The 72,089-nt window shown below is 37.9% G+C and overlaps 2 protein-coding genes and 1 non-coding gene across 4 annotated transcripts in view; 2 read left to right on the top strand and 1 right to left on the bottom strand.

Annotated features, from left to right (window-relative positions):
- LOC139950192 (ATP-dependent 6-phosphofructokinase, platelet type-like) overlaps positions 1-25,538 on the top strand; it is a 36,856-nt gene extending 11,318 nt beyond the window's left edge. Inside the window, exons 7-22 of one of the 2 annotated variants that reach the window (XM_071948835.1) lie at positions 301-454; positions 1,737-1,832; positions 2,264-2,356; positions 3,225-3,350; positions 3,990-4,054; positions 4,694-4,784; positions 6,043-6,189; positions 7,699-7,769; positions 10,044-10,082; positions 16,926-17,013; positions 18,442-18,594; positions 19,885-20,111; positions 20,497-20,608; positions 21,535-21,634; positions 22,434-22,539; positions 23,152-25,538. In XM_071948835.1, the coding sequence (XP_071804936.1) occupies positions 301-454; positions 1,737-1,832; positions 2,264-2,356; positions 3,225-3,350; positions 3,990-4,054; positions 4,694-4,784; positions 6,043-6,189; positions 7,699-7,769; positions 10,044-10,082; positions 16,926-17,013; positions 18,442-18,594; positions 19,885-20,111; positions 20,497-20,608; positions 21,535-21,634; positions 22,434-22,539; positions 23,152-23,269 (1,786 nt within the window). In that variant the 3' untranslated portion in view covers positions 23,270-25,538. The remainder of the gene's footprint in view (positions 1-300; positions 455-1,736; positions 1,833-2,263; positions 2,357-3,224; positions 3,351-3,989; positions 4,055-4,693; positions 4,785-6,042; positions 6,190-7,698; positions 7,770-10,043; positions 10,083-16,925; positions 17,014-18,441; positions 18,595-19,884; positions 20,112-20,496; positions 20,609-21,534; positions 21,635-22,433; positions 22,540-23,151) is intronic. The other variant, XM_071948836.1, reaches the window with a different exon arrangement.
- A 6,636-nt stretch (positions 25,539-32,174) lies between these two features.
- On the bottom strand, positions 32,175-71,726 carry LOC139949905 (adenylyl cyclase-associated protein 1-like). The gene is made up of 19 exons (XM_071948476.1): positions 71,640-71,726; positions 67,199-67,376; positions 66,536-66,636; positions 65,476-65,553; positions 64,567-64,713; positions 64,294-64,379; positions 62,945-63,050; positions 62,614-62,653; positions 59,737-59,840; positions 58,758-58,835; positions 58,110-58,253; positions 57,561-57,646; positions 56,378-56,483; positions 39,458-39,644; positions 38,324-38,505; positions 36,929-37,049; positions 35,928-36,010; positions 35,118-35,261; positions 32,175-33,573 (listed from the first exon to the last, which is right to left on the bottom strand). Exons 2-19 carry the CDS (start codon positions 67,356-67,358, stop codon positions 33,490-33,492), a joined length of 2,037 nt encoding a protein of 678 aa, XP_071804577.1. The 5' UTR covers positions 67,359-67,376; positions 71,640-71,726; the 3' UTR covers positions 32,175-33,489.
- Positions 46,059-46,131, top strand: Trnan-guu (transfer RNA asparagine (anticodon GUU)). Its single transcript has one exon. It is a non-coding gene; the product is annotated as a tRNA-Asn (tRNA).
- Positions 71,727-72,089: the final 363 nt, after the last annotated feature.

The raw sequence follows: 72,089 nt of genomic DNA, 5'->3' as shown, positions 1-72,089 counted from the left end.
CTGTTGTTTTTTTAAGAAAAACATTTATTTGTGCATTTAGATTTATTTTGTTTCTCAAATTTATACACATTTTTTCGTACACCCTGTTGACCATACAGATATAGAGTTACCCCCCAAATAGCCATGTAAGTCTGATAGATAAAACAAGAAAGGTAATGATAGCACTTAAAGACTAACTACAAATTACATAAAATACTGCATGAGCTTTCTTAGCAACAACTCTCTCATATTGGCTCAATTTACAGACAACTCTATTCAAAGTGACTGAAAACATATTTTGTTTGTTGTTTCCACCCTCAGTCACCAGAGGACATTTGTCTTGGAGGTGATGGGTCGTCACTGTGGTTACCTGGCCCTGGTGGCAGGGTTAGCCAGCGGTGCCGACTGGGTCTTCCTACCGGAGTGGCCACCAGAGACTGGCTGGGAAGAGAAACTCTGCAAGAAGTTGGCCCAGGTTAATTAAGATGATTTTCTTATACATAGATATTAAATAAAAAAAGTACCAAAGTTAAACCACAAATTGCATTTGTTTTTATTTCATAGTGCAGTGGATGTCTAAATTGGTCAATATGACTTGTTTTGCTCGAGCTTAAAGAAAATGGACACTATTGGTAATTGTCAAAGACCAGTCTTCTCACTTGGTGATTCTCAACATATGCATAAAACAACAAACCTGTGAAAACTTGAGCTCAATCAGTCATCGAAGTTGCGAGATAATAATGAAAGAAAAATCACCCTTCACATTTAGTTGTGTGCTTTCAGATGCTTGATTTTGAGACCTCAAGTTCTAAATCTGAGGTCTCGAAATCAAATTTGTGGAAAATTACTTTTTTCTCGAAAACTACGTCACTTCAGAGGGAGCCGTTTCTCACAGTGTATTATACTATCAACAGCTCCCCATTATACTCGTTACCAAGTAAGGTTTTATGCTAATAATAGTTTTGAGTATTTACCAATAGTGTCCACTACCTTTAATGCTCACGTGTTTCAAATGCACAGTGTATTGAGAAAGGAAGGTCTCTCTACATGACCTGTAAGCAAATTTGAAAAATCATCACAGTTATATGAAGTTTGGCAATTTGAAACAAAGACAACAATCTACAGTTGCTCAGTTTAATAAAGATTACCCTTAAAAGCACTGGGGAGGATTTCACAAAGGTAGTCCCAACTTAGGACTAGTCCTAGGCAATGCTAAGAGATAGGACCAGTCCTATGTTAGGACCAGTAACTCATCCTTACTTAGGACCAGTCATATCTCTTGGCATTGCCTAGGACTAGTCCTAAGTTAGGACTACCTTTGTGAAATCCACCCCTGGACATGTTTGGTAATTGTCAAAGACAAGTATTCTCACTTGGTGTATCCCAACATATGCATAGAATAACAAACCTCTGAAAGTTTAATCTCAATTGGTCTTCAAAGAGAATGATGAAAGAAAAATCACCCTTGTAGCACAAATTTGTGTTCTTTTAGATGCATACAATAAAGGAAGGCTTTTATTTGAGTGAGAAATTATCTATTTCTCAAATACTACTCCAATTTAGAGGGAGCCATTTCTCACAATGTTTTATACTATCAACAGCTCTCCATTGCTTGTTCCCAAGTAAATGTTATGCTAACAAGTATGCCTAATGAGCAGAAATGATTTGTAACACTACCTTGATCGAGCTAATGTTTGTAAATGCAAATCTGTTGTTAAAATAATTACTTGTTCCTTAATTTTTTTACCTGGCTACAGACGAGGGAGTTTGGGAAGCGTCTTCATATTATTATCGTTGCTGAGGGGGCAAAGGATCGCCAGGGCAACCCAATCACAACTCAGATAGTCAAAGATGTAAGTTAAAAATAAGTTTCTTCAAACAATGTTGCTCAATCAAAGTTACCCATTTCGTAGGCTCGGGACTAAAATGTCGTTAGTGGAGTGTGTTTGGATTTCATAAAATTGCTGTTGCATATTTTAGAGCTCCTTGAGTTTATTCTTAAAAGAGTTGTCTCCAAAGTAATTTCTTGTCAAACAGAAACACTAATTTGTTTAAGAAAGACATTTATTTGTGAATTTTTGTAAATTTTTTCAAATTCATCCAAACTTGTTTTCAATTGTTTTGATATAATACATATAGAACCTGCACTGACCCAACGGTTTTTATGTTCTACCAATCCTACTTATAATTATTCACGAACTAAACTTCCATTCCAACTTTGTTGTCACCCCTGCATGTTTATTTTAATATGGATTTATTTCACTGTGATATTTTTTCTTTGCAGTTGATTGTAAAACGTCTGGGGTATGACACGCGAGTCACCGTACTTGGCCATGTACAGCGCGGGGGGAACCCGTCTGCGTTTGACAGAGTCCTGGTGAGATTTTCTTTTGCAGTAAACCCACAGTAAACTGGTAAACCCTAAGTATCTAAACCCCTGGAAAAAATCTTGCCCCCATTGCAGTGTATGCAGTGTGGTTCTGGGCCTAATTTTATTATGTCTGTAAGCACCCAAACTGACTAAGCACAAAAACCTTTGCTTAGCAAAAATAGGGAGACAGCAAGTACATTTAGCGCAGCAATTGAATTACACCTTTATTTGCAGTGTCTTAGGGGCCATTCATAATAGTCAATGTTGCAAAAAATTATGTTTCTTTAAAATTTAATTCCCCACCCACTTCTCTGAATTTTGAATATTGTATTTGTTCATAATTAATCAATACACTGAATAACAAAGTTATGCCTCAAATAAACCAGATGTTTAGGATCAAAGGTCTCTAACGTATAGTTTTTGTTATTTCAATAAACCGCTTTTCTTGGCTTAAACAAACAGTTTTTACTTTGTAATCAGGAATGCAACGACCTTTGCCAGCTTGGTATTTTGTCTGTTTTTTTTTACAAGTTTTTATCCTTGCCAAATGGTGCTGATATCCCCCAGTTGGAGTTTTTCTCCACATCTGAAATCTGAATTTCGATTTTCAGTTGTTTCTTTTGACCTGCACACCCACAATTTCTAGGAAGAATTAAAATCTTGTTTTGACAATGCTTCGTTTTTGAAAGGGCAAGGGCACCAAGGCATTTTCTCTTTGGTAAGGGGGCACCCTATGAGGAAATTGTAAATTTCTTCTGATAAGGGCACCAAGGCAATGACCAAGGGGCTTTGAGGCAATTGCCTCTGTTGCCTCCGTGAAGTATCAGGCCCGGCCCCTTATGATTCAATTATTTTTTGATTGTCATGTTTTTAGGCTTGTCGTATGGGAGCAGAGGCAGTCCTGTCATTGGTAGATGCTACAGATGCAACTCCAGCCTATGTGGTCACCTTGGATGGTAACAAGGCTATTAGGATGCCCCTTATGGAGTGTGTAGAAAGGGTAAGTGTGCTTACAAAAACGTGAGAAAAGACTACCAAAATTTGGGGGATTTTAAGCTACCCAGAATCAAGTATATGTAAGAGCGGCAGAATATTTTAGCACAATTGCTTTAGAGTTTTTGTTTGTTTGCAGATGTGTAGTCATATATTTTACTATTGCATTTTGCTTATTAGTACAATAGTTTCTATACAATATTTTAAAGGAAGTGGACACTGTTGGTAATTATTCAAAATAATAATTAGCATAAAACCTCACTTGATAAGGAGTAATGGGGAGAGGTTAATAGTACATGTATAAAACATTGTGAGAAACAGCTCCCTCTGTAGTGACAAAGTTTTCAAGAAAGAAGTAATTTGCCATGAATTTGATTTCGAGACCTCAGATTTAGAATTTGAGGTCTCGAAATCAAGCATCTGAAAGCACACAACATTGTGTGACAAGGGTGTTTTTTTTATTTCATTATTATCTCGCAACTTCGATGACTGATTGAGCTCAAATTTTCACAGGTTTAATATTTTATGCGTTAGTTGAGATACACCAAGTGAGAAGACTGGTCATTGAACATTCACAAATAGTGTCCAATGTCTTTAAACCCACTGAAGTTACACTTGACCTTGTTATTTTATTATTTTTTATTAGACTCAAGCGGTGGCCAAGGCCTTACATGAAGGGCGGTTTGAAGAGGCGGCAGAGCTCAGAGGAAGGTAAAAACCAAAAGACCGATCCATTAGGCTCCGCCCACGGCGCACGTGTGAGCAAGGCCATGTGAACGTCTTCAATGCCTTTCTGCACAATCTGCCGGGCGCACCAAGCATCTGGTACGCATGTCAGACCTTATTTGTCGGACCTTCATTGCGTTGTGATTGGTCAATACGCAATGGGGCAGAGCTTAATGGATCTTTCTATTATGCCTTGGTTCTTTATTTTTTCTATATTTTGGTGATGTTGCCCTGGTTTACTATAGTCTTCACCAGGATACCAGCGCCATGCGCTTAGAATTGAGTAGTAAGCGCGGTATAAATTTGTATTATTATTATTATAATTAATGTATTTATAGAAACGAGATGAAGTGAGTCTAGGACTGTAAGGCAGTTTACACTTCAACTCATTCGCAAGTTTTTTGGGGGAGCAATTTGAAGCAATTGTTCGTTATGAATCAGAAAGATCTGACCCTAAATCCCTTTACCGTTTGTAATTGCCAAAACTAGCACAAAAGTAAACAGCATGCAGGTATAAAATAAAAAGGCTGGTTTTAAACCTCTTCACCGCAATTTGACTTTTTTTAGTACTGTATCGATCTTATGTTAAATTTTCAATGAATTGATGGTAGTTTTCGTCTATAGGAGTTTTGTGAATAATCTGAGGACGTACCTGACCCTGACGAGATTGAAGCCACCAGATAAAGTCTGCAGTCTCGATGGCAAGACATGCTCAGTGAGTTACCTTCCAGTCCTATCTTTACAATGTATAGACGATGTGACCTCTGATGTCACACGAAAACCATAACACGATTCGCGCGCATACCGCCAGGCAAAACCTTTGTGTTTTGGCAGCCAGCTGGAAAGTGTCTGCAATCTTACTATGACTACGCAACTCGGTGCCCGGCGAGACATGACGTATATAGTGTTTTGTCAACAGAGGGCGGTTTGAATGTAAACATAGGTCACATCGTCTATACAGTACAGTGTTGAGGCTGAGCGAGCAGGCCTTCTAGGTTCAAGCGCTAGTGTTTCTGATGTGCAGAGTCCTTGGGCAAATTTCATAAAGCTTTCAAGCAGAAAATATTGCTCAGCATTTTTCATTGCTGAGCAAAATTTGTTTGGGAAACCAGTTGATGTAATTTTTGCTGGTAAACTTTTATGTTAAGCAACACTTTTCTGTGCTTATGAAATTGAGTCCTTGTTCTGACACTTGTGTTCTTAAGCAAGACGCTTAAAGGCAGTGGACACTATTAGTAATTACTCAAAGTAATTATTAGCATAAAACCTTTCTTGGTGACGAGTAATGGGGAGAGGTTGCTGGTATAAAACATTGTGAGAAACGGCTCCCTCTGAAGTGACATAGTTTTCGAGAAAGAATTAATTGTCCACGAATTTGATTGCGAGACCTCAGATTTAGAACTTGAGGTCTTGAAATCAACCATCTAAACGCACACAACTTTGTGTGACAAGGGTGTTTTTTTCTTTCATTATTATCTCGCAAGTTCGGTGACGGATTGAGCTCAAATTTTCACAGAATAGCTATTTTATGCATATTGTAGAGATACACCAACTGTGAAGGCTAGTCTTTGACAATTACCAATAGTGTCCACTGCCTTTAACTAGTATTGCTCCATCCTTCAAATCATAGGATTGGAATCCGTTGGTCCAGTGTGTTGTGTAACACACATACATCAAAACCAGTTACACTTATGACTTAGAGATGGGGCTTGCCCCTGTGTTTCTGGCACTGGCTGCTGAATGACTTAATACCTTAACATTTATACCCCTGGGTGAAGAGAAACAATCATAGAAAAGTATGTTGCTCAAGGACATAATTAAGTGTCAGGACAGCATATTTCGCTCAGAGTGCTGGGCGAAATTGGTTAGTTCTGGGCAGGTCCCCCCACCATGGCTACGTCATTGCCTTCAATCATATCATAAGGCTCTAAACCTGATGATATATTTTTGTAAGCTGTTATTCTTTATTTCAGACTGACTTCAACCTAGCTGTTATTAACGTTGGTGCTCCAGCAGCAGGGATGAACGCAGCGGTGCGGGCATTTGTGAGATCCTCCCTCTTCAACGGCTACCGTGTGCTGGGAATTTATGATGGTTTTGAGGGTCTGCTGGAAGACAATGTAAGTTACCCTTCAGCTACATGTACCTGTACTTAAATTGATCAAATAGACCTTTTCACAGGTATATTCACTCTGTTGATTACTACCCTGCGTGCTTTAAAACAAATTTTGGTTAAATGTAAGTTGCCAGACATACAAGGCCTGAAGGCCACTTCAAGGTGTGGGCTACAAATCAACTGTTTTTCCAGGGGCCGATGCCACCTACTCCTAATAATACACAGTGCTTGTATAGCGCTATTCCAAAGAACATGATCATAGCGCTTTACAATGAACCATTACAAAATATATTATACACAAAAGCTGAGAAAAATATGTACAGCAGAACTATAATAATTTATTAGCAAAGCAACAAAGATTAACACAATTTATGAACAGGGCTGAAACAGGATTTAACCCTTAACAGTCATGAGATACAGATGTACATGTAGGCTTGGGTATCATCCATCAAAAGCCTGGCTGGTAGAGCAGAAAGAACTAGCTCCCCAACTTTATGAAGCAGTTATGGTTAAAGGAACACGTTGCCTTGGATCGGTCGAGTTGGTCTTTGAAAAGCCTTTGTAACCGTTTTTTATAAAATGCATATGGGTAGAAAAAGTAGAATACAATGATCCACACAAACATGCCTCAAAATTGCAGAGGTTTTCTTTTACTTCGTCGACGAACAGGGTCAGCCATTTATGGGATTCAAATTTTTGACTCCCATAAATGGCAGCCCGTGTTAGTTCGCAGAGTAAAAGGAAACCACGCAATTTAAAGGCAAATTTGTGTGGATCATTGTATGATCATCACAAGAATTAGAAGACAACATTATTAGCACTCTCAACATTTGCATTTTTATTTGTGTTGATATTTTTTAAGATAGAACAAAGAGTACTTTCAAAGACTGTTCTAACATTCCTCTAACTTCCAGCTACATGTATTTGACATTTTGTTGCTTGATATGTAGCGTGGTGTATCGCCTGTCGTCATGTATTAATTGTGTGTGTGTGTTTGTTTGTTTGAATGACCCATATAACAATGACCAAGGAGTACAGCCTGAGGCGGTGTCCTATTGGTGGCTACAGCTAGATTTCCGCGTCCTCATGCGTTGAGCCTGAATACATATGGACCGAAAGAGGGTAACCCTGTTTCAGCCCCAGGAGTAGGTGGCAATGCCCCCTGGAAAAAAACACTTGTAGACCACACCTTGAAGAAGCTTTCTGGTCTTGTGTGTCTGGAGACTTGCGTAACAAAATTAAACAAAATTAGGAACAGCTGTGTAGCTGTAGATGCCAATTCAGATATGGCCTTAGATCAAATTTTGTGTACTTTTCTGGAGGAGGTAAAAATTAAGAGGGCCTAGAGAAAAAACCTTGTGCCACGGGAGAGAACCAACACACAGCTGTACTTTCATGTGGCCCTTACTAGGAGTCCAAACAGGGCCACAGTGGTGAGAAGAGAGCACTTTAAACACAAGCCAACCATGCCACCCAATGTTAAACTTTTAACCTTTGCTCTTTGCCCTCTCAGGTCAAGCACATGGGCTGGATGGACGTTGGTACGTGGGTCAGTGAAGGGGGCTCATTACTGGGAACCAATAGGTAAGTGTCGAGTCAATAGCTCTTTGCTTGTCCTTGTATCTGTACACCCGTTTGGCATATCACTTTACATAGTCATGTTTAGATACAACACGAGTGGTGAATGCGTAGTCAATTGTGTGGTGTGTGATTGTCATCTACATGTAGGTTGGGGAGATCAAGAGGGAGGGGGGCTTGGGAGTTATGCCCATTTGCAGAATAAACCAAATCAGGAATCTTTGTCAATCAAGATGCAATGAATGTCTCGCAGCATTTCCTGAAGACATGAGGTTGAAACTTTTTTTTCTGTCTAACATGTCTAAAAGCAAAGGACAGGATCAACAAATGTTTGTTTCAATCTGAAAGTTTATTGAGTATATTAACCATACCAGTCATGCCAGTACGAATCCTCTAGAGAAAAACTCCCATCTGCAATACAGTTGATCAAATCAGTCCTTCAACTGTTCAAAGGAATAATTTCTGTCAGAAGCACATTTGGGTCCAATGGTTAGACTGCCGGACTTGTAATCATAAGGTTGTGGGTTCGAATCAAATTAAGCTACATGTATTGCTGATTTGACAATGACTTGAAAATGCAATTATACACTGACTAGAATAAGTATTGTCTTTAAGTTACTGAATCACGATGTCTTAATTTGCACCACTCATAATCATAGACAGTAAACCAATGTTTGTATGAGAGAGATTGGCTGTTGTCAGCTTTGCGTTTATATTCCCCTTGTTTGAGTTTGCCGAGTTTCCTTGATTGGAATATTATCGAAACAAAAAAACAAACAAACAAACACCCCAACACCCCAACACTCCAACAAACAAACAAGAAAATTGGTTGTAGAGACACACAGAATCACAGTTGCTTATTTTGAAATAAGCTTGACCTGACATCACACAGAACCACTCACAGAACACTAGGCCTGTACACTGATAGTGTTATTTTTACTAAAACGGGACCGAATTTCATAAAATTTTCACAATTTGGTGTGTTTATTGAAAACTTGTGGATGGATATGAGTTTTCTCTGATGTATTTTCCATTTAAGCCTGACTTTTCCTGATTTCATGATTAAAAAAAATAATCTCCACAAGCCTTTCAATTTTCTTTGAACAAGTAATTAAAAGCAGTCACCAAAGGGAGTTTTAAAGATTAAAGAAATGGTCCACAAAATGTCCGAACTTGAAGTTTTGGTTTTCTGGTGGTTCATGTACACAGCGTGTGCATTGTACGTCCTACTGAATTCTAACATACATACATGTAGGAGGTCATGGGTCTAGAATAAGGGGAGCACCAGGACCCAATTTCATGGCTCTGTCTACCCTAAGCAAATAATCAAATCTTAAAGACAGTGGACACTATTGGTAATAGACCGATCCATTACGCCCCGCCTCCTCACCAGTTGACCAATCACAGCTGCGAAACCCGATCACCATTAGTGCAAAGATCACCAAACAATTCAAATGGTGATCAGATTTCGCGGTTGTGATTGGTCAATGATAATTGGGCGTGGCTTAATGGATCGGTGTATTGTCAAAGACCAGTCATCTCACTTGCTGTATCTCAACATATGCATAAAATAACAAACCTGTGAAAATTTGAGCTCAATCGGTCATCGAAGTTGCGAGATAATAATGAAAGAAGAAAACACCCTTTTCACACGAAGTTGTTTGCTTTCTAATGCTTGATTTCGAGACCTCAAATTCTAAGGTTGAGGTCTCGAATCAAATTCGTGGAAAAGTACTTCATTCTCGAAAACTACTCCACTTCAGAGGGAGCCGCTTCTCATAGTGTTTTTTACTGTCAACCTCTCCCCATTACTTGTTATCAAGTAAGGTTTCATGCTAGTAATTATTTTGAGTAATTACCAATAGTGTCCACTGCCTTTAAAGGAAGCAGGAAATTCTGCACTTTTGTCCAGTGTAATTCAAAGGTTAGCAGGGAATTTTTAATGTATGTGTGCGTACTAATTCACATTACATGTACTAGGCATTCTTCGCTTATGGTTACAGCTAGCGCAGAAATATGGCGCTTGCATTGCACAGTTAGCGGAGAATGGTAAGTGCAGAATTCGGCAATAAGCAGAGCCTTGAAATTGGGCCCAGGCCAGCAAGCCATTCTCAGGAATGTTCACTCTCATCAACTCCCTCCCTGGGACCTCAACAATTCAAACATAACTGCAGAGATTATTTTGCCCCTAATTGGTGTTTATACTTTTTTTTAATTCGCACCTGTGTTTTCTTTGCCGTGGTTTTTGTTGTTGTTGTTGTCATCTTGTTTGTTTTACAGTGAGGTGTACCCATCGTCAGGAAGTGATAAACTTGATCGGTATTTTTGTAAAAATATAAAACAAGGGGGGAATGTGTGAGCTGCTTACTCAAAATGAAAGTGAAGTTTACTGTAAGTAAGCGATGTGCAGTATGTTTTTGAGGAAAACTTTCCCCTCAGTGTTTTGTTTTACGACAGCGGAGAGCGAATTCTTGAGACTGCGTACCTGGGCCCAATTTCACATAGCTGCAGGACATTTCTTTTCATCAGAACTAAATAGACTCCAGATTTCAAAATTTTACTCTGCGGCAGTGGAATACATGTAATACGTGAAGCAAGACAAGTTCTCAAGAACAACAGCAAAGTAGATACACAATCGTCACATCGTGTTACCACAAACTGAAATACAATAGTTAACACAAAAACGACTTGTCAATTTTTAATTTTTTTTTAACCCATATAATAATAAAAATAAAAATAATAGTAATTATGACTAGGTTTTATATGGCGCTTTAGACACCCAAATGGGCATCTCAAAGCGCGTCAAACATCTTGTACATGTAATTACCCCTGGTCACTGGGCCATTTAATTCATTCCTAAACCATCTCAGCTCCCTGGGGACTTGGGGAGTATACAGCCTGTGCAACAATATGTGCTACTAAGCTAAACGTAAAGTTGGTGTAACTGGCAAATAATATAGAAATACCTAATAAGTTTGCGGTAACATCATACAGTTCTTTTTGAATGGGAGACTTTCAGGACGCTTGGTGGCAGCAGACTTACCAGGTAAAATCCATTGTTCTCGGTAATGTGCGCAAGCTCAGAACTACGTAAACAATGGAAATTTACCCGGTAAGTCTGCTGCCACCTAGCGCCTCAAAGTCTCCCATTGTGTTGGTTCTGAAATGAACGGTTGGTTAACAACTCTGAGTCTCAGTCTGGTTTCAGAACCAACACTTAAAACATAAACAAAATCAATTGTTTTGTTGGTAAGGTACGGTTCATCTTATTTGCAACTACATGTATACGGTTGGATTCATTATAAAAAAATACTAAAACTTACAAAATACATTCACAAAAACTTTAAAATCATTAAACTATGTATTTACAAGATAAAGGTACAAACAAAGGTTATGCAAGTCGCCAGACATACAAGGCCTGAATGCCACTTCAAGGTGTGGGCTTCAATCAACTATTTTTCCAGAGGCCGTTGCCACCTACTTTTGGGGCTGAAACAGGGTTAATCCTTTACAGTCCATACGGATGTAGGCTTGGGTATCATCCATCAGAAGCCTGGCTGGTATTGAGCAACTATTCCAAAAGAGATATTCACAAGGTGTTACCGTAAACCTCTCTTAGTTATTCCTCCACCATGCAAGATTTAAAATCTTACTTAGTATAGAAATAGCAAGTTTTTATACGACATACAGACAAGGCAGTGTGGTACTCTCTCGCTCGTCTGAGTTTTGATAATCCATAACCTCAACTCTGAAAAAACTTATAACTTGACTGTTGTTTTGTTGAAGCAGCTCACATTATTTTTGCTTTCAGTTGTCTATTGTTCTGATTGTTGGCAAGGTTTAATTCTTACAGATGCACAGGATCTGAATGGGGTGTGTGTACAACAGTGGGTTTCTGTGAAGAGTACAAGCAATTCAACCCTTTTAGTTTCAAACTAGTTGAAAAAAAACAATAAAAAATGACCTGTGAAACGTTTATTGAAAAAGAGAGACTTCTGTCCTCCAGTCACTAGATGTTTAGGAATGGATTAATGCATTTTGTTTTTTATGTATGTGCTCCGCCGTCCAAACTATAGCATCATCCAAACTATATTTGGGACCAGTCTCAAGCGTCCAAACTATAGCATCATCCAAACTATATTTGGGACCAGTCTCAAGCGTCCAAACTATAGCATCATCCAAACTATATTTGGGACCAGTCTCAAGCGTCCAAACTATAGCATCATCCAAACTATATTTGGGACCAGTCTCAAAAATTGTCCCTTAGGATGGCACTTGATTACAGTTTTGCGGCCCAACTATAGCTGGGATCAAGTGATAGTGATAGTGATCAGTGGGCCACTAAAGTGTTTTTTGAACCACTAAACTTTCTATCGGATAACAACGGTGGCTCGTACATGATACACAATAGTTATCGCAACAACATTTTAGAAAAACCTTGAGAAGAATCAGTTACATGTAAGTACACCGGACACAAGCTCTTGTGCTTCTGATCAGCACACTGTGGGTTCGAGTCCTGGTCGTGGTAAATGTGTTCTTAAGCAAGATGCTTTAAACCATAATTGCATTGTCCACCGAATGGGACATTAATCCGTAGGTCCATCTGGATCCATGGTACGGGCCATCCTAACTTTAACATTCAAGTTGGCACCAGTCCAAACTATAGTTGGGAAGTTTCTAAAGTTTGGCTGGAACACATGCATACAAGATAGCATGGCAATGGATAGCACATTGAATGCAAACCACATGCTTCTTAAAGCTGTCACTTTCTTTTGTCGGATTTAGTTGGCTGGATTGGAATGATTGCATTCTTCGAGAAACCGGGCTGTTTGTGCCTCTCGTTTGTTAAATTTCAGTGCACATGTATGACGTTTTATTTGCCATCCATGCAATCATAAACCATTTGCTATTAACAACTCTACTTAATTTCATATCACATCAGGGGTCGATTTCACAAAGAGTTAGGACTAGTTCTAACTTAGGACTAGTCCTAAGAGACATCAAAAACCTACAGCTATATTTCCAAAGTTAGGACGAGTAACTCGTCCTAACTCGAGATAAGACTAGTCCTAACTCCTTGTGAAATCCACCCCAGGTCTCTCCCAGTTGGGCTTACCTTATTTTGGAAAAAATTGAAAAAACACAATGTTTTGATCAGTTATGAAATTAATAAATGAAGTTTCAATTTGAAAGTTCAATGATTATGAAGTGTACACTTGTTCAAATCTTCCAGAAAAACAGTTTCCTTTTAAAAAAAACTGTTAAAGACAAGGAAAATGGCATTTAGAAACCCACCAATTCACTGTTGCTTATTTCGGTCGCCACAATTGAAATAAGCCTGATATGAAAGTTAAATAAAAAAAAATCAGATATTTGTTTTATTATTTCCAATTGTTTTCTCTAAAACATGATCACCAAATTTGATCAAAATTTCACAGGTTCGTTAAAGTGTGTTTATTGAATTCCAACAGATTGGAATCAATTTACACTTTTAAAAACTACATGTAATGATTTAATTTCCTTAAAATACATGTACAACAAGCCAAAAGTGAGTTAGATTTCAATAATGTCTGGTAAAATTTCTTGCTTAGTCACACATGTCACAATTAAGTTACTGCTTTTAAGAATATTTAAAACTATGAATTCTGGGCGTGAAAACAAGTCAAATTGACTGAGCAGGATAAAGTTTTCCTATGTTTTACCAAGGGCCAAGTTTCATGCGGGATGACAAGTGTTTTTTCTTTTTTTCTTGTTTTCTTTTCTCCTGATTGGTTAAATGAGGAACTAATGCATTGTTTACCTGGACTACATGTAGCGCAAGTGTTTGTTGCATATAACTATTTGGCTGTAAAACACGCAGTGTTTAACTGATAGGTGCATACGCTATTTTCCCAACAGTGCAATTGCAATCTTATAAGGTCAAAGGTTAGAATGTGATGCTCTATAATGAATGTTCAGTGAAAGCGGAACATTGTATTTGTAGTACCTTTAAGTTTGTATACATGTACATGTAGTTCACTGACTGTCCATTATTAGTTTTTTGTTCATTTGTTTGTTTTTAGGAATGTAGAAAGATTGTTTACATGTGAAATATTATGAGAATGTCAACTTAGGACACAAATGAATTTTGTCCTAGATGCAAATTTTACATCTACTAAAATTGTTGTGACCCAGTGCAAAAATATAGGGTTTCGAACTGCCGCTACCTACCGGGGCAAGATCGGTGGTCTAATTGGTGAGACATCTGGGCCCAATTTTATGGCTCTGCTTACTGTGAAATTCTGCGCTTACAGCCAGCCCAAGAGTTATGTGCTTTACCAGGGGTCGTAAGCGCAGCCATACTGCGGTAAGCAAAACCACAACATTGGACACTGCTCTAGAATTGCAAAGGATGCTGGTTCAAATTTGTTTTTCCAGGACTTGAGAAAGTATTTAGTACAGTGCTTTCTATAAGTATACGGTGCATTATACACATCAGTCACATCAGTCACATCAGTCACATCAGTATATAGATGTACAACATTGCATTTATCAGTAAAGTCCCGGTCACACAGGCCCCGATAACGATAACGATAACGATAACGATAACGATAAAAATGCACGCCCTCGATTGGTTGAATGAGCGTGGGCGTATTCTGTGTGGAGCAATTCAACCAATCGCGAGCGTGCATTTTTTCATTTTCGTTTTCGTTCTCGTTATCGGAGCCTGTGTGACCGGGCCTTTAGTTTAATCTCAAAAGTACAGATTTCAAATTGGGTGGAGGTGGCGGTCATTAATGGGGAAGGGGCACAGACATAAAATTGTTATTTAGTTATTTATGGGTTTTTTTTTTTGGGGGGGAGGAGCCTCTGGCTTTTTTGCCCACCTTAATTTCGCCACTGCCTGCCACTCGTCTGCACGCTGTTGCATTTTAACAATCACATTAATATCTACATGTACGTTTGCTTCACCCTTTACTTGCCGTCATCATCATGCTGTCGCCATTCATATACAAGTTTCATTTAGAACTTTGTACACTGCATCATACATCTGTTCATGGTCATTTACATCTGTTCTTTTAAAGGCTTGTATCAAGACTAAGATTTCTTAAGCACAGTGTAGTCTGTTTTTAAGTCCGTTATATAACATAGTGTTAATCTTTTCTCAAGCTGTTCTTAAAAGGAACGTTACAGAATTGGTAAGAACAAAAAATCGTGAAGATCACAGATTTACACAAAACTTTCACGGTCTGATGATGATGAAAGTTGAAAACATCCCTTGAAATATTCCTGTCTGAAATGTCATATTTGATGAGAAATGTATAATCTAACTTCGCGTTTGGAATTTATCGCTCAGTGAGCATTTTATTCATTTTTATTTTGGCATCGTTGCAATGCAAAATTTGTAATCGGTTTTTCACTATTCTCTCGTGACACAGATGGCCAATCGATTTCAAACTTCTTGAGGTTTGTCAGTTCAAATGTATATATGGTGGAATACTTAAAAGTGCTTACATTGCCGGCAACCGTTTTGTTAGCAAAACCAGTTCTGTAAAGTTCCTTTAAGAAACCTTGGCAGAGGTTGAAACAACTGAATTTGGGAATTCAACACTTACGCCGTATCCGAACTGGCAGCTACAGCTATGACTACAGATAACTGCTATTACATGTAGCATGACTTTAAGGATGCACTATGCTTCAATGCATGATGATGTAAAAATCTAGCTGTAGCCTTAGCTTTGGCCGCCAATCCGGAAATGGTCTTGTACCCATAACCAGGGCCCAATTTCATGGCTCTGCTTACCACCGAATTAAATAACCGTTCTCCGCTTACTTGCATGTGGCAAATTGATACGCTACATGTACATGTAGCTGTATAAGTGAAGAATAATGGAATCAATGTGTGGTGAAGAGGTTTTCAACTAGTGGTTTAAACCCGCCGAGGCCTGGTTCTTGATAATTTTACCGAGACAAAGTCAAGGTAAATTATCAAGAACCAGGCCTCGGAGGTAAAATTATCAAGAACCAGGCCTCGGCGGGTTTAACCACTAGTTGGAAACCGATTCAACACACTTTGATTCCCATTCATAAATACCTTTTCGGTCAAAAAACATCAACACTTTTTGGTCAAAAGGTAAAATAAATGCAAAAGTTATTGTTCAATAATTTCTTTCAACAAAACACCCCTCCAGCTATGAAATGGTAAGGCCCTCGGGTAAACAACTCCTTATAAGGAGATGATGTGCGCGTCGTGATGATGTGCACAACTGCTTCAGCGGTTGCTCTCGACCAGTAGGAATGAAGAAAATGTCTTATAAGGAGAGGTGCAAGCACCCGTGTCATGCCCATGTTTCAACACTTTTTACTGGTGTTATATCATCCGTTCAAACAACCCCTTGTGATGCCCTCTAGACCAATCAGAATGGATAAACTGTCTTAGGTATTTATGAATGCCTAATACAGTGTGGAGTACGCAAGCACACAGGCACAAATTTCCTGCTAACCCGTGAAACTCGCTTGACCTACATGTGTAAGCGCAGAATTCCCTGCGCTCGCAACAGCGATTCTTTGCTTAAGGTAAGCAGAGCCATGAAATCGGGCCCTGTAAAGTGGATGTGTTACATGTGTTACATGTACATGTAAACCTGTACATGGAGGACCTGGAAGGTTGCACTGTATTTAATCTACCTTCCGATCTTTGTTACACATGCTTTAAGGAAGGCTAACTCTAGATATCCAGGGGACATTTTAACACTGAAATGGCTGTTATAAACTCATCTGGCTTGGTGTTGGGTTGGCGTTCAGCTAAAATGTTTTACTTGGAAACTGATATTTGAAGTGCAGGTTTAATGGCATTGACAAGAGATTTACGCTTGGGAGTTGTTTGTGTGTAGAGTTTGTTTTATACATAGGTAAAGTGTTTATATTACTGTTATTGTATTGTAGGGGTTTGCTACTTATTCCGGTGTGTGTGCCTCCTATAATTATGGTGATTTAACTGCCATAATTATTTTGATGCAAGCTGTGTGATTTAACCTATGACCTCTGCAGACATCCGCCATCTTGGCTAAAGGCTAAATTATACACAAAATTTGTTTCGTTGTTTCACAGTGACATAAACCAGTTTATTTATAATCAAAGACTGTTTGAATTTAACACAAGGTTTGCATTTGCTTCATTCAGGTGTACCCCAGGTAAATTTCTGGAAAAGGTGGCCGAGAAGTTAAAGCAATTTAAGATCCATGGTTTGCTGCTCATTGGAGGGTTTGAGGTAAGATGGTCATTTCCCAAGTCAAAATTCCAGTTGACCCCAGTTTTGACCCCAGTTAACTGGGGTCAACTGGTTCAACTGGATAGTGACCAAACTCGTCCATTTTCCATATTAACCAATTGGTTTGGACTATGTTTATCTGTGTTCAACTAATGTAGGTTTAAATTAAAAAAACAGTTGGTTTCTGTCCATTTTCCATATTAAACCAACTGGTTTTAACTGTGTTTAACTAGTTAATCAACTGGTTTTAAACTAGTTCTAGTTAAACACAGTTTAACTAGGTTCAACTAGAATTGTGACCTGGGTCAAGATTTAGCTTTTGATACCCAACAACCCTTTACATGTATATAATCCCTTACTCCCATCTAAAAAAAAAACAGTTTGTTGACCTACAGGCCTAGTCATCTTTGAGAGGGTGAGGCCGTTTTGAAATCGGCTTTTGCTTTGGAAAATGTTAAAGTCTATGGGAAAGTGTTTGAGAGGTAATCAAGGTCAAGAGGCACTTGCATTTGTAATCTTTTGTGCGCTTCTTGTACATGTAGAAGTTGTGTGCATTCATATGCTTGATTTCGTGACCTCAAATTCTAAACTTGAGGTCTCGACATCAAATTCGTGGAAAATTACTTCTTTCTCGAAAACTGCGTCTTTTCAGAGTGAGCCAATTCTCACACCATATTATACTATCAACCTCTCCCCATTACTCGTTACCAAGTAAGGTTTTATGCTAATAATTATTTTGACTAATAACCAATAGTGTCCACTGCCTTTAATAAAGGACCGCCAGACAAAATCAAACTTGCCCAGTTTGTCAAATTCTAGGGCCTGGTGCTTTCTGAGAGGGCAAGGCCATTTTCCATTTTGCAAAGTGCACTTTCATTGGTAAACCTTAAAAGTCTATGAGGAACTTTTGGAGGGTTAACCATGCAAGGCCAAGACCTGGGCAACAGAGACCATGGCCTCTCTGTGGTCTTTCCTAGCCTCTGTGTTCATGTAATTCTCACCCAGTTTGTTGACCTACAATGTACGTGCATGACATGTACAAGCCTGTTCTTTTTAACGGGCAAGGCAATTTTTCTGTTTTGCAAAGTGCACTTTCATTGGTAAACCTCAAAGTCAAAGTAAACAACGCAAAGCCCTGGGAACAGTCCTCTTTAGCCTCTTTGTACATGTAATTCTATGCTTAGACCTTGTAAATGAAGGACCCCCATCCAAAAAGAGAACTTGCCCCGTTTGTTGACCTACATGCATGACATGTAGATGTACAAGCCTGTTCTTTTGAGAGAGCAAAGCAATTTTTTCGTTTTGCAAAGTGCACTTTTATAGGAAAATCTTAAAGTCTATGGGAAACTTTTGAAGAGGTAAACCAGTGAAAACAAATGAAGATTTCCCGAGATTGATATTTTGTCTTCTAATTCTTGCGATTTCCAGAGCTTTAAGAGCGTATTGGAGATGTCAGAAGCTCGCAGTAAGTTCCCAGAGTTCTGCATTCCCATGGTGGTCATACCAGCGACAGTCAGTAACAACGTACCGGGAGCCGATTTCAGTCTAGGATGTGATACTGCCCTCAACGCCATCACTCAGGTGAGTCCATAACGTGCCTCAACATCTGACGACACACTTCCAGGCTCGTGAATTATGCTGGAGATCTTGCCATTGAGCCCACGTACATTATCACCTTTGACCTTGCATCATTTCACATGGCTTTCAGCATGGTTCTTGAGATCTGCAGTTAAATCTGACGTACATGTGTATACATAAGCCAGTACCTGTCCTTCCTTGCGGAGAGGGCAGGGGCCCAGTCTAGTAAGTTGATAGCTGTACATGTACATATACATGTAGTGTAGACTGGTCCCCAACATGTATCTTTATCCTCAAGGATAAATACAGGCCCTGGTTGTACAGACCCAGTGATTTCATTTGATACAATGATTTTATTGGATGGACGGGTCAGTGAGGTCAGCTTTCCATATCTGTGTTATGATTGGTCCCGGTCCGCTGCTTGTAAAGTTGGAATGGTTTTAATCCAACTTCAGTACGCTGTCTGAACATGGGCACTGTCAAAATGGAGTCTGCTTTTAATGGGTGACTCGTGTAAGGAGTTGATCATTCCTGTTAGAACGATCAAAGTTATCAACTTGAGGTTTAAACATGTACATTAGGGTGTCATGCCTGAGTGGTTAAAGGAACACGTTGCCTTGGATCGGTCGAGTTGGTCTTTGAAAAGCGTTCAATAACCGTTTGTTGTAAAATGTATATGGTTAGAAAGATATTGTAAAAGTAGAATACAGTGATCTACACAAATATGCCTCGAAATTGCGTGGTTTTCTTTTTACCCTGTCGACTAACACGGTCGGCCAATTATGGGAGTCAAAATTTTGACTCCCATAAATGACCGACCGTGATAGTTCGCGATGAAAAGGAAAACCGTGCAATTTCGAGTGATACTTGTGTGGATCATTATATTCTACTTTTAACACATCTTTCTAACCATATGCATTTCATAAAAAAACGGTTTCAAACGCTTTTAATAGACCAACTCGTCCGATCCAAGGCAACGTGTTCCTTTAAGAGCATCAAATCCTGGTCATGACACTTGTATTCTGGAGCAAGATACTTTACTATAGTGAACTTCTCTCCACCCAGGGGTATACATGGGTACCTGCAAGGGTAGAGGTTGATATTGTGTTGATGTAAAAGCCTTCAGAGTGCTAGTGACCACGGGTTGTATACTCCTCATGAAGCTGAGAAAGAAAAATCTTATTGGCGCAATTAACAGGGTACTAGCATAAACTGCATTGATATGGTTATTGTATTGTTAATGTGATTATTATTACTCATCAAATTCTTTTCTCATTGTCTCTGTTTCTGCAGGCATGCGACAAGATCAAACAGTCGGCCAGCGGCACGCGCCGTCGCGTCTTCATCGTGGAGACAATGGGCGGGTACTGCGGTTACCTGGCCACCATGAGCGCCCTCGCTGGTGGCGCGGATGCAGCGTATATCTTTGAGGAGCACTTTGGAATTGCTGACCTGCAGGCCGACGTCGAGCATCTTAAGGTCAAGATAACGGATGCTGTCCAGCGTGGCTTGATTCTCAGGTATGTACGTGTACAAAATGTAATTGATGACTACTGTATTAAGTTTTTTGACCTTTAGACCATTGAAAATATCATTAATTATTCCTTAAATCAATTCAATTTAATTTAATAATTTTTTCAGTCATGTGAATAAGTGCATGAAATTTCTTTTCCTGGTATGAAAATTATGAATAAAAACGTTTAAAACCACACTGACACACTACTCCACTCCGGGCTTTTACAATGAAAACATATTCATAAATACCCCAGACAGTTTCTCTACTCCGATTGGCCTCGTGCCTCGAACAGATTCTTCACAAAGTTTTAGAGAAAAAAAAATTCAATGACCATACATGTACCTTTAAGATGAACCTAACATGGACTTTTTCCTCATCTCCTCTTCAAGGAATGAGAAAGCCAATCCTAATTTCTCGACTGAGTTCATCCAGCGTCTGTATGCGGAGGAAGGCAAGAAGATCTTTACCACTCGCACCAACGTACTTGGACACATTCAGCAGGTAGGTAAACTGATTCAGGCCTGTACATGTACATGTATGATTAGATTTTTACATGTAGCTGTAACTAGAATTTGCAGAATCACTGCGTGATAAGTCTCTTTCTTAGAAGAGCCAATTTTAACTCGCTGTTTTTACCAGAATGCTCCAGACCTGTATGCTTTGTTTTTAAAAGGGCAAGTTCATTATGAAGGTACCCTATAAAGAAATTTTATATTTCTACTGGAGTATTTCAAGGGCACCAAGGCAATGGCCAGGGGGCAATGACCTTTGTTGCCTCTGTGAAGTATTAGGCCTGCCACAAAATTGTATGCCTACAGATGCCTAATAAAAGACTTCTAGCTAGAAATCTTTTCTTATTTTAGTGACAAATAGCCTCTTTCTCAAAAACTTTAGTGTACTTCAGAGGGAGCTGTTTCTCACAATGTTTCATACTATCAACAGCTCTCCATTGCTCGTTACCAAGTTACATGTAGCTTTTATGCTAACAATTATTCTTAAGTAATTAACAGTAGTTTCCAGTGTCTTAAAGACACTGTACACTTTTGGTAATTGTCAAACACCAGTGTTCCCATTTGGTGTATCTCATCATAACCATAAAATAACAAGCCTGTGAAAATTTGGGCTCAATTGGTCATCGAATTTGCGAGAAAATGATGAAAGAAAAAACACCCTTGTTGGACGAATTTTGTGTGCTTTCAGATAGGAATAAGAGACTTCTAGCTAGAAGTCTTTTAATATTTTAGTGAGAAATTACCTCTTTTTCAAAAACTATGTTACTTCAGAGGAAGCCGTTTCTCACAATGTGTTATACTATCAACAGCTCTCCAATGCTCGTTACCAAGTCAGTTTTTAAGTTAAAATTTGTTTTAAGTAATTACCAAACGTATACCTTCCCTTTAAAAGATATATTGTTCGTGTTCTATCAGGGAGGAGCCCCCTCTGTGTTTGATCGTAACATGGGTACCAAGCTCGCCGTCAGGGCGTCTGAATTCCTGCGTGATGTCATTGAGAAGAACTCCAAAGATGGTAAGTATATCAGTGACAAACAAATTGACTGCCTTGTGGTTTATATCCTTAAGCAAGACACCCATAATTGCTTCATCTTTCAGAAGGGATAATAATAATAATATCGAAGTCTTATATAGTGCACGTATCTACCAAACAAGGTACTCAAGGCGCTGAGTATATACAAACTTTCAGAAAGATAGGTAATTGCAGTGATGAATTTTGAGACCCAATTATTTAGCACCTTATAAGGGTTTACAAGGTGCTTCGGCGCATACAGCAGCCACAGCCAGGAACACCGGGGCAAACCCCTTCTCTTTTCGAAAAGTGCACTGGGTTCTTTTACATGCGTTACACAACACATGGGACCCACGGCTTTACGTCCCATCCAAAGGACGAAGCAATGGTTAAGTGTCTTGCTTAAGGACACAAGTGTCACGGCTTGGGATTCGAACCCTCACTCTGCTGATCAGAAACACCAGAGTTTAAATTCGGTGCTCTTAACCGCTCGGTCACGACACTTCCAAAAAAAAAAGGGGGTTGTTCCGGTGTGTCTGACTGTGCCTGCTGAATGCACCCCAGTACCTTGGGAAACCTTAACATCTCATTGTGCGTCACATTAGTGCTCTGGTCATTTGGCCATAACAATTCTGAATACACCCCAGTGTCTTGGCTCAAACCTTGGCTTCTAAATAGGCCCTTCTTGGCCCTTGTGTACACCACACTCTTATCCTTTTTCCACAAAAGAACTGAGTTCATTTACTTTTATTGTATTCTTGGAAAGTGGGACTAAATGTTTTTTGGGATGTTTCTATTATAGGTGTAGTCAGCACCACAGACCCAAACACAGCTTGCCTCGTGGGTATCCAGAAGAGACATCTTGCCTTCAGATCCGTAGAGAGTCTAAAGAAAGGAACAGATTTTGAGTAAGTATCCCAGGAAGCACTGATATCAACTCCAGGCCTTGCACTAACTTTTTTCCTTAACTAGCCCGTCGGGCTAGTAGTCAGCTGTACTTTTGACTAGCCCGCACAAATATTCACTACCCCAATAAAGTATTCAACTTGTGTGTGCTATTTTTGTGTGATAAATTATGCCAGCCGGAATATTATATTGTTTGTTGAATGCATACACAATAAACCCTCCAACTGTCTGACCAATCAATATCATCCACTGTGGTTTTGGTTGATAAATAAGTTATGTCAGCCCGCAATATTATCGTAGGTAGTGACTGCAGAGAACAAAGTCAACCCTCCTACTATCTGACCAATCAATATCAGCCACTATGGTTTTGATAATAGATGCATGTACATGTACATGTAATTGGTGTAAGCAGTGGGTACATGTATGGTGAGTTCATCAGCAGAACATAGCCGATCTTCTTAATGTCTGAGCAATCAATATCTATGCATTCAAACTTGCATATTGTATTATTAGTATTGCTTGGTCCATTTCAGAAATAAAAGCTACATGTACATGTTCACAGCCTTTAATTATAGGCCAGAATTTTTTTTAAATTAAGTTTTCTTTCTCACCAGGCACCGCATCCCGACCCAGCAGTGGTGGGTCAAGCTACGCCCACTGCTACGCATCCTTGCTAAGCATGCCAGTACTTACATAGTTGAAGCAGAGGTTGTACCGCACATAGTGGATTAGGGATCGACAGGGCCTGCCACCACCCCTCCCAGTTCACCAAAGGAACACAATCTCCAGGGTCAAGTCTTAAGATGAGTCTATTCCAAATGTTGTTTCTTTCCAAGTCTTTCCTTGTAAAAGCAATTGTTTCTGCCCAAACACTAGGGCCCATTTTCATAGAGCTGCTTTAAGCAGTAAATATATCGATGAACGAGTTACTGCTGAGCAAACATGAGCAGGGTACCAGTTATAGACTGTGACATGGTAGTTTGGTTAGTAACCTTATTGTGGTAAGCATAATTTTGTTGTGCTTAGCTACTAATGATATTGGGCCCTACGTACTATGTAGCAATATGCTTGTACTCTTAATATTTATCTGCTTTTATGTAGTTGTACATGTATAAAGTAGAATTTGCAGAATGACTGTGAAAAATTTCTTTCCTAAAACAGCTGTTTTGTACTAGCCATTTTCAAAACGGCAAGGGCAACAAGGCATTTTCTCCTTGGTAAAAGGCACCCTACGAGGAAATTGCAATTTTCTCCTAGGGTATTTTAAGGGCACCAAGGCAATGAACAGGGGGCATTGAGGCAGTCGCCTTCTTTGCCTCCGTTGGAGTATCAAGCCTGATGCTCTGGTGATCTTCTGAATAGTGCTGTACTTTGTGTGTGTAATTGGCTTTAGTAGCATTTGATGGGATCCTGGAATGTATGGGTGAACTGGGCGTGAAGTGTGGCCCATGTTTCGATTGGTGTGACTGCAGTGCTTGCCAGACATTGTCATTTAGTCTTACTGCATGTACTGTGTTGAGACTCGGGATCTCTCTAGCATCTTAGATGCCTCAAACTAGCCAGAGTCTAAGGGTTGTCGTTTTCTCTTTGCTGTGCTTCTGAAAACTGTCCAAGGCTACACTTGGGTGTCTGTGTGTAGTGTGGTCTTATCTGAAGGAGTATTCACAGAGTTTTCAAAGTGTTCTTGGTATGAACACAGCTTGCTAGATTACTGTCTCTTATTGCTGTGCTGCTGAAAACTGTCCAAGGCTACACTTGGGTGTCTGTGTGTAGTGTGGTCTTATCTGAAGGAGTATTCACAGAGTTTTCAAAGTGTTCTTGGTATGAACACAGCTTGCTAGATTACTGTCTCTTATTGCTGTGCTGCTGAAAACTGTCCAAGGCTACACTTGGGTGTCTGTGTGTAGTGTGGTCTTATCTGAAGGAGTATTCACAGAGTTTTCAAAGTGTTCTTGGTATGAACACAGCTTGCTAGATTACTGTTTCCTTTCTACCTCATCTTCATGTGTGATTTAGTCGTGAGCTTTAGTGTTGGGGATTGTAGCTGGACAAAGCAACGGTTAAGGGCAGGAGGGAGTTTGCATTGTTTTGTCATTTATTTTCATACAGTAAGCATCGGAAGGTTAGCATACCTTTTCGTGTGCTAACGGTTAGCAGCGCTATGAAATGGAAACTCGGACAGTGAGAACAAAATCAACCAATTAGCATCTCTATGAATTTTGGCCTTGCCTTGTAAATTTGAAATGTATACCAAAGAATTATACATCAGGCCTTTTGTAGATTGCTACTAGCTATACATTATGTGGTGCTGGTGTTATAATTGTGGCGGTTGAAACAAAAAACTATGACACATATTAATAATAATAATAATGTATATTAAAACCATATTTATGCCAGGTTGTTTGTATAGAAAGATTTAGTATATAGTGAGGTAGGAAGGGAATGTTATTGAAGAATGTTATGACTGGGTTCAGTTTAGCGCTGCCCACATTTGTATTTATTGCTTGCTTTTTACCATGGGCTGTAAGCGTTGGAAAATCACTGATAGCTGAGCCTATATTTTGCTCAGTTCAGAGCAGCAAACACACAGACTTGATATAGTATGAATTCTGTACAACTATGTTCTGGAGGCAAAAAACCTTCTTAGTATAGTGCAGATTCTATGCAAACCAGAAGAAGTAAAAAGGTATGTGTAACGACTGCAGTGCTTGAAGTTGACAAAGTTTGCTTTCAGTCAAACCTAGAGAGTGTAAACTTAAAAGGATGACATTTTGCAGAATAGTATGTACTTGCTGTGCTTTTATTATATTGCACAGACTCTTCAAGTGTGTTTAGCATGGATATTTTTCCAATGTCTGATTTAACAAAACTTATATTATGCATTTTCAACAAGATTGTCGATGTTTACATGCGCTGTGCCAAATTGTTTGTCATCGTGAATCTTTAGTACATGTATCATGCAGTGATTATCTACATGTAATTAATTGTAATTTGAGTCTATTTATGGAGCAATATTGTTAATCTATTTTTTTTGTATAGACTCAACCCTCCTACTATTGGTGCCATGTTTCCAGTGAGTTTACTGACTATTTGAAGTTGTTGAACTACACATGGGTTTAATCTGGTGGTTCAAGTGCATACATGTTGAGCTAATGAACATGTATGTGCACATGATATTGATAGGTTAAACAGTAGGAGGGTTAGGTGCAGTACATATCTCTAACGCTAAGTCACATTCGATGGTAAGACAGTAGGAGGGTTGACTGTGTATCTACACAGTGTCTACACAGTATACAGTCAACCCTCCCACTGTATGACCCACCTGCTGTGATTTTGCATTTGTAATATCGTTTACAATACATACATGTATCATTTAACGGTCGGACAGAATTGGATGGTAAGAACAATTGTTGAGCAATTGAATTGACTAATTGATATTGCGAAAGCCTAAGGTGTTCAGAGACATTTATTTGTACATGTAGGTGCTGGCATTTCAAGAAATGACAAAATAGTTCAAGCAAATATAATTTGTGTGTTGTTTTCTTACGATGATGGGTATGTATTTGCAAAGTTTAAACAGTGTAACTTAAATGATGTTTGAAAATGCCTTGTGGTTGAGTTTGTCAGTAGATGCTGTGATATGTAGTAATTTTTTAAATGCAACAAATTTACTCTAAAATCAGCACAAGGCTATAGTCTTGTGAACTTATCAAATTCTGCTCTAAAATGCAACAAATTTACTCTAAAATAAGCACAAGGCTATAGTCTTGTGAACTTATCAAATGTTGCCCTAAAATGCAACAAATTTACTCTAAAATAAGCACAAGGCTATAGTCTTGTGAACTTATCACATTTTGATCTAAAATGCAACAAATTTGCTCTAAAATAAGCACAAGGCTATAGTCTTGTGAACTTATTAATTTTTGCTTTTAAATGCAACAAATTTGCTCTAAAATAAGCACAAGGCTATAGTCTTGCGAACTTATCAATTTTTGCTCTAAAATGCAACAAATTTGCTTCAAAATTAGCACAAGGCTATAAACCTTGTGAAACTATCAAATTCGCTATAGTCTTGTGAACTTATTAATTTTTGCTCTAAAATGCAACAAATTTACTCTAAAATAAGCACAAGGCTATAGTCTTGTGAACTTATCACATTTTGATCTAAAATGCAACAAATTTGCTCTAAAATAAGCACAAATTTGCTCTAAAATAAGCACAAGTCTTGTGAACTTATTAATTTTTGCTCTAAAATGCAACAAATTTACTCTAAAATCAGCACAAGGCTATAGTCTTGTGAACTTATCAATTGTTTGCTCTAAAATGCAACAAATTTGCTCTAAAATAAGCACAAGGCTATAACCTTGTGAACTTATCAAATTCGCTATAGTCTTGTGAACTTATCAATTGTTTGCTCTAAAATGCAACAAATTTACTCTAAAATCAGCACAAGGCTATAGTCTTGTGAACTTATCAATTGTTTGCTCTAAAATGCAACAAATTTGCTCTAAAATAAGCACAAGGCTATAATCTTGTGAACTTATCAAATTCGCTATAGTCTTGTGAACTTATCAAATTTTGCTCTAAAATGCAACAAATTTACTCTAAAATCAGCACAAGGCTATAGTCTTGTGAACTTATCAAATGTTGCCCTAAAATGCAACAAATTTACTCTAAAATAAGCACAAGGCTATAGTCTTGTGAACTTATCAAATGTTGCCCTAAAATGCAACAAATTTACTCTAAAATCAGCACAAGGCTATATAGTCTTGTGAACTTATTAATTTTTGCTCTAAAATGCAACAAATTTACTCTAAAATAAGCACAAGGCTATAGTCTTGTGAACTTATCACATTTTGATCTAAAATGCAACAAATTTGCTCTAAAATAAGCACAAATTTGCTCTAAAATAAGCACAAGGCTATAGTCTTGTGAACTTATTAATTTTTGCTCTAAAATGCAACAAATTTACTCTAAAATCAGCACAAGGCTATAGTCTTGTGAACTTATCAATTGTTTGCTCTAAAATGCAACAAATTTGCTCTAAAATAAGCACAAGGCTATAACCTTGTGAACTTATCAAATTCGCTATAGTCTTGTGAACTTATCAATTGTTTGCTCTAAAATGCAACAAATTTACTCTAAAATCAGCACAAGGCTATAGTCTTGTGAACTTATCAATTGTTTGCTCTAAAATGCAACAAATTTGCTCTAAAATAAGCACAAGGCTATAATCTTGTGAACTTATCAAATTCGCTATAGTCTTGTGAACTTATCAAATTTTGCTCTAAAATGCAACAAATTTACTCTAAAATCAGCACAAGGCTATAGTCTTGTGAACTTATCAAATGTTGCCCTAAAATGCAACAAATTTACTCTAAAATAAGCACAAGGCTATAGTCTTGTGAACTTATCACATTTTGATCTAAAATGCAACAAATTTGCTCTAAAATAAGCACAAATTTGCTCTAAAATAAGCACAAGGCTATAGTCTTGTGAACTTATTAATTTTTGCTCTAAAATGCAACAAATTTACTCTAAAATCAGCACAAGGCTATATAGTCTTGTGAACTTATCAATTGTTTGCTCTAAAATGCAACAAATTTGCTCTAAAATAAGCACAAGGCTATAACCTTGTGAACTTATCAAACTCGCTATAGTCTTGTGAACTTATCAAATTTTGCTCTAAAATGCAACAAATTTACTCTAAAATAAGCACAAGGCTATAATCTTGTAAACTTATTAATTTTTGCTCTAAAACGCAACAAATTTACTCTAAAATCAGCACAAGGCTTGTGAACTTATCAAATTCTGCTCTAAAATGCAACAAATTTACTCTAAAATCAGCACAAGGCTATAGTCTTGTGAACCTATCAATTTTTGCTCTAAAATGCAACAAATTTGCTTCAAATCAGCACAAGGCTATAAACCTTGTGAAACTATCAAATTCGCTATAGTCTTGTGAACTTATCAAATGTTGCTCTAAAATGCAACAACTTCACTCTAAAAAAACACTTATCAGATTTTGCCCTAAAATGCTACAAATTTACTCTAAAATAAGCACAAGGCTTATAGTCTTGTGAACTTATCACATTTTGATCTAACATGCAACAAATTTGCTCTAAAATAAGCACAAGGCTATAGTCTTGTGACTTGTGAACTTATTAATTTTTGCTCTAAAATGCAACAAATTTACTCTAAAATAAGCACAAGGCTATAGTCTTGTGAACTTATTAATTTTTGCTCTAAAATGCAACAAATTTACTCTAAAATCAGCACAAGGCTATAGTCTTGTGAACTTATCAATTGTTTGCTCTAAAATGCAACAAATTTGCTCTAAAATAAGCACAAGGCTATAACCTTGTGAACTTATCAAATTCGCTATAGTCTTGTGAACTTATCAAATTTTGCCCTAAAATGCAACAAATTTACTCTAAAATAAGCACACAAAATTGTGAACTCAAGGGTTGGGTTTCCCGTTGTTTTCTCTTGACTCCGATGACCGATTGAGCCTAAATTTTCACAGGTTTGTTACTTTATATATAAGTTGTGATACACGAAGTGTGGGCCTTTTGGACAATACTGTTTACCGAGTGTATAATGGCTTTCAATGCAACATGTTTGCTCTTAAATACATGTACATGTAAGCACAAGGCTATATATAGCCTTGTGAACTTATCAAATTTTGCTGCCAAATGCAACAATTTTGCTCTAATATAAGCACAACCTTGTGTACTTTTTCCCTAAAATGTAATAAATTTGTTCTTAAATGTATATAAGGCTATAGGCTTGCTTACTGTACTTATCAAATTTGCCTGCAAATGCAACAAAAATGCTCTAAAATAAGCACAAGGCTTTAATAGCCTTGTGTACATATGTCAAATTTGGCCCTAAAAAGTGCTAAATTTGCTCTGAATTGCAACAAGGCTATACACAGTGCACATGGCAAATTTTGCCCTAAAATGCAACAAGCAATGGTGAGCTAGTGTAAAACATTGTGAGAAACTGCTTCCTGTGAAGTAATGTAGTTTTTGCTAAAGAGATAACTTCTCACTCAAATTATTTCAGGCCAGAAGCATTTTATTAGCCATCTGAAAACACACAAATTGTGGCAACAGAGGTCTCTTTGTTTGCTTTTGTTATTCTCTTGCAACTGCAATGACAAGTTGAGTCAAAGATTTTCAAAGATTTGTAGTTTATGCATATCTTGGGATAAACCAAGTGGGATTACTGTTCACATTGACCAATATTTAGACATCCGCTGCACTATGAAAGAAAAACAAATCCAATTCTAGCTACCGGGCAACCTCGGTAGTCTAGTTGGTAAGACACTGCTCTATAATTGCAAGGGTCGTGGGTTCGAATCCCACCCGAGTAACATGCCTGTGATGTTTTTTCACAGGACTCGGGGAAAGTACTGAGTATACAGTGCTAACACACATCTGTCTATGGGTAAACATGGAGGTAAACAACCAAAATTAATAAAATCCAATTTTGTTGTGTAACTTGTGTACTTTTTTTATTATTTAATATCTAAAAGAATATCATTTTTATCAAAGTCGAGATAACAATGCATCTGCATTACCAATTGATAGCCAACAAAACTACACACACTATGTGTAAAGGTAGATTTAAATATTGCTTTTACAAAATTAATTAGCTTTGGTTAAAACATAAATGATCGATACTGCTGGTGACTCACAAGTTTTTACATTGACAAAAAAAAAACCCACATTAAATAGAATCCATATGAAAATAGGGAGAAAATCATAAAATCCCCAACTTCTTGTTTGAATGGTACCAAAATAGGTTTACTGAATTGTATACCTTTTCAAAGCAAAAGAGGGGTCTTCAAGTTTGATTTTGGTTCTATTATGGAGTACATGTAATTTTCCAATAGAATAGAGACATTGTAAATAGGGGAAAATTACAAGTCTCAAACCGCACATTGAAATGTTGAAAATGTCAATGGATTTTAGAACCTTCCAGTGTAAACTTGTTAAACATCCAAAAACATTCAGTGAAATTCCAAAAAAACGATTTGCACATTTTTCACCATGAGCTCTCATAGCTCCAACTACCTCATCAGATGCAAGTACATGTAATTGTTTCTACGAAAGCTCATGCGGATATTTATTTGATTCAAGTTAGTCATTAAAGTGCTACAAATTATTTCCCGCTTTGCAATTACCTGACTAACACACTTCCCACCACTTGTTTTCATGTGAAAAATGGGCCTCATGTGAAAAATGCATAGAAGTTTAAAGAAGAAAAACAAAATCCACACATTAACATTTAATGAAAAAAAGGAACATGTTTCTGTTTGCCAAACAATTACTTTGATACATTCCTTCCATTAACCAGGAGCTCCAAATTATGCAAAAGCAATTTTATGAAATCCATACAATGTACTGACTTTCTACTTCTGAGCTGATGAATTCATAAATACATACATACGTAAGTGTATAGACGATGTGACCTCTGACGTCACACGAAAACCATAACATGATTCGTGCGCAGACCGCCGGGCAAAACCTGTGTGTTTTGGCAGCCAGCTAGAAAGTGTATGCAATTTTACCATGACTACGTGTCTCTTTGCCCGGCGAAACATGACGTATACAGTGTTTTTCAACAGAGGGTGGTTTGAATGTAAACATAGGTCACATTGTCTATACTATACTTCTTTATCAGATGTTGGTACGACGCAAAGCCTTAAGTATTTAGCCATTCCTCAAAAAGCAAACCTTTACTGACCATTTGTTTAAGACAATTTGTTATACATGTAGTAGTAGTAGTAGTAATAATTATTAGGGAGGCTAATCGTCCTTACTTGCATCTGAACTGCAAAGGACGTGACTGCAACGAGTTCGAGAAGCAGGCATGCGAGGGCGCCTGAGGCAGCCAGCCATATCAACCCATACATGAAGACGGGGCACAGACGCAAGGAGCCTCTTCGTGAGTCCTTGCTTCAAAAATGGTAAGGACCAGTCAACTGCAGCGCATGTTTCGTTTCAGTGCATACTGTTTAAACATGACCAAGTGTGGGTATTTTTCAGACACTTTCACGAACTTCACTCGTTCACGAAATTATTGGAGACTCGCTTCTTTCGTTTACAAGGATTTTGATTTGTTTGGGGTCGTCTTTTATTTTGATTTGATCTGTGTTGGAGACGTAAAAGCGTATTGTATCCTATGGCAAAGGCTCTCTATAAATGGCAACTTACATGGTATTATGGTTATTTGTAAAATAAAATTTACCCTCGGCCTACAAAACTCGTCTCGTTTAAAACTCAGCGACTAAATAAACTCTGTCTCCAGATACCTAAGGTTTTAATGCTTTTCAAAACCATGCACGAAATATTTTTAAACGACATTACAAAGGCACAAAGGACCAAGTGCAAACAGTTTGTTTTCAATCAAGTTATTTAAGAACATGGATAAGTTCGAATTTTGTTTAATAATAATAATAATGTATTTATATAGCGCATTTTCCATATACATCTTCAAATGCACTTGACAGAGAAATTGTTAACAGAACAGGTGAGTTTTTGATCATGGTTTTGAACACATGACAGATTGTTGATTACGGAGAGACTTTTTGTATTTTTTTAATACTTTAATTAAGATTACTGAGAATTGTAGTTTATTCCACAGTTTGAGGAAATACATGTATCATCAACAGTATCCCTAAATTTGTATCCTTCAGTATGTAATATAAATGTTAATAAAGAAATCGTTTTTTTTCATAATAATTTTTCTACTATAAAATTCATTTTGAAATTGATTTTAAATTGAACTAAAACTCACTCTTTTCAGTAATCTAAACCCGAAGGAAGATATCATGTTTTCAGCTAATGCACATCATGCAATTTTAAGCGTTAACCTTTGTATTTATAAACACTGTGTAATGGCCAGTCTGTACTTGATGCGATTTCAATACGTTGAGAGTGGGGATTTATACCAGTCTGTACTTGATGCCACTTCAATACGTTGAGAGTGGGGATTTATATGTGTCAGGTCCGAGCCATCTGGGGCCAATTTCAAAAAGCCGCTTAGCAGAAAATACTGCTTACCACATTTATTTGATAAGCAAAACGTGAGTAGGGCATCAGTCGCACCAATGTAAACTTGTAACATGCGTAAGAGTAAGAGTTTCCTGTGCTTGGCAGATTTTAGGGCATCAGTCGCACCAATGTGAACTTCATTGAATAATGGCTGGTAACCTGTGTTCGCTAAGCAAGAGTTTCCTGGGCTTGGCAGATTTTAGTGCTTACAGGCTTTCTGAATTTGAGCCAAGGTGTTTTCTGATTATCAGAGTGTGGTTCGAGTCCCCGATCTTGACACTTGTGGCCTTTGAGCAAGACACTTACCCATTATTGCTTCATCTTTCCAATGGTACATAAAGCCAACGGTCCTGTGTGTTTTGTGAATGCACGTTAAATAGCCCAGTGCACTTATCGTTACTAAGAGAAAAAGTTCGCCGCTGGTTTGGTTGTTGCAAATTGCATCACAGCACCTTGTAAAACTTTACAAGGTGCTACATACCAGTCGTGAAAATAATCAGCGAAGAACAGTGCCACCAGTGCCAATCTGTAGCCGTGCTACAACAATTCGTTAAATGCCATGATAAAGTCCGTCTGTAAAACGGACTCGTGCGAATGAGGATATTTTGTGTGCACCAGATTTGTACAACATTTGTTAGCGTCACCAAAGTGCAACTGCGTACAAACCGCAGCAAGTACAAACTGACCTTACATCCGTTGCATATTCACGACATCCGTTTGTGTGTCCCGCCCAATCAAGCGTGAGCAGTAGCTAGCCCACACTCCTTTAAAGTTTATACCTCCCTAGTTTCGCCGATCGAAAGCCGATTGTCGTAATGTCACTCCGACGTTAAATGGTTGGAGTCTTGGTAAACCAAATTGAGAGTAGAAATAGGGGGATTTGTGGATCTAGCCCAGAGATTCACTGCACTCCGTGACGAACCTCTTGCCGTCATACGTGCTCTTGAACTGCTCTGGTAGAGCGAACTCGTTCTGCAAAGAAAGCAAAAATTTTAACAATTACTAACCACCCCCACAATTGGCAATTTTTATTTCAGTGGTGTGGTCAACCATTTGAGACTGTTTTTACTACAAGGGTTATGCTTGGTGGCACAGCTGTGCACAGTTTACAAATATTGATTTTTTATTTTTTTATTTTTTTTTATGCAAGTCGCCAGACACACAAGGCCTGAAGGCCACTTCAAGGTGTGGGCTACAATTATATTTTCTTAGGGCTGAAACAGGGTTACCCCTTTCACAGTCCATACAAATGTAGGATTGGGTATCATCAATACGAAGCCTGGCCGGTAGAGCAGAAAGCACTACCTCCCCAATTTTAAGTAGCAAGTGTCACGACCAGGATCCGAACCCACACCCTGATCAAACACCAGTGCTTGAATCCGGTGCTCTTAACCGCTCGGCCCTGACACTGCTTTGAGAGTGCAGTAGAGCTGCCACCATTGACATCTTGCAATCAGGGATATTTTGTACAACAACCGGGGAGATATTTAGAGGAGGAAAACCTTCATTCCAATTCATCACTGCCTTAAAGGATTTGGGTACCTTTTCAAAATGTGATAATGATAGTGGAAAGCTTCCCTTCAAATATTACTTACTGAGGTGCTGTAGTTTTTGAGAAATGAGTAAAACAATGTCATGAAAATACCTTTATAAATGATTAAAATGATTTTCGTCTCATGAGACAAAAATTATTTTTATGCCATTGTTTTACTCATTTCCCAAAAACTACAGCACCTCAGCACGTCATATTTTAAGGAAAGCCTTCTACTATCATTATCTTCAAACTGTGTAAGTTTAGTGTAAATCTGTGGACATTGTGTTTTTTGTCCTCATACAAAAGTTACACAGACCCTATAAGGTTAGAAATATGTGAGAAAATTGAACTAGCTGTTGCCAACTGCTAACTTACCAAAAGGACCTTTGGTTTAAAGCCATTGGACCCTTTCGGTTCATAAAAAAAAATAAAATTTCACAGATTTACAAATAACTTACAGGGTTTACAGAAGTCAATGGTGAAAGACTTCTCTTGAAATATTATTCCATGAAATGCTTTACTTTTTGAGAAAACAGCAAAACAACATAAATTCTCGTTAACGAGAATTACGGATTTATTTCAAACACATGTCATGACACGGCGAAACGCGCGAAAACAAGGGTGGGTTTTTCCGTTGTTTTCTCCCGACTCCGATGACCGATTGAGCCTAAATTTTCACAGGTTTGTTATTTGATATAGAAGTTGTGGTACACAAAGTGTGGGCCTTGGACAACACTGTTTACCGAAAGGGTCCAATGGCTATAAATGCAAACAAAATAGTTAATGGCCTGAAGTTTCGATAAGGCTTTTTTTTTTCAAAGAAAGATGCTGCTACAATGTAGGTAGAAATGTCAGGCCATTACTTTTCGCAGTGAAGATTAGGGTCAGGTTTATGTTCAGAAAACCTTCTTACAAATTCTCCATCTTCCTTAGTCTTAGGGTTAGATTTAGGGGTAGATTCATGTTGAGAAACTTTTCTTACAAATTCTCCGTCTCCTCTGGGTACGAGGATGTTCATTTCTGATGACTTGGCCGTCACGATGAGCGTCTCCAATGAGTTCTCGCTGAGATACAGCATAGCTCCATCGGTCTTATCAATGCTAACAATCGGTACCTTGTTCGTCACCTACGAAAAAGGAAATCAGTTGATCAATACTTCAACTATTACCTGGGGCCAATTTCATAGAGCTGCTTAGCACAAAAATTTGCTTAGCATGACATTTTTGGCCTTGATAAAAACAGAATTACCAACGAAATTCCACGTTATTCTCAGGATAAGCAAACAACATCTGAATACCTGCAATTCTAGAGCAGTGTCATACCAACTGGACCACCGAGATTACCCAGTGGCTAAAGGCAGTTTGAATCCTACGTGTACGTGTATGTTTTAGCTGTGGGTACTGCAAACGATTTAATAGATGTTAAATTTGCATCGGGATAAAAGTTATTAACTTTGGTTTTTACCCATACACCAATGTGTGTTAGCACTGCATACATACTCGGTACTTTCTCCGAGCTCTGTGAACAAAATCACATGCATATCACTCGGTGGGCTTCGAACCCACGACCTGGCAATTCTAGAGCAGTGTAACACCAAATTGACCACCGAGATTTCCTGGTGGCTAGAGGCAGTTTGAATCCTATGTTTTAGCAGTGGGTTCGAATCCCAACCGAGTAATATGCCTATGTGATTTTTTTCACAGAACTCGGGTAAGTACAGAGTAAACAGATCTAACACACACTGACGTGATGTTATGGAGGAGAACAAGAAAAGTGATGAATATAAACTTACCTGCATCTGTACGCTCTGGCAGTTGATGGTGTCAACGGACCCCAGACATTGTTCAAACACCAAAGCTGTCTTCTTGCAGCTATCTTCAATTTTACAAAACAAAACAATACGATTGTAAGATTGTTTGGAAAAAAACCTTAAAGGCAGTAGACACTATTGTTAATTGTCAAAGACTAGCCTTCACAGTTGGTGTATCTCAACATATGCATAAAATAACAAACCAGTGAAAATTTGAGCTCAATCGGTGATCGAACTTGCGAGATAATAATGCAAGAAAAAACACCCTTGTCACTAGAAGTTGTGTGCGTTAAGATGGTTGATTTCGAGACCTCAAGTTCTAAATCTGAGGTCTCGAAATCAAATTCGTAAAAAATTCCTTCTTTCTCGAAAACTATGGCACTTCTGAGGGAGCTGTTTCTCACAATGTTTTATACCACCAACCTCTCCCCATTACTCGTCACCAAGAAAGGTTTTATGCTAATAAATATTTTGAGTAATTACCAATAGTGTCCACTGCCTTTAAAGACTGTCTTATACACTGTTCACACCTAGACTCCGCTTCTACTACGATGGAAAAGTGGCCGAGAGCAGTGGCAATGGGGGGGAGGGGAGCAATTGTGTGCCAAATGTGAGAGGATCTCCATGGGCTTGTTTTGGTTGAGGTGTGGTCTCCTGGATTGAGAAGCTGTGTTCTCTTTCCACGTTTATTTTGAACATGCACAACATAAACCTGGCCGGAATAAGCTGGGTTTTAAAATGTGATTGTATAGGACAGGGCGCTAAGATGCATATTGGCTCAGGCCTGTATGCTTCGTTTATGAAAGGGCAAGGGCAACAAGACATTTTACTCCTTGGTAAAGGGTTCATATGAGGAAATTGTCAATTTTACTGCAGCATTTCAAGGGCACCAAGGCCATGACCAGGGGCACGGAGGCCATCGCCTCTGCCTGATAAGGTAACGATAACTTCCCTTGAAATATGAGACGTCATTGCAGACTTACCCATTGTAATAGAGTTGACTTTGTTGTTGACACGGATTGTGCAGTTGTCACACTTGTAAATGTACACCGTGTGTTTCATGTCACCGTCAATCACGATGTCCTTGTCATTTTTGTAGAACTCCTGTGAAAATAAGGTACCAAATGAGTGGAAATTATTTCAAAAAACGATTACGGGTTTGGGCAATAATTGCATTTATCAGTTTTAACACAAGTATTACTTTAAGATTTTCCAATGGAACCGCCCTTTGCAAAATGAAACTGGCTTTGCCCTTTTAAAGATTAAGTTCCAGGCCTGGTGGTCTCCCCTACAGAGACCAGAGTGGCCATATGCATCTTGTATTAACAAGACAATTTTGGCCACAAACTGCAAGATTTGACTTCCTTTCACCCAGTAGTGCAACTTAGAGATAACCATTGCCTCCCAACACACACAAACAGGTTAAAAAACCACAAATTACAGTTTGAACATTATTTGGCCTTCTCCAAAAATTTGTATTTGCCCCTCCCAAATTTTGTATTTGCCTCCCCTCCTCCCCCATACACACACAAAGATGTTTAAAACAAAATGACAGTTTGAACATTATTTAGCCTCCTCCTAAATCGTTTATTTGACCCTGCCAAATATTTAATTTGCCTCCCCTCCTCCCCCCACACACAAAGAGGTTTGAAAAAACACAAAATGACAGTTTGAACATTAAATAGCCACCTCCCATATTTTGTATTTTCCCCTGCTTGCAAACCCCCCTCAAAAATAAAAATGTATGATTACCCCAATACTTCCGAAAAGACAAGGATCATCTCCTTCTGTAACATTTCTATTGACAAATCTCTATTGTCATGTCAAAATGGTGTCAAATAATATCTATTGTACATGTATTTGAAACCATTCCAGTGCAAAATTTGTCAACATCCGAAACCTGTGATGCCATCATTCTGAGAAAAGTAGGTCTGTACATTTGTGTACGCAACGTTTTAGTTCATTCTTGACTTTATCAAAGGCAGTGGACACTATTGGTAATTACTCAAAATAATTATTAGCATAAAACCTTTCTTGGTGACGAGTAATGGGGAGAGGTTGATGGTATAAAACGTTGTAAGACACGGAACCCTCTGAAGTGCCATAGTTTTCGAGAAAGAAGTAATTTTCCACGAATTTGATTTCGAGACCTCAGATTTAGAACTTGAGGTCTCGAAATCAACCATCTAAACGCACACAACTTCGTGTGACAAGGGTGTCTTTCCTTTCATTCATATCTCGCAAGTTCGATGACCGATTGAGCTAAAATTTTCACAGGTTTGTTATTTTATGCATATGTTGAGATACACCAACTGTGAAGGCTAGTCTTTGACAATTACCAATAGTGTCCACTGCCTTTAAGATCAAAATCTACTTACCACTTCCCATTTCTTGAAGCCGACCAACTCCAGTCTTGGCGGCTTAACCACTGCTTTGGCGGCAGCTTTGGGGGCGGAGACTGATTTGACTGCGGGTTTCTCTGAGCTGCTGAACGGCTTAGCCGCCTGGCGAAGCGCAGGGTTCTTGTGAGTCTGCATGTCCTTTGTAACCTTCTTCAAACCTTCAGGGGGAGAAAACAAAATAATTAAAATGGGAACTTAGTTTATCAATGTTGTTGCCAATTCCCACCACAAGATAAAAGATATATATAATAATTACTCTGCCTAAAACTCAATCACAAATGTCGTCCGCATGCTTTAAAGGAAAAGTATACTTTTGGTTCTTAAGTTGTTTTGATCCTAAACACAATATACAAGAAAAACTAACCTGTAAAAATTTGAGATATCACAGAAAATCTGTATATATTTGGTTTGCGGTCTCACCATGTGCGTATCTACTTGCCAGGTAGAGTTTGTTCTTAGAGAACTGTATCTACTTGCCAGGTTGATTTTGTTCTTAGAGAACTGTCTTGCTTAATTCTACTACCGCGGAGTAGTCAGGAGACTGAAGAGGTGTGAGATAAGTGGGATTACTTATAGGACAATATCTGGATACCCCCAGAAAGGATAATCAATCATTGGAAAACATGATTCGAGAAATGTCTCAGATTTAAATGTTTTTGAATCCCTTTCTCTAAAAGCACATTCCATAGAACTGTTTTTAAATCCCTACTTAAAAAGTATCTGCTTAATTGCCTTTTTGCTTGTTTAATTTATTTATTGTTGTAAATCAAGGCTTTTGTTTAATGGGCTACATATATAAGTACTGTGTTATTATTGTTTATCTTCAAGTACGCGCTAATCCTCCAATCAGATTGGCAGAATGGAGCGGTGATAAAAACCTATATTGCACGGCTAATATCACTACCATGCGTCTTGTGTGTTCTATGTCACGCGCCAAGTTTGCTTGAAGATAAATACCTTATTACACGCGCGCTCGTGGAAATACGGAAAATATAGCGCGTCTGCGTCCGATATCCAACTCGGCCTTCGGCCTCCTTGGATATGGGACGCAGAAGCGCTATAGTTTTTCATATTCCACTCGCGCTTGTGTGATGACTTATAATATCGTACCTGAAGTAATATCAGTGCCTTGGTTGATCTCAGCAAAGAGTGCTGCAGCAGCTGTCTTACCACCGCCGCCACCACCAGCTGCAGCTGGTGCTTCCACTGCAGGGGGTGGTGGAGGGGGAGGAGGAGCTCCACCTGGGGGTGGGGGTGGCGGGGCTCCGGCTCCTTGGGGCGCTGTAGCAACCTTGCCCTGTAATGAAACAATAGTAATATACATTAAAACTTTCTATCAATGTTTGTTGTGTCTTTTAAAGGATTCGGGTACTTTTTCAAAATGTCCACATAAAAACTTAAATAGTTTGAAGTGTATTGATAGTGGAAAGCTTCCCTTCAAATATTACTACCTGAGGTTCTGTAGTCTTTTAGAAATGAGTAAAACAAGTAAAATAATTTTCGTCTCAGGAAGGCGAAAATTATTTTAGCAAGAAAAATCCTATTAACCAGTTACAAGTTTTATCATAATCATAGCATACATACGTATGGACATGTAACTGGTTATTACATTTTTACATGCTAAAAACTACAGCACTTCAGTAAGTAAAATTTCAAGGGAAGCTTTCAACTATCATAATCTCCAAACTTTGTAAGTTTAATGTAAATCTGTGGACATTGTGTTTTGTGTTAGGAGAAAGTACATACATGTACAGGTACATGTAGACCCTTTAAACATTCTTGAAACCATCTCAACTCCTTAGGAGTATGCAGCACCTGCAGCGGTAATGTTAAACTGTCTCCAGTCCAGTGCAAGTTCTGAGGCTACAACAAGACATGTAATTATCTGGTGGAGATTCTGTGGAAATGTTAGCCCTGCTTTTTGTAAAATGGGTATCTTTCTGAAAATGAAAGGTATTTAAAGGCAGTGGACACTACTGGTAATTACTCAAGATAATTATTAGCATAAAACCTCCCTCTGAAGTAACAGAGTTTTCAAGAAAGAAGTAATTTTCCACGAGTTTGATTTCGAGACCTCAGATTTATAATTTGAGGTCTCGAAATGAAGCATCTGAAAGCATTCAACTTTGTGGTGTTCTTTCAATGTTATCTCGCAACTTCGACGACCAATTGAGGTAAAGTTTTCACAGGTTGATTATTTTATGAATATATATGTTGAGATACAGCAAGTGAGAAAACTGGTACAAACAGTGTCCAGTGTCTTTAAAGCCCAAAACTAAACTAGGATGCACATGTATGAAAGTGCCTGTACCAATCCCGTAGATATCTTTAATAAAATATTGTTAATTTAGAAACAATATTCATGATTTGACAACGCTTCAGTGAAAATTTGTTTTGACAACAAAAAACACTATTACCGTCATCTGCAAATAGATTTTTAAAAACTTCTCGCATAAAAAAACCCAAACAGATTAACTGACTAAAAGTCATGCCCCCCCCCCCCTCATTTAAGAAGTTGACCCTGACACGGAAAGACACAAAACACGATGGATGGAATTCCAACCGGCTTCTGGCAGGCCAAGAGTACAACCCTTTGGACATGATTTCTAATTTGTGTTAAACGGTGCGTTAAGTAGGTTTTTTTTTTTCAGAGGCGTATTTTTGAGTTGCTGTATAATGAGGGAGAGGATGGGGGGTGGGGGGGGGGGGGGAGGTAGAGAGACAGAGCAAGGCTCTGGGCTGTTTAGTAAAGAGTCAGTGTCAATGATAAAATGGGTAGTTTTTACGACCATGAGTCGTCTCAAACTTGTTTCATTGTGCTTCATGGCAAACAATTTTTCTTTGCCGAGATGATCTCTTCTTCTCTGACGGAATGATCTGGATTTCTAGGTCAACTGCGAGAGAAATTGTTTACCATTTTAAAAGGAAACCAGGGGGAGGAATATGCATGTAGGACTGCCCACTGGGCGGGGTTAAATATTCAAATTACAGTGCAGTTCGGAGGGTTCAGGGGAGACACTGCATTTATGCATGAGGGGAGTTTCTCTGGTTTTTAGAGAGACCCGCCTCATCAACAAAGTACCTGGGGTGTCCATTTACTAAACAGACTTTTGATATCGTCTCGTTAACGTAAAAAGTAAATACCACCTGTAAAAAAAGCGTTCTGCTGATTTTTGGTAGGGTGTTAGAATCATATGATCGCTCGTTCTATGCATGGTACTCTATTACATGAAGTACCAATCAACAGAAAAACTGTCTCAATCTGAAAAACACTAAATCATATTAGATTTTGTTTTTGGGAGAGGTGACCAAAGACAATTTTACTTTTAAAACAGGATTTGAACCTGTGACCCATGGGTTTATGTGCTGGCACTCTACCAACTGAGCAATCCAGTTGATACATGTCACATTCGTCCTATTTTATCAATCTTCATTTGGGGGCACCAGTCGGAGCTCTACAACCGTAAACTGCTGTATAGCCAGGGATCACGCTAAAATAAAAAAATAAAAATCTAGAGTCTTCACCACACAAACATTTAAGATAAATTCTGAATCGGCCCAAAATTAAGACATACACAATGACAATACGACATGTTTGGAGCCTTGAGGCACAGTGATTGGATTCTCATGAATTATAACAAGTATTAATTACACTTATACTACAGATAGTATGAATAATAATATTAACAATATAATACAAAATAATTTAAAAAGCGCAAAGCAGTAGCAGATCGACTCCACCTCAAGCCGCTGGAAAGTAACCAAAAAGAAGCAGGACCAGACGAAAATTGAGATAAATATGTGATTAGACAAATCTGTGCATGATGCTTGTTCAAATGAAAACAGTAACATGCAAAAGTCTGCAGAAAGTTTTCTATTGTAAGATTTTAGTGTTATTAAAAAAAATGTTGCGGTCTTATGGAGAATTATACCAAATTCGAGCCATGAACTCGGTTTTCAAAATGTGCACTTTTTTATACAAAATTTAGTACCCTATTTTGTAAGTAAGAATATGTGTGTACTTTATGTTTTAAAGAGAACTGTTATAATTTTTCTTTTATTGCAAAGTGGCGGACGCTGCCCGTACTTATTCCCAACTATACTGGGTGACAAAGATTGTGGCTGTTCAATACATATTCGTAATATGCAGACATGCCCCGAAGCTTAAGCTCTCTATATTAAGGTTATTTTGTACAACTAAAGAGATTTGCTGATAGAACGATTGATAAATTCCTTGAACTACAGCTGTTCCGCACACGTACACCATTTGGCCCGTGACGCTAACCGCCCCATCAATTGAGGTACTTCATCAACTTAGAACTTTTTGTGTGTCCTCAAAAGAGGCTTTTTGAGCCCTCAAACGAAAGGATTTAAAATCACAGTGGCTCTTGACATCCTCAACTCAGGGGGTGACACTTTTGTTTAAAAAATCACAAAGTCCTGAAAACTTGATAACAATATTGACGATGACTAGAGCAAGCTAGTCAAATCGTTGAGACAAATTAAGAACACTACATTAGTAGTAATAGCCGATTTTCATCAACCAGGAAGTACTTAAAAAGGAAGACAGTTCTTTTCAGAACTGAGAAATCTCCCGAAAAAATTAAAAATATTCTACTCTGCGGTAGTTGAATATATAGCAAAACAGTTCTCTAAAGTTCAAACTCTCTATCCGGCAAGTAGATATACACATGATGTTACCGCACACCAAATATATATTGATCCTTTTAGTCTGAATAAATAGGCCCACATCTATTTCAAAGTTTTTAAAGACACTGGACACTAGGCCTATTGGTAATTGTCAAAATCCAGTCTTTTCACTAGGTGTATCTCAACATGCATAAAATAACAAACCTATGAAAATTTGACCTTGATTGGTCGTCAGAGTTGTGAGATAACTATGAAAAAAAACTTGTCACATGAAGTTGTGTACTTTCATATATGCTTGACTTCGAGACCTCAAATTCTAAACTTGAGGTCTCGAAATCAAATACGTGGAAAATTACTTCTTTCTCGAAAACTACGTCACTTCAGATGGAGCTGTTTCTCACCATGTTTTATACTATCAACCTCTCCAAATTACTCGTTACCCAGTAAGATTTTATGATAATAATTATTTTTAGTAATTACCAATAGTGTCCACTGCCTTTAAAGACTTATCGATTTGAGGATGGCAATAAAAAATGTACTCATGCCCCAAAATCCAATTACGCACTTTGCCTGTTCAGAGCAAACTAATAATGACCATTGTTCGGAAACACAGATATCATAGAATTAATAACTAAGAAAACTATATTCCGAGATGAACGGAAGAGTCAACTGAGGACGAGGATTTATGATTTACTAGGTCATATATTTCCAGTTTATTAATGAAATTATCAATCAAAAAGTGGACAGGTGGTAAACAAAATAAATTGAAGCGGTCAAGCTGTTAATTGAATACTGGGTATCTAATTTGCCAATCTATTTTCTCTTTTTATAGGAAGGATGATCTTTAAAGCAAAACAAAATTACATTGGGGTCGGGGATAAAAGAAAGATACATGTAGCTCTTCCGGTGTGGAACGACAAACTTTAATTGCCCTTTTTTTCTTCAAATTGACAAAATCTGACAGTTAAGTTGTGAGGAGATGGGTCTGCTGCAATCTAATTGTAAAGCTGAAGTTATTTTATGTGTGATATTTACGACTTTGGTTTTAGACGATGAGCTTAGCCAAAGTATTTTTTTTTTTTTTTTTTCTTCAAAACTGACAGTTGAGGAGCAAAGAGGTTGGTCTGTATTATAAACATTTCTTGAGCACAGCCACCAATTCTAAAAACAGTAGCTCTTTTTCTCTTAAAACAAAACCAGCATTTAATACAAAACTATTTGCCATTGATACTGCTAGTAGTATCTACTCACAACGCAGGAAGCTAGCCCCTAAAATCTGCCTCTAACGCAGTGTCCATGAACAATTTTGAGGTGAAAAAAAAAAAGAAAGAAAAACGGTCTTCCAAAAAGATTAGAGCCAATTTACCACGGATCATCTTTCCAAAAGATCTTTTAACAACAACAAAATCTTACAGATTACTTTTTAAAAAGGCAGCTTTACCTTAAGCCATCTCTTTCTGAATATACAAAAGCCCCCCCCCCCCAAAAAAAAAAAAAAAAAAAAAATTCATCTTGACAAAGAGAGAGAACCAAAACTGCTAGTGTTGGATTTGTGAGCACAGTGAACTATGAGTGTCCCTTCCCCAGATTGGTTTTAAAAAGGGAAGGTATACGTTTGGTAATTACTCAAAACAAAATTAATATTAACTTAAAAACTGACTTGGTAACGAGCATTGGAGAGCTGTTGATAGTATAAAACATTGTGGGAAACAACTCCCTCTGAAGTAACATAGTTTTTGAGAAAGAGGTAATTTCTCACTATCTGAAAGCACACAAATTCTACCAACAAGGGTGTATTTTCTTTCACCATTTTCTCGCAACTTCGATGACCAATTGAGCTCAAATTTATACAGGCTTGTTACTCTATGGTGATGATGGGATACACCACGTGAGAACACTAGTCTTTGACAATTGTAATTGTAAAAACGTGTACCTCCCCTTTAATACAAACCCCAAGAGTAGAACAATTTTTACTTTGTGTTTCATATGGACGACTCAAAGGCCAATGAAAATTAAAAGTCAGTTTCTTGACAGCACCTGCACAGAATTTGGGCCCTTCTTAAAAAATGTTCATAACCTTCCTTACTTAAATTATAAAATTGTCCCCCTTACCCTAAGAAAAAACCCATTTAAAGTCCTTATTTTTTAGAAAAATGTAACCAGACTTGAACTACTGCTTTTTAATACATAACCAATACATAATGAACTCAATGTTAAACCTAAAGATAGTTTTGTTCCAATGAAGAAGTCAGCTTTTTTTTCTGTCTTAAAAAAATACAGTACAAAAAAATTATGCAGACTCCGACATGACAGATTAAAAGAATAGGTCACTTCATTGGACCAACGACGAAACATGGACTGGGAACAAGGTTTGATCCCTTCAGCAAACAAATTCACCTCCCACCACGAAGATCAATGCAACACATGACTGAATTTATTTTCCAATCTCTCTCCCCCACCCCCAGCCAAAAAAGTGAATCACCTGACGCAATTGTAACCTATGAATTCAAAGTAAAAAATTAACCTCTTTCTATGATAGCCTAAAAAGTATCCCTCTCAATTTAGATAAAATCTAGTGCAATTCTATTTATTATAAAGATCACATTAAATGCAGTGGACACTATTGATAATTACTTAAAATAATTCTTAACGGTAGCATAAAACCTTACTTAGTAACAAGTAATGGGGAGAGGTTGATAGTATAAAACATTGTGAGAAACTGCTCCCTCTGAAGTGACGCAGCTTTCGAAAAAGGTAATTGTCCACGAATTTGACTTCAGAATTAGATTTTGAGATCTCAAAATCAAGCATCACAAATTCGTGTGACAAGTTTTGTTTTTCTTTCATTTTTATCTCGCAACTTCGACAACTAGTTGAGCTCAAATGTTCACAGGTTTGTTATTTTATGCATATGTTGAGATATACCATGTGAGAAGAATGGTCTTTGACAGTTACCAATAGTGTCCATAATGCTATTAAAAAATTCTTCTCCAGTGTGCATATTACAATAATTAAAAAATCGAACAAAGATATTGACAAAATAGGGACACTGCTAACATAGGGCTAGATAGCTCAGTTGGTAGAGCGCCGGCATGTTAATCCGGAGGTCGTTGGTTCAAATCCAACTCTAGTCAATTCTTTGTTTAACCCCCAAAATCAATAATAAAAAAAAGATACATTTTTGTAAAAAAGAAAAGAAGAACTATTATAAACAGATAAACAGAACAACAAACATAGTGACAGATATATTTAAACAACCACGTTAAAAAGTACTAGGGTGACGACCAACAAAAAATAAAAAATAAAAAAAAAGTAAAGGAACAATAAAGAAGTACAAGTCCCTACAAAAATTGTCAGTGATGCCAGCAAGCCATGAAAAAAACAGAAAAGGAACAAAAAAGCAGGTGATTATCTTTTGAATTTTAGAGTTGAATAGGTGGCAAACGAAGGCGGGGGTAGATTAGGGGGGAAAATGGAAACAATTTATTTTGTAAACCCCTGAGTGGTGACAGCACTTAAGGTTGTTTTCTGTCGGCTTCAGATGAAAGGTATTTTATGTCGCCCCTCTCTTGGTCATTCCTTTGTCTTCCATTTAGCCACTAGACCATTAAGAATTCATAACAAGAAGGGAAAAGTATTAAAAACCATTGATTGTATTTCTGTTAAACTGAGCGTGCAAAGAATATTGTTTGAAAAACCACTGGTGGGAGAAACATCCCAAAAAAAAACACTCTATACATGCTATATCGGAAGTTTGCTTCAAGTTTGTTTCTTTTGAATTCTCAGATGCACTCTGTTATTATAGAAAGTTTTGCGGCACGTCCACTTGATGCGGATGAGATGGGTTACTCAAAGGCATCAAAGGGAGGGCGAGGTTGCTGAGCCGTGGAAGCGCACCGGCTCGGAGAGTTTCGGTCTCTCTATTCAGTTCCGGTTGGCTTGGGGCTTATTGATCTCACAGATTAGAGAGGTGGGACTGTACAATTAGTGGGGAGGGGCCTTGGGATCCCGATCGTTTAGGACGGACAATAGGGCCCATTGTTTGATCTTTGAGGGCAAAATCGGGATATGACATTTATTGACAAGGTTGATGGGTCACAATTCAAAGCTCAGTCCACACTTTTTTAATTTCATTTTTTGTTTATTTTATTATATTTTTTTCTGGGGTGGGGGGGGGGGGGGGCTCTGCAGAGCCAAGGTCTGTAGTTACTTTATGCTGTTTAAAACTCCAGGGAGATGTTAATTTACCCTTAAGGCATACAGGAAAAAAACAAAATTAAATAAATTTTGTAAACTTGTAAAAAGTTTGAAGCCGGTTGTATTCTGCTCCACCAGCTGGGCTACCAGTGGATAAAATTAATTGAAATTTACTCAGTCAGTCTCCCCTGTGGTTTATTACTTGTTCAACTATTTCTGTGACGTCACTCTATTGTTGAAAGTGTAGATTATTTTTACGAATCTACACTTAACTGTAGATTCGTACTTAAAGCCATTATACACTTTCAAAAAAGAAAAATTAAAGTTCACAGATTTACAAATAACTTACAGGGTTTACAGAAGGTAATGGTGAAAGACTTCTCTTGAAATATTATTCCATGAAATGCTTTACTTTTTGAGAAAACATTAAATCAATTATCAATTCTCGCTAACGAGAATTACGTATTTTTTTTTTAAACACATGTCATGACACGGCGAAACGTGCAGAAACAAGGGTGGGTTTTCCCGTTATTTTCTCCCGAGTCCGATGGCCGATTGAGCCTAAATTTTCACAGGTTTGTTATTTTATATGTATGTTGTGATACACGAGGTGTGGGCCTTTGGACAATACTGTTTACCACAAGTGTCCAATGGCTTTAAGTGTAGATTCGTAACATAATCTACAGTAGAGTGTATTTTTCATTACAATAGTTCCACTTGAAAGTTACTGTCTTTCCAAACTGAAAGAAAGGATGAAGTGCAACAAAACATTGGCCAAGCTGAATATATGTTATCTTTCAATTTACAAAAACTTTGTTTGTAGGATTTGATGCATTGCATGATGAGGTATCATATGTACATTTGGTTTGCGGTAACACCATGTGTGTATCTACTTGCCAGGTAGAGTTGTTCTCAGAGAACTGTCTTGCTTTATTCTACTGCCGCGGAGTAGATAATCGGAGGTTCGGGAGACTTCTCAGTTCTGAAAAGAACTGTCCTGCTTTTTAACTATTACCAGGGCGGATGGTATAGAAAATAGACTGGACTACTACTTTAGCTTATAGGATCGTAATTAACTGTACTGCCGCGGAGTCAGTTCTGAATTGGTCTCAACGTTTCGACTAGCTTGCTCTAGTCATCAAGAAAAATTACAATGTTCTCATAGGGTGCCCTTTACCAAGGAGAAAATGCACATTGTGTCCTTGCCCTTTCAAAAACGAAGCATATGGGCCTGAATTTGTTTTGGCAAAGTGGGTGTGGCACACAGGTGGAACTACATGCACACACACAAACAAATTTCACCATAAGAGTAACTATAAATATAAATTTGAATAGTAAACTTGCGGGTACAACCATGGGTAAAATCTCTTTTAAAGGAGACCATGATGTAGGTCAACAAATTTTTTAAACTTTGCTTCACCTACATGTACATGTATTATAAATGCAAACAAAATTGATAGCTAGAGTTTAGAAAGACTCTGCTAGGGTCAAAATGTCAGGCCATTAACAATATTTTTCAAATAAAAACTAGTTCAATGTAACTCCGATGGGCTTCTGGTATTCAGTTTTGTGTAATCAGTTTTGGCGTACAGTGGAATTACATGCAAACTGAAAGGCAACAAGTGTCCCACCAGACTAGGTCAAACCTAGTTTTAAAACTTTGTTTCACCTCCCCTTTTTTTCTGAGACCAGAAATAAAAACACTCTAGGGCAAGTGTCAATCAATCATTTCTACCAAACACACACACCAGAGTGAGATGTGATTAAACCTGACCTCAGTTTTGATTTATTGACCCCTAAGAATTAGACCAGAGTTTACCCCACATACATCCCTGACCAGGTCGAGCAGGCATTGATGCTAAATTTACATGTATAATACATCATTTTGGTTTTCAGAAAGAACAAATTCTTTCCCATACCTTAGTTTTGTACTTTTCAATAAACACGTACACCATGAAACCAAACTACAAAAAGTTCCAACTTTCAACCAGTCAAACACCATTTAAGCATCATTTGGTTTTCAGAAAGAACAACTTCTTTCCTATCCTTTAGTTTCCTTCCAATGAACCCCATCATGGTTTGGCCGCCAGTGCAGTGATTAAATAAACCAAAATATGGAACCAACCTAAAAAACTACAACCCCCATATATACCGCCCTCATTCGATTGTTTAGAGCGACTGTTGAGCTTTCGTTTGGTGTGATGTTCAACAGGGGGTGCAATTGAAAAAAATTGAGAAAAACACCCCGACCAAAGGGTTAAACCTGCTAACAAGGGTTGAAGGCACTGGACATGTTCGGTAATTTCCAAAGACCAGTTTTCTCACTTGGTTTATCCCAACATTACGCATAAAATAACAAATCTGAGGAGAAAAATTTGACTCAATTGGTCATTGAAGTTGCAAGAGAATAATTAAAGAAAACACACCCCTGTCGTACAAATTTGTGTGCTTAGATCACGCCTAAAAAAGGCAGTCCCCAGTAAAACTCCATTTTAGCATAATTTAGTTTCCGAAAGAACAAATTCTTTCCATCCCTTAGTGTTTAATAAACAAGTACACCATGAAACGAACCTACAAAAAGTTCACAACTTTCAACCAGTTTACAATAATAATAATAATAATAATAAAGGTATTTATATAGCGCCTTTAACAAAGATCAAATCACTGAACAGTGAATAAAACAAGAACAAGGCAAGAAAGGAGAGAAAAACGGAACAACAAAAAGGATTAATGACGAGGCTGATTGAAGAAGTAAGTTTTGAGTTTTGTTTTGAAAATGGCAGTTGAAGATGATTCCCTGATGAGTTTAGGTAATTTGTTCCATTCCTTCGTCGGCCCAGCCAGAGAAAAAGACTTGGAGTCGGCAGATCGAGAAGGCCTTTGCTCACAGAAAAGGGATTTATCAGAGGAGGAATTTAAGCATCATTTGGTTTTTTAGAAAGAACAACTTCTTTTCTATCTTATTGTTCTCAATGAACACCACCATCTGACCATGGAACCAACCTACTAGTCATTGCTAGTACAAAAAGTTCACAAATTTAAACCGGCTATTTCAAGGGCAGTCATTGAAGGCACTGGTCACATTTGGTAATTGTCAAAGACCAGTTTTCTCACTTGGTATCACAACAAAGTTCACAACTTTAAACCAGTTTACATGGGCAGTCCTTTGTTAGACACAATGTTAGCAAAGTCAATATCCAAACTGTTTGATTGAGCAGGCATTGATGCTGTAAAACATCATCTTTTCAAAAAGAACCATTTCTGTGCCATCCTTAAGTTTTCACACCTCAGGAACCAACTACAAAAAGATCACAACTTTAAATCAGCCTCCGTAAAAGACTCTGCTACTAGTACTAGTGCTAGGGTCGAAACATCAGGCAATTAAATATTTTCTGCAACTTTAAACCAGTTTACAAGGACAGTCCTCAGTCAAAACACCAGTCTAGCTAAGTGAAAACCTCAAATGTTTGACCCAGTACCTGGTCTAAAACCAGTCCGTCAAGCTACATGTACATGTACCCCATTCTCTACTGACTCATTCAAATCTTTTGATACAAACTACATTGTACTTTATTGAAATAGACTATTGGGTTCCAAACAATTTGCCCGCATTGTCACCTTGATGTTGAAACAGAAATCCATTTTATGCTAGATTGCCCATTATACAACGACCTTAGGAATATTTTTTTCGTTTATATTTTATCAATCAACACAATGACTTTGAAATCCTTGGTAGGGCAGATGGATTTCAGTTTTTGATGGACCATCCTGATGAAGCTTAAATGTGTTGCCAAATATATTTTTTTGTTTCCTGCTTCAAAAGGAATCAAACTGTTTCTGTGATAAGAGTAAACCAATGTTTGTTTTTTCGTTTTGAGTTAACACTCTTAGCTTTCCATACGACTTCTTCAATAATTGTTTTTTTTAGTATTTACTGATGTTACCCTCAAGAGGGTTATAGGGATTGTTCCACTTTAAAATAAAATACAATAAATAAATAGACTCATCTGATTGTAATTCAAAACTAAAGCGCTTTTTAGAACAGTTTAAAGGGCTATATAAATGGTACAATGTATATAGCTGCTACTGTCAGACTGTAGATAAAAAAAAAAAAGGCATAACTGTAAAATTTGAAAGAGAGGGAAAAAAATGGAAAAAGCAGAAGCTTTGGGTGTTCCGGAAAGGCCATTGTGTTTCACTGTCACTGTTTTGTTCCTCAACTGCGAAACTGAATGAAACCTTGAAATCACGTCAGAAACTTAAGTTAACTCATCGCCCGGTCGCTAGTGATCAGTTTTTATCAGAAAAATAGGTGTGAAATTAAAAAACAAAGATGGCATGACCACACAGTCTTCAGATTGGGAACAGGGTCTCTAGAGCATGCTGTTGTGACCTATTTTTTTAAGGGGTTGCTGTTTGCAATAAAAACCTTTTACAATTTACATGTCCATTATGATCAATTTCAGACTAAAATAAATGGTGCATGACAGGGTTGAATTAAAAACTTTTCAACAAAACCCATAACTTTCAAGTTGAAAAAAGGTAAATATGTGATGACATCCATCATGAACACTTTGTTGTTGTATTTTCATGAAAAATTTAATGTCTAGTTACATATTATTGATTTTTGGGGTTGAACAACGAATTGACTAGAGTGGGATTCGAACCAACGACCTCCAGATTAACATGCCGGCGTTTTACCAACTGAGCTATCTAGCCGTGTAGCCAGGGATCACACCCAAATTACGATACAAACTGGGAAGCGGCAGCCAAGGGATCACTTTAAGGGGATGCGACAAAAAGTTAACGACTGTATGGCTTCTGACTGGCACCCCCGAACAAAGATATTGACAAAATAGGGACACCGCCAATATAGGGCTAGATAGCTCAGTTGGTAGAGCGCCGGCACGTTAATCCAGAGGTCGTTGGTTCGAATCCCACTCTAGTCAATTCTTTGTTCAACCCCAAAAATCATTTAAAAATTTACCCAGTCAGTTTCCCTTGTGGTTTATATTGATATCTAGTTATTATTATAACATGTATGTACCATGTTTCTCAAAAATACCTATACACTTTTGAAATGGCTGCCGAATAAAAATGTATGATTCTGGGGGAAAAGGTTTAGGATAGCTTATGGATTCAACTTTCTTATGACATCAAAAAGTCCAAAAATAATTCATGCTTGGGTGAGCACTGTTCACTGCTTAAGAATAAGTAGCCGACATCTTGGAGTGAATTTTGTAAGCTCCAAAGGACTTACATGTGTACATCTCACAAAATTGGAAGCCAAATATTACTGTGCAACCTAATTTTCATACCCTTTACAAAAAAGAGCAGTGTTCCCCCAATCATGAATTTTTCAGACTTTTTTGTCATATATGAAAGTTGAATTCGTAAGCTATCCATACATGTACAATATAAACCTTTCCACCAGAATCATATATTTTTTATTCGGCAGCCATTTTAAATTTGTATAGTTTTTTAAAAGTCACACGATAGTTGGATTTTGATGGGTTCGGGATGGCAAGATTCTATGCATGCCATGTCGTGTCATGGCCTTGCAGTTTAGAACACCGGGTTCAAGCTACATTATGGTGTTTCTGATATCAGCAGAGTGTGTGTTCGAGTTCCGGTTGTGACACTTGTGTCATTTAAGACACTTAACCATGATGATTCGTCTTTCGGATGAGGGAGGGATGGAACGTAAAGCCCGTTGTCCCATGCTTTGTGTAATGCGTGTAAAATAACCCAGTGTATTGAAAAGAGAAGGGGGTTCACCAAGGTGTTCCTTGAGCGTCATTAAGTGATGGATATGTGCGCTATAAATAAGAATCCACTATTATTACTATTTATTACTAAAGTTCTACATATTGACGTACATGTACATTGCACCTACCTGAACTGACGCCATGAAGAAACCCTTGCTTGGCTTCAAACAGAGACTGTATTTTATAGCTTTTCACACGATCCACGCTCAAAACTTCCCCAACCAAGAATAAATGTCAGTTCCTTTTACGACACAACTATAATTTCCTGTTCAATTCAGATTTTCTTTAACCATGTTCCTCTTTTGTGAATTTAATATGCAGTTACTCCGTGTTGTCTCTATTACAACCATGTATTGCAAGTAATCTACATAAAGTAATCTATGATAAGTTTACATCCATATGGATAAAGAAGATTATTTATTTTCATTTAATTTCTTTAACTTTATTTTATTTCATTTCATCCAATAATTTTTCTGGTTTGTGATCCTCGAGTACATGCAAGTGACCAGAAGTGAAATCATTTTTGGGGTTGAACAAAGAATTGACTAGAGTGGGATTCGAACCAACGACCTCCGGATTAACGTGCCGGCGCTCTACCAACTGAGTAATCTAGCCCTATATTGGCGGTGTCCCTATTTTGTCAGAAGTGAAATCATTGAACTGTTTAAAGGCAGTGGACACTTTCTGGTAATTTTACTCAAAATACTTATTAGCATACAACTTTACATGGTTACAAGTGATACAGCTTGGTGAGAAACGGCTCCCTCTGAAGTAATATTACACAAATTTGACCTCAGAATTAGATTTTGAGGTCTCCAAATCAAGCATCTGAAAGCACACAACTTCGTGTGACAAGGGAGTTCTTCTTTCATTGTTATCTCAGAATGTCGAACACAAATTGAGCTTCAAATTAATCCTTTCTTAAACATAATTTTGTACTGTTCATGCTCAATTTATTTTAATCAATCTATCTGGGTTTTTTTTTCTAAAATTTGTATTGTTTTTTTTTGCACTGTTTGAATCAAGGCCAATTTTAATTTCCCCAGAATGGGATTAAAAAAGTTATTATCTATCTTATCTAATATTCATAAATACCTCAGACAGTTTCGCTATTCCTATTGATGCAAGACGATTCTTGTGACGGGCTCGCGCTGTGTGTAAAAGGAAAACCAGCGAATATGCACCAAGACTATACGCGCATGCACACGAATGGAACCGGAAAACACACGCGTACAGACATCGTACACGTACATGTATACTGAAAATACCAGGGAGGTGGAAACATACAGAGCTCAAGCACACAGAAACGGATAAGTTTTACAGAGTTTCTTACTTTATTACGCCTTTTAACCAAAAAGGTATTTATGAATGGGAATCAAAGTGTGTTGAATCGGTTTTCAAACAGTGGTTTAAACCCGTCGAGGCCTGGTTCTTGATAATTTACCTCGACTTCGTCTCTGTAAAATTATCAACAACCAGGCCTAGTTGGGATTGATTCCCTTATTAAAAAGATAAATTGATTAAAAATGGCTTTACTTGTAGGGCAGCGCAGCAACCTGGTTTCATTTTCTGTTTGACGTCATACACACCAACAAGTACGTGGGGGGACTCTATCTTGGTGACCTAATTTTATTGACTGTCTTTTTCTCGTCCTGGACAGGCGCCAACTCTTTATTTTTGGTTCTGCTCTACAAATCAAGAAACTTCCCCACACAGCGTTTCTCTAATAAATCTGTTTAAATGCAAAACAAACTAAGACTGAAAATCCCCCAGGCATTAAAAAAAAACATGTTCTTTCGCTTCAAACCACAGTGATTTTTTTATTACTTTTTTTCCCAGTCATTATGGGGCTGAACTTTTTCATTTTTATTATTCCAATCCTGTCGCGATCCTTTGTGGTTCTTTACGACCCCCTTGTTATCAAAGAGCCCCAAGGCTTGAAAGGTTTGATTGACAGACCAGACAACAAGCTCCGACATTTGAAGCACTCGATTACAAATTTGTTTACCGGAGCTGTTGTTTGTTGTGTATGTTTACAAGTTCAAATATCTGACTGATTACATTGAAAAAGTGGACAGGGAGAAATGGCAAAAAAGAAAAAAGAAAAAAAAAGGAAGTAGCGTATAGAAAGTATCAAAGCACTGTATACATCATTGCAAAGTGAAACCTAATAAACTATTATAGTAAAACTGGGAAATAGTCATTCATAAATTTAGCCCATTCGCTTGCCATCCTACCCCCTGTACAGACTGCGAAAAAAAGAGAAAGAAAAAAATGACAAGGTTTTGATCGGGGGAGCTCTACCCTGGTAACATTTTTTACCTGGGCCCAATTTCATGGCTCTGCTTACTGCCGAGTACTGCGTTTACGGTCACTATTTGCCACTTCCTGAGCAAACGTTGAATTTTCTGCGAAAATTTTATTTGTGAAGTGTTTTTCATTTTATTTCTTTACCTTACTTGTATGCCCTTGCATTTCTATTTGTATGCGTCTTTGCTCTTTTTTTCCTGCTATATACATTGTAGACTACTTTATTTTTATATTTTTATAATTCTACTTTATTGTTGTTCTTTTTTAGAATCAGCTGGAGAGGAGAGCCTCTCGACAGGAACTGTGTTTCTTTTAGACAATCCTTCGGGCTCCAGCTGTTACTTTTTTCTTCACTGTATTTAAATTGCTCTTTGCTGTATTTTTCAATGTTTTTAACCTAGTGTATTTAAATTGCCCTTTGCTGTATTTTTCAATGTTTTTAACCTAGTGTATTTAAATTGCTCTTTGCTGTATTTTTCAATGTTTTAGTATTGTCCAAAGGCCCACACTTCGTGTATCACAACTTATATATATAAAAAAAAAACTGTGAAAATTTAGGTTCAATCGGTCATCGGAGTCGGGAGAAAATAACGGGAAAACCCCCCCTTGTTTCTGCACGTTTCGCCATGTCATGACATGCGTTTAAAACAAATCTGTAATTCTCGACATCGAGAATTGATAATTGTTTTAATGTTTTCTCAAAACGTAAAGCATTTCATAAAATAATATTTCAAGATAAGTCTTTCACTTTAACCAACTGCAAACCCTGTAAGTTGTTTGTAAATCTGTGAACTTTTTTTCTGTTCTGAGAGTTTCCAATGGCTTTAATGTGCATTATTGTACTTTTTATTCCTGAAAAAGTATACAAACAAAAATAAATAAATAAATAAATATAAATATAAAGTGAAGAATGCTTGTTTCGTGGAGTACACACACCACAAGCAATAATTTCCCTGCTAACTTGTGAAATATGCTTGACGTAAGCGCAGTATACCCTACATCTTTAAGCGCAGATTCTTTGCTTAAAGTGTAAAGCAGATCCATGAAGTCGTACTCTGGTTCCAAGATCTCCACAAGAAAAAAAGAAAGAAAGTTTGACACTTACCTGTGGGTTCCAGGTGAGGCCTGTAAGGTGATAGGCAGCTACAAAGTCCTTCAATTTGTTGATGGAATTTGTGTAGGCTCTCATCCACTCCACCTGTTTGTCATCCCTGGCAACAATGGCAAAAAGGGTAACTATTACAAAACATCAGTTCTGGAACTTCTTACACACTGGACTCAAGTTCCGATGACAGGGTATCAGAGTATGGGTTTGAGTCCGGGTCCTGGTCCTTGCGACCTTGGGTGAAACACTTACTATAATTGGTTCTAGCAATCTGTGTGCTCATTTTGGCCGATGCTGCATACTCCAAAGAGGGTTGGGGATGCTTCAAGACAGCTTAAGGCTGGATGGACAGGGGTCACACTAGCATAAGAGGCTTGGATTTCAACCCACAATAAACAAAAACCCAGAAGCACAGTTCCTGTCAAAAGCACACTCCTCGATATCATTCAATTCAAATATTAATTTAACCATTAAAAAGATACAAATTTAAAAGCTCCAAGACAGAAAACAAAAAATTACAGAAATATGTATAAAACTATGATTTGAGTTGAAATATACACTGATGAAAGATAAGCAGAAAACAAAAAAGAACCACCAAAAACAAAACACCACATAAGCAAAAACTGCCCAAACCTTGACGCCCCCACAAGCCACAGGATAAAAATAACCAGTAATATCCACTAAGAATCATTACAAACTCTAACTGACAAAGGCACAAATGAATTAAGAAAGCGTGTGGTTCTACATGTACATTAGTTAATGGCAGTGTAAACACTTTATGTAATCTACCATATACATAAACTGACAAATCTGTACAAGTGCGAGATCAATCGGCCATCTGGGTCACGAGAGAAAATCCAGCTACAAATTTTGCATTGCATCGATGCCAAAACAAAATAAATAAAAGGCTCACTGAGCGATAAACTCCAAACGACAAAAAAAAAAAAAAAGATTATTTATTTCTCATCAAATATGAAATTTCACACCAAAATGTTTCAAAGGCAGTTTTCTACTATCATCATCATTAAACCGTGTGAGTTTTATGTATACATGTAGCTGTGAGCTTCACGATTTTTGTTTTCTTACCAATTCTGTAACGTTCCTTTAAACCTCTGTGGAGTACCCAAATAGTGTCCTCCTTAGCAGAGGTAATTATCAAAACAAGAACAAGAAGTACACTCACTTTCCCTTGAAATCCTTCAGCACACGGTTTCCATAGAACAGACTCTGATCATAGCATTCCTTCAGGTAGTTACAAGGCTTCGGTGCCTGAAAACAGAAAAACAAATCGCCCTCTTTGTTAAACAGGAAGGGAAATGCCCAATTCAATTTTGTGGAAAAAGGGGCATAACAAAACCGGAATTCCGGTTTAAAACAGAGGAATCAAATCCCTGTAGAGTGGTCTATTACACACGAACCCCAGCTGTGTAAAAAATTGGGAGGGTAGTGCATTTTGCTCTTACCAACTAAGCTCCTAGTGGGTGACACCCGTGCCTACATTTACATCCTTTCTGACTGTGAATTGATAAAGGGGATAACTCTGTTTCAGCAGGAGTAGGTGGCAACATGCTCTTGGTGCCAGTTGATCTAGATCGATAGCCCAAATCGTTTAAGTGTTGCCCTCACCTTCAAGTGGCAGTCTTGTGAGTTGGGTATTTGCTCATAATTTAATAATATGATAAATTTATCGCAAAAATACATTGTGCACAAAGAATCTCAGTTGGACACTCACCACTGAGACCCATCCGACACATCCAATACCCTCCTTGACCGTCATGAGGTGATTGAAGACTTTACTCCCTCTGTTCTTCTCGCAGTACTGGATGACAGCATCAACCTTCTCCGACAACGGCTTGCAAATCTTAGCTAATAAATCCTGTGATGAGACAATCAAATACAGAATTCCATTTGTTTTTGTCAAATAGCCATAACAACATTACAACATTCCAGTGGATCCACTAAACATTCCAGTGGATCCACTAAACATTCCAGTGGATCCACTAAAGCTAAAGTAGTAGTCCCAGCCGATTTTCTACCTTCCACCCAGGTATAAATAAACAAGCAGGACAGTTTTTTTTTAGAATTAAGAAGTCTCAAAAATTCTGAAAATCTACTTGACAGTAGTAGAATACAAAGCAAGACTGTTCTCATAAGGACAAACTCTACCTGGCAAGTAGATACCTGTAGACACATGGTATTACTGCAAACCAAATATTGAAAACAATCACATTTTTATAGCACTTAATACTAGCATTTCTAACGCATTCACCGGAAATTGCAAAGAGATGACTCTTTAATAAAGAGATTTGAATGAGTCAGTAGAGGTAGCTTAACGGATATTGAGAGGGAGGTTGTAACGTTATAAGACGCCATTACTTACCGGTGCGGGTTGTTTGCTGACCACAGCCTCTTCCAAGATTTTACGCTCGGCTGCATAGGCTTCCTCAACGAGCTTAGCCTGTGGGGCAAAGGTCATAATAATAAGTTGCATTAATAGAAATGTAATAACTCTTGATTCTCTTACTTGTTAAGGAATCAGCCAAAAACTTTCAAGGTATTTTCATCAAGAATATTCAATCAATCAATGTTAATAGCGAAGACGAAAAAGCACTGCTCTGGTTCACAGAACTTGTTACCAACCACATCTCTTGCCGTTTTGCAGGCAGCATTCACACAGACACCCGTAGAATTTCCAAAAACATAAGCAGGGGGTTCAAATTTGTTGACATACTTTTATCTTCTAAATTTCTAATCAATGAGGGCACAACATGATGCTTATTACTAACATTACCTTCTTTATAACAAGTAGGCTTTCAAATAAAAATTTACACATCTTCTTCTGCAGAGTAAGGAAGTAAGGAAGTATGCGCTACCCCTACGTGGGTTGGAAGAAATTGAGGCTCTAGTATCGGTACAGCGCCCTGCCCATGGTAGCGACGGCTCTTCTGTATCATTCCTCATTTTCATTTCAGCATATTTGTTTAACGACACTGGACACTGTTGGTGATTGTCAAAGACCAGTTTTCTCACTTGGTGTATCTCAACTTATGCATAAAATAACAAACCTGTGAAAATTTGAGGTCAACTGGTTGTTAAAGTTGCAAGATAATAATGAAAGAAAAAACACCCTTGTCACACAAAGTTGTGTGCTTTCAGATGCTTGATTTCCATTTTGAGGTCTCAAAATCAAATTTGTGGAAAATTACTTCTTTCTCAAAAGCTACGTCACTTCAGAGGGATCCGTTTCTCACAATGTTTTATACTATCAACCTCTCCCCATTACTCAGTACCAAGTGAAATTTTATGCTAATAATTATTTTGAGTAATTACCAATAGTGTCCACTGCCTTTAATACTCACATGTTCAGCGACTTGACCACCCAGTTCCTTAGAGAGGTTCAAGTACTTGCTAAGCTCACCGGACACGAAGGCATCAAAGGCTGCCAATGCTTCCGAGCTATCACCTTCAATAAAATAAAAAAATACAGCATTACAAGAAAGAGTACTCCGGCCAGAATTTGTTACTTTAAATTATGCTTGTGCCGCCCTCCACGAGCCTGCACTGTCGACGCAGTCCTGTATTAAAGCAGGACTGAAAAGGCTGTGCATTTCTACCTGGAGACAAAGACCAAGGCCTTGAGCATTTTTTAGGCTGGTTTAAACTATTTCTGGATTATATTAAACGGGGTGTCTTGGCCGAGTGGATAAGAGTGACGAATTCAAGCTCTGATGCTTCTGTTCAGCAGAGTGTGGGTTCGAATCACTTGTGTCCTTGAGCAAGACACTTAACTATAACTGCTTCTCTCCACCCAGGGGTAAATGGGTACCTGTGAGGGCAGAGATGGTTCTTGTGATTGATTAGCCCTGATTGTGCTACAACTTTGGCGGCACAGGCTGTATACTCCCAAGGGAGCTGAGGTTAAGGAATGATTTAAGGCTCAGTGACCAGAGGTAATAATCAGGCATGAGAATGGGTGATGATAAAAAAAAAGGAAAAAATTCAGTTGATTGGAAATGTCAATATTCCATCATTTTTGTGTGCGAAGCACACAACACGAGCGCGCAGCGCGAAGTCCCTTACGGCCGGGGTCCAGGGCCCGCTTAAGGGCCCTGGGAGCTCTGGCTATTTTAGAAGCTCTGTGGTGGTCTCTTATGCATTTCTGGCACCTATTTTTCCAGGTAGAAGTGAGCTACTTTTGTGTGATTTTTCCTTTTTTATTTTTTTATAATAGGTTTAAGGGAAAATAAAATGTAAAGCTCACACAATTCAAACAATTTTGGGTTCGCCTGCGATTTTATTACAATTCCGGAAAAAGAAAGGAAAAAAAAAAAATAAAAAATTATCCCTTATTTCTGCTCTTGAAAATGCTTTTTTTCTCACCAACAACCATTTTTATAGGTTCTTGATTTGAAATTCGGTTGTGTAAAAGAAATTCTTTTGCAGTTAAATGTTTGTGATTTTAACGATCCGTCGGCGACGCACATTTTAAAATATATATAGGCCTATATACTTGGCGAGAGCGATGTGTTTTTGAGAAAGAGGTTGTGATTCAGCATAGGGTATAACTGGAACGAGGTTGAGATTAGACCCCAACATAGAAATAGAACCAATGAAGAAAGCACGTCGTCCGGACGCACAGTGTGTTCGCTGGTTCCCAATATATCTTTCGCTGGTTGTGAGGCAATAACAGGTACCAGTTTCCCCTGGCCTGCCGGCGATCTCAGATTCGTGCCGCGCCGCTCATTGGTTCGTGTACAAACCTGCACGTACACAGTACACATGGTGCAAACACGTGCATTGTTTTTTTCAGTAGACTTTCAAAAGTCTCCACACGTGTTATCTTTGCTGCAGCAGCAAGCGCATTACACGCAAACATTATTGAACCGTACCACTATAAACGAACCAAGGAATGCGGCAAGTTTATACATCGGTCGCTGCTGCTCCATTATGCATGCGCGATGCCAGGAAGACCACAAGCCGTAAACTGAGCCAGTTGCTGGACGGCAATTTATTGTTTAGGTGCCGTTTTTTCATGAACGCCGTACGTGTGGATCCGCGATAAGAACAATTACAAAGGTAAACTGGACATTGTCTGACTAAAGAAGAGGGATTAGAGAAATCCAAATGTATACCCCCCAAAACCTACCCCCCGAATTTTATAGCAAATTCACATTGAACTCGGAGACCACATATTTTGAAGTGAAAAATCCGGAATTCCGGAAAAATCCGGAAGATTCTCATGCCTGAATAATGTTGAAGCGCCATGAGCGTCACTTTGTGACGGACGTGAGCGCTATATAAAAAGCCACTATTATTATTAATATTATTAAACAAAAATCAATGAGTTAGACATTTCAAAAGCTTAAAATACTCTCAAATGAAATCTTCAATACAACAGTAGAGTTTGTACAATTTGACCTTTGACATGTTTGAACACAAACTTTCTGTTGTGCCCTTGAGGCTGAAATGGTCAAGTCAAACATATTTGCACCTTTGGTGTTGATGTCAAAGAGGTTCAGTGGTCAAGTGGTTAGACCGCAGCAATTACAATCACAAGATTGTAGGTTTGAATCCTACAAAGCTAACCACCAATTTGATATTGTCTTCTAGTTACTGAATCACAATTTCTTGATTTGTGCAATTCTTAATCAAAGATGTTAAACCAATGTTTGTATGTGAGAGAATGGCTGTTGCCAGCTTGGCGTTTACACCGTATATCCCCTTGTGGGGGTTCCCTTGATGGGAAGTTCATCCAAACAAACAAACAAACAAACAAACAAACAAACAAACAAACAAACAAATAAACAAACAAACAAACAAAGAATTTGTTAAACAAGAAGGCTAAACATCTATTAAAGACACTGGACACCATTGGTAATTGTCAAAGACCAGTATTCTCACTTGGTGTATCTCAACATATGAAAATTTGTACTCAATTGGTTGATTAAGTTGCGAGATAATAATGAAAGCATAAAACACCCTTGTCACACAAAGTTGTGTGTCTTAGATGCTTGATTTCAAGACCTCCTATTCTAAATCTGAGGTCTCGGAATCAAATTCGTGGAAAATTACTTCATTCAGAAAAACCACGTCACTGCAGAGGGAGCTATTTCTCACAATGTTTTATACTATCAATTTCTCCCAACTACTCGTAACCAAGTGAGGTTTTATGCTAATAACTATTGTGAGTTATTACCAATAGTGTCCACTGCCTTTGTAAAGAATGTTAAACTTACCAGTACTGGTTTGAGCAACTGACGCAGCTCCAGCACCTCCCTGATAAAAAACAAAAAGAATCATTATATTAAAAGTTTATGTTAAAACACTTCAGATCTAAATGATTATAATTATATTATTTTGTGTTAATGAAACCAAGAATGCCTCACAAGTTAATATATTCACTATAGCTTCAAAGCCTGAGGAAACCTGTACACAAGGGTACTATGTAAAGCGCTTTGATATGGTTTTTGTAAATCACGCCATACATGTATTCGTTGTTAATTATTGTTATTAAAAGTGGTGGACTTTGACCTTTGACATTTTGACCTACATGTACATATGACTTACTTCGACATTCCAGAGGATGCCCGTCAGGCAGTTGTCTGTGATGTACTCTTCCAGCTTCTTGATGGTCAGCATAAAAGCTCTCATCCATTCCACTTGCTTGTCATCTCTACAAGCAATACAGACAGAAAACAGGTTTTATAAAAGTGATGGTTAAATTTGTTTGGTTATCACTCTTAAAGGAACACGTTGCCTTGGATCGGACGAGTTGGTCTATGAAAAGCGTTTGAAACCGTTTGTTATGAAATGCATATGGTTAGAAAGATGTTTTAAAAGTAAAACATAATGATCCATAATTACCGCTCAAAATTGCACGATTTTCATTTTACGTCGCGAACTAAAACGGTCGGCCATTTACGGCAGTCAAATTTGACTTCCATCAAATTTGACTCCCATAAAATGGCCGACCGTGTTTGTCGACGAGGTAAAACGACCACCACGCAATTTCGCGGCATATTTGTGTTGATCATTGTATTCTACTTTTTACAACATCTTTCTAACCATATCGATTTTATAACAAACGGTTACAGAATGCTTTTCAAAGACGAACTCGACCCATCCAAGGCAACGTGTTCCTTTAAAACTAATCTTTCTAACCAAACGGTTACAGAATGCTCTCGACCCACCCCGAAAGACGAACTCGACCGATCCAAGGCAACGTGTTCCTTTAAAAATATTAAAAACTACTGGTTACAAGCCTACAGCAGTTTATGATAATATAAAGCAATTTTAGCTCAAAATTTAATTTGGGCTCTCAACCCAAATCAACTGCCATCAGGGGCACACTGCCACCTACTCATGGGGCTGAAACAGGGCTAACCCCCTGCAGAGTCCGATGAGTATCATCCACTAGGAGCCTGGATGGTAGAGCAGACTTTTTACAAAGCATTTATGGTCAAGTGTCATGACCAGGATTCAAACCCACACTCTGCTGCAGCTGACAACACCTGGGGCCAATTTCATTGAGCTGCTAAGCACAAAAAAATTTACTAAGCATGAAATTTTCGCCTCCATAAAAACCGGTTTTCCAACCAAATTTCCATGTGGTTTTCAGGATAAGCCAACAACAGCTGAATACCAGTAACAGGCAATATCCATCAAATGGAAATTTTGTTGGTAATCCTGTTTTTATCAAGGAAGAAATTTCATGCTAAGCAAATTTTAGTGCTTAGCAGCTCTATGAAATTGGGCCCAGAGCTTAAGTGACAGCCATCTAGCCACCTCCCTCCACCCCTCCCCCCACCTTCCTGAAATTAGGCCTACAGTACAGCGACACCATTCTGCGCTGGGCTCCCAAACAGTCCGGGGGGGGGGGGGGGTTTAACTTTGTCAGAGAAATCTGGGGAACTCACTTTCCCTTGTAGTCCTTGATGACACGGTTGCCGTAGAATAGTCCCTGATCGTACATCTCCTTCACGTATTTCGCTGGTTTGGGCTCCTGAAAATAAAAAGACAAATTAGTTAGTCAGGAGTATGGAAGTTGTAATTGAGTGTGCAAGTATCGCCCCAATATGACTCCTGGGATAATTAGATCCATCTCACCGTGCCAATTTTTTTTAAAGCACGCAGCATCACAGCCCACCATTCTACTGATGACGACCCATTTCTAAAAAATTGACACGTACCACTGTGACCCAACCGATGCAGCCGATACCCTCCTTCACTGTCATGAAATGATTGATGAAGTTCTTGTCTGCTCTCCTCTTGTCGGCAAACTCTATGACCGCTTCAACCTTCACGTTTAGAGACTTAAAGAAACCTGTGATCTCCTTCTGCTTGGGCCAAAGACAAATTTTGCAAAAATAAAAACTATGAATCAACTCTGACATAATCATAAAAAATATTATTAACAACAAGGGAAACTGACTGGCTAATGTTTTTAATGATTTGGGGTTGAACAAAGAAAATTTACTAGAACAAAGATAATGACAAGATAAGGAGACAGCTAACATAGGGCTGGATCCTCAGTTGGTAAGAGTGCCGACACTAAATACGGAGGTCATGGGTTCAAGTCCAACTCTAGTCAATATTTCTTTTTTCAACCTCAAATCAATTATAAAAATAATATAAACTAATAAAATATTATTCAAGTTGCTTAAAGGCAGTGGACACTATTGGTATTTACTCAAAATAATTTTTAGCATGAAACCTTACTTGGTAACGAGTAATGGGGAGAGGTTGGTAGTATAAAACATTGTGAGAAACGGATCCCTCTGAAGTGACATAGTTTTTGAGAAAGAAGTATTTTTCCAGAAATTTGATTTCGAGACGTCAGATTTAGAATTTGAGGTCTCGAAATCAAGCATCTGAAAGCACACAAACTACGTGTGACAAGGGTGTTTTTTTACTTTCATAGTTATCTCGCAACCTGGATGACCAATTAAGCTGAAATTTTCACAGGTTGGTTGTATTATGCATATGTTGAGACACACCAAGTGGGAAGACTGGTCTTTGACAACTACCAACAGTGTCCAGTGTCTTTAAGATTTGTCAGAGTCATGTTATGATAATTCTTTACAAGTTGGGTGTCTTACCGGACCAGGTCTCTTCATTCCTGCAGCTTTCACTAAGATGTCTCGCATCGCAGCGTAACAATCCTTCACAAGTGCGGCCTGATCAAAGAAAACAGGAAACAAAACGAAAACAAGAAGGGCATGAAACAAAAATTTATGAACAGAGATATTGACAAAATAAGGAGACCGTCACCATATGGCTACATGTAGATAGCTCAGTTGGTAGAGCGACAGCTGTTCAAAGCCCAACACATTCAAAATTTACCCAGTCAATTTTCCTTGTGGTTTATAATGTTTCTTACCCTTACACAGGTGTGTATTAAGCACTGTCTTAATACTTTCTTGAGTCCTGTGAACAATTACCACAGGCAAATCACTCGGATGGGATTCGTGCCCACGACCTCTGCATAGCTAGAGCAGATATCTTACCAATACAGCAGAGATCTAGCCTGGGGCAACAGGCAGTCTAAATCCCATTTTTTAACGCTGGGTAAGGCAACGATTTGTTAATTTTGCATAAGGATAAAGAATACAATTTGTTTTTTTGCACTTTGTAAATGCATGGTTTTCTGTTTATTTTGTAAACTAACACGGTCGTCCTTTTTTTGAGTAAAAAATTGGACTCCACACAATGTTAATTCTAGACTCGTAAGGAAAACCATGCAGTTTCAAGGCATATTTGTGTGGATCATTTTATTCTACTTTTAAAACATCTTCCTAATACTGCATTTGTAACAAACGGTTTCAAACGCTTTTTACAGACCAACTCTCCTGATCCACGGCAACATGTCCTTTTAAGGAGAGTTACACACATTGTTTTTTGCAGTAAAATCTTTTGACTCCACACATTGGAGTGCAGTGTTAATTCTCGACTGGTAAGGAAAACCGTGCAATTTCAAGGCATGTTTGTGTGGATCATTTTGTTCTACTTTTAAAACATCTTCCTAATACATGTACTGCATTTGTACCAGACGGTTTCAAACGCTTTTTACAGACCAACTCTCCTGATCCAAGGCAACGTGTCCTTTTAGGGAGACACTTAAGAAAAAAAGTCATACAAGGGACACAAACAGATGCTTACATGACTAGCGACATCACCACCGATATCGTTGGACAGAGTGAGGTACTTGCCGACATGTTCAAAGACAAACTCATCAAAAGCACTCACAAAAGCTGGAGTTTCTGTTTCAAATATGGACGGAAAAGTTTAATTAGTTTGAATAATTAATTAACATTTTCTTATCATTATTGCTCACCCTTAACACTAAATCTGCGTATAAAAACTGCTTTTGGCTAGTTGACGTGACTTCTCAACCCCAAGGGCAACTCAAACAGACTAATTGATCAAGAAGGTACAAGTTTGCGAATATAAAATAAAGTATTTATTTGGCATTATAATAAAGTAAATAAACAAATTTTTGAAAAATATCATCCTTTTGGCCTTTTATGGCTTGCTTCCAGGCTTGATACTTGGTTCTTGGAAAAAAACTAGGAACAAGTCATTGAGTACTAGGACTGACCTGGTATTCTGGTATTTGATCACAATTTTCAAATTTTTCCACGAGCAACAAATTCAGAAATCAGACTAATAATAAATATAGGAAAAATACATGATACATGTACATGTATCATGCCTGCTTTTAAATTCTTCATACTGATATTTCCGACAAACAACTCATTTAAGCTTGATTACATCACATTATGAGTTTAACACTTATAGCAAAGAGAGATGTCAAGTCTTTACCTCCGTTGGCCCCTCTGGCAACACTCTGCAATAACTGGATGACGTTATTAAGTTTTTGGGCTGCGGCTCCGTCGATCTTGCCCGACGCCTTGGCCGACTCTGCCTGGATGCTGGAACTCAGCGTCGTGAGCTGGGAAACGAGGTTGCTGATATCTGCCATGTTTTATAATCTGGAAGACTTCAAACAAAACGAGGAGAAGAGAGATTAAACCTTGTACGTAATCGTTTAGGGTGACATATTGCTGAGTGGTTTAGAGCATCAAACTCAAGCGCAGGCCTGTATGCTTTTGAAAGGGCATTTTTGAAAGGGCAAGGGCACCGAGGCATTTTCTCCTACAATGTATGTAAAGGGCACCCTATCAGGACATTTTAAATTTCTGCTGTAGGGCATTTCAAGGGCACCAAGGTAACGAAGTACCAGGCCTGCAAATTCTGGTGGTTTAGTCTTTGAAGTGGGGGCTCAAATTCCGGTCATGACACTTTTCTATGCAAAAATCTTAAATTATTTTCTTAACTTATATTTTTAAAACCTCTGTGAAGCGCGTCTCAGCCTTACTTGGGGTTAAGGGCGCTATATAAAAGATGTTTATTTTTATTATTATTAAAAATTGTGTATTTTTCGTTCATTATTTTCTTGCAACTTGCAAATTGTATGTCATTACAAAGCTACACTGAAAGAACACAACCAATTGAGCCCAAAGTTTTACAGGTTTGTTATTTTATGCATACATGTACATGTATGTTGGGACGTAACATCAATTGAGAATACTGGTCTTTGACAATTATCAAAAGAATGCACTGCCTTTACTGTACTTGTATAAGAACAGCAAGTGTACGTTTACTTCTTGATGTACATGAACTTTCACTCGTAGCAGATTGTGTTTTTGTTCACACCACTTTCCCTTTCAATTTGGAGAAGGTGTGATTTCCATCCTCATTGCCGGTTGTTACATACATACATGTATGCATTCCATTCCAATATGAATTACATTGTAAAAATGACATTGAAGGGATGGAAAAAATCCTGGGAAAAAAAAAAAAATTGGGGGGCACGTTTTTAACCATGTTTTAGTAAAAGCACACAAAGGGTGTCAAATTTTGTTGGAAATTTTAAAACTGGGTGTCAAAATTGTCACTTACACGTACACGTACGGTATGTGACAATTTGGACAACAATAAACACATATTGTAAATGAGAGATAAAACAACGGGTGTCCAAATTTAAAACATAATGAAGGTTGTGGGTCTGGGTTCCCCCTTATTCAAGACCTTTCAAAAAAAAAAAAAAAAAAAAACCTGTGAAGATTTGAGCTCAATTGGGCATCGGAGTTGCGAGATAATAATGAAAGAAAAACACCCTTGTCACACGAAGTTGTGTGCGTTTAGATGGTTGATTTCGAGACCTCAAATTCTAAATCTGAGGTCTCAAAATCAAATCCGTGGAAAATTACTTCTTTCTCGAAAACTGTGTCACTTCAGAGGGAGCCGTTTCTCACAATGTTTATACCATCAACCTCTCCTACCTACTCGTCAGGTAAAGTTTTATGCTAATATATATTTTGAGTAACTACCAATAGTGTCCACTGCCTTTAAAGACTCTGTGAATTATCAGAATTACAGACAGATCAAATGTGGACTATTTCTTTCTCCCTTTTGCCGACTTGGCTGATACATTAATGTATAATGTCAAGCAGCGTGCTAACTGTCAGGGGAGAGGGGGGGGGGGCATTCATACAAACATATGCATAATTTATAAATAAATAATTTATGTATATGACTGCCTCATTTTTAGATCAACTGTATGAATACTGCAATTATAAAGACACACTGTTTACACGCTGCAATGTATCTGTTTGTACGCCGACTTAATAATATGAGAAGCAAGTTACCATAGAGTCTCATGCACCACTAGTCTCAAGACATACATTTTGTTGACATGTTGCCAGCAATCCGTATATTGGGTAAAATAATATCCCAACAGTTGGATATAGACCAACACAATGAGGTTATAATAACATCAAAGCTTCCTGACTATTTCCATTATCAGGGGACATTATGCATTTTGGAAGGTTAATCCTGACCTGGATTTATTATTCATAGTGACCATTTGATCAACTGCATCAATGTGATACTTGTACAAGGAATGATTTCTTTCAGTAATGTTTGTGTTATCAAATCAATTCAAGTCAGGCATAATATGGTTAAATATAAAGAAGAGCTGACCTACATTATTGGAGTGGGCTTTTAAAATAGTGCTATTATTAGTATTAAAGGAACACGTTGCCTTGGATCGGACGAGTTGGTCAAAACAAAAGCGTTTGTAACCGTTTTGTATATAATGCATATGGTTGGAAAGACGTTTTAAAAGTAGAATACAATGATCCACACAAGTTTGCCTCGAAATTGCGTGGTTTTCCTTCTACTGTGCGAACTAACACGGTCGGCCATTTATGGGGGTCAAAATTTTGACCCCCATGTTAGTCGACGAGGTAAAAGGAAAACCACGCAATTTCGAGGCATGTTTGTGTGGATAATTGTATTCTACTTTTACAACATCTTTCTACCCATATGCATTTTATAAAAAACGGTTACAAACGCTTTTCAAAGACCAACTCGACCGATCCAAGGCAACGTGTTCCTTTAATTAAATAATTTTCTGTGGAACGAAATACAAAGTCATACTTTTTTTTTTTTAGACCCACTACTTAGTGCCTAAAAACACCACTTTATGTTGTGGGATTTTCGTCACTTTGAATTTAGTATTTTTTCTACAAAATTAATGAGGACAAATGAACATTTTCATCATTCACAAAAGGTTTTTAAAAACGCTACAATACAGTGGCTAAAGCGCCAAGTTAATTTTTTTATTATTAACTACTACCTGACTACCGGAAGGCAAGAATTGTGAATTATCAGTGAGAATTATCAGGGTTTTTCTTCCCCAACTTTATTTTGGCAGAGTGGATTTTCTGGAACCCTGTTGATCTCACACTGAGAACAAAAACATGTTAGAATCAGAGTCTAATTTTTGGCAAGATCCTGTTTCAAAAGAGAACTCCAGGTGCATAAATGTGAAGGGCAAACATTTTTCGAATATGATTGCAACAGCGAAACAAATCTCTTAGTCTCGATCTACAGAGTTGGGGGGGGGGGCTATGACTATCACAAAGTTAAAGAAAAATTATCATGCATGCAACAAGACTTTGTAATTGCATATTTTAATTTTTGATGGCACAGCTATGAAGAAGACAAATGAGGAAATAATACTAATACTTTTTAACACCTATTTGTAGTTTGTGCGGTTTATTCAGTGAGCTGACTTTCCGTATTGCGCCACCACTTTTTCACTCATTTGTGAAAAAAGGGCTATTTTATTGAGGTTAAAGCAATTGGACACTTGCGGTAAACAGTATTGTCCAAAGGCCAACACTTATAAAATAACAAACCTGTGAAAATTTAGGCTCAATCGGTAATCGGAGTCAGGAGAAAATATCGGGAAAACCCACCCTTGTTTCCGCACGTTTCGCCGTGTCATGACATGTGTTTAAAATAATTCCGTAATTCTCGATATCGAGAATTTATAATTGTTTTCTCAAAAAGTAAAGCATTTCATGGACTAATATTTCAAGGGAAGTCTTGCACCATTATTACCTTCCTGTAAACCCTCTAAGTTATTTGTAAATCTGTGAACTTTTTTTTTTTTTTTTCCGAAAGTGTATAATGGCTTTAATAAGATATGTTATTTCATATCGAATGAAAAAGTGGTGGCCCTATACGGAAAGTTTTCTGTTTATCCCCCGGATAACTTTCCGTATGGCGCCACCACTTTTTCACTCATTTTTACAAAAAAGGGATATCTCAATGAGGTAAATTAGACACTATATTATTTCATATCAAATGAAAAAGTGGTGGCGCCATATGGAAACTTTTCCCTTTGTTCTTCCGTAAATATTATAAACAAATCAGGGATTCAATTTCATTCAATCATCATTCATCATTTGCAAACCTCTGTGTGTGTGGCTGTGTCACTGTTGACTGTGAAAATCAATGCAACAATACATTTGACATTCTCCAACATTCATGGTTAGTTTTGTGGGATTTTCTTCCACATTCAGTGCCATTTTTTGAAATGGTGACACAATACTGTACAGGGAAATTTTAATACGAGTGCCCAGAATATGTCCCTGTCAGTGTCAGGCAGGAAACACAGGCGCTGCATGACGTTTGTGTAGGAAATCAGTGCAAAAAAAAACACGTTCACATTCGATTATTCATTTGTTAATGATGGAGTTTGCCACCGGCGTTTGCAATTTAAACACAGTATAATACCCTCTCCGAGCCCTCAATCACAAGGAAATATAACCCAACATACGAACAACTACTTAAATACAACATACAATTAAAAAAACTGCAATAAATTAAAGGAAATTAAGTGAAATACCTTGAACTGTTCTGCGTGAGAATTCTTCACACGATTGGGAGTGGTGTACAACCCGGAAGTGGTATTCTGTCAACCTCGTATTCAGAGGTGTTGACTTGATACGCATGCATAAAGCATACGGAGCAATGATTACCTCGTTCCCATTTCAACGCCCACCTCTCGATCCTGTGTAAACTTGTGACAGCCCCCCTCTCCCAATTTTATGACATACCGAAGTAAGTTGTCACTAATTAAACAGCCTATCTGGATTTTCAACGGTTTCGTTTTGTTATCTTATGGTTTCTTTTGGGCAAGGTCTTAGGTCTAGCCGTCCTTAACACAAAAGGGGACCATGCAGCGATGTTCTTTCATGCAAATGATCATAATCAAAGGAGTCACATCAACTCCAAATAAGGAGTTACTGTTTTTAGTGTTTGTTTTTCAAAATGTGGGGCGGGGCTTTGTTACTTT

The sequence above is a fragment of the Asterias amurensis genome, chromosome 17 (assembly GCF_032118995.1).
Source record: "Asterias amurensis chromosome 17, ASM3211899v1".
In the NCBI taxonomy this organism is placed as follows: domain Eukaryota; kingdom Metazoa; phylum Echinodermata; class Asteroidea; order Forcipulatida; family Asteriidae; genus Asterias; species Asterias amurensis.
Note: the sequence above shows the minus strand (reverse complement) of the source record. Positions and strands in the feature narration are given on the sequence as shown.

Bases quoted from the DNA above. Each gene is read 5' to 3' on its own strand.
- LOC139949905 (XM_071948476.1), bottom strand. From the start codon at position 67,358: ATGGCAGATATCAGCAACCTCGTTTCCCAGCTCACGACGCTGAGTTCC. The intron at 63,051-64,293 runs GTGAGTTCCCCA...TATTGCTTGTAG, and splicing joins ATCAAGGACTACAAGGGAAA to AGATGACAAGCAAGTGGAAT. The intron at 58,836-59,736 runs GTGAGTATTAAA...TTTGCCCCACAG, and splicing joins GTGGTCAAGTCGCTGAACAT to GCTAAGCTCGTTGAGGAAGC.